Consider the following 67,955-nt stretch of genomic DNA (forward strand, 5'->3'; position numbering starts at 1 on the left):
TGTACAATCCCCACCCCTCCGAATGGTTACATGATTAGCATAGTGCTGCCATGACAGAATCATTCTGCGCATCCTCAGAGAGGAAGGGTCCCTTGTTGGGCCGGGGTCTCACAGTATAGGGGCGTGATTTTTACTCTTGTAATTAGGATAGTACACGGTGAGTTCACATTAGAATACTCCTAATCTTTGTTTTTCAGCTGTCTATTCATCTTGCGTTGCTAGGTGATATATTCGAGAGCCAAATGGAGCCGAACTCTTCTTGAACAAGTAAAAGAACACAAGGCAATGCGCACAGTCTGGAACATGAAAAATTCGAACTAGAAATTTTGACTTTAATTGTTTTCTTGAGGGTGGATTGTGAATGTAGATGGATGCCAGCAAGGGTGGCCTTCCAGTACTGATTAAAATACCATTAGCTGGAGGAAACACAAGAAAGAAAAAGGGAATAGCACAGGCAAAGGAGGGGACATCGCCAGGGCAGCTGACCTAAACCAACCAAAGGGATATTCCATACCATGTGATGTCACACTCAACAATAAAAGTTGGGAAAGAGGAAGGAAAGGGGGGAGCTCTTATTATGAAGACATCTGTCCTCCCAAACGACCGCTATGAGTATTGAGGCCCTGCTTCCCAGGAGATGGCCAGACATCACTTTTTGAGGGGAAGTAGAGAATAATTTTCTTTTCACTCTGTGCTTCTGTGCGGCCCTTGCTTATTTTTCTCTCTTACTTTTCCCTTATATCAAATTTCTTTCTTCTCCCCTAGTTCTTCTGAGCAGGGGGAGCGAGGGAGTAGTTGCGGTGGAGTTTACCAAAGGAACATAAGACAGACCACTTGTCAGGGCAAGGCACATGCTGCAGCTCCTGCTCCTGCCGAGATTCACTGGCATTGTTATCTTTGGAGATTTTCTGGGATTTTGTGTAATTCTTCTTAGAAATGGACAACTCTATTCGTCAAACAACACGTTGCTTCACTCCTACAGACTCGCCACATGCTCACTGCCACGTGCCAAAGAATGTGGACTGCACAGCTCTGTACAGCACAGCAGAGCTCTGTAGCTACACTGGTAAGCTGCCATGCAGATCCCAAGCTTCTCCATGAACAATCTCCTTCTGTATCAGGACTCCACAGGCAGTGAAGAGGATTCACTGCTTCGTGCGGTAAATTTTTTTTGAGAGAGGGAGAAAGTTCACACTGCCTGGGGGGTATAAAAGGAACAGTTGGGGTCTGCAGGGCTTGGAATGTCATTCCTTTGGGTGTCTGAGAGCTCCACGTTTGAGGTGTGCTGAGGGAGGTATGGGGGAAGACAACACAACTAGCCAGGTGCTGCCATCAGCCATGGCCAAACAGTGCGTGTGCAGAACAGAAGGCAGTTGTAGCTGGGGAGCTGAGGACCCCTCTGGGAGAGGAGATGAGAGCAGCCCCTTCCCATGATGTGGCCCCCAGAGTTCCCAGGACCCCTGATTGTGACAATCCTCAACGGTTGCTCCTGCTGGAGGAGGGAGAAACCCCAGGGGGCATTTTGGGCACAGTCAGACCAGAACATTTCTCGTCACTGAATCTCCCCTTGTTCCCCCAGCAGAGTCATTTCCGGCAGCTCTGTTCTCTCGGGGCTGGGAGGTGCTTTTCTGACTCTCTCTCCCTCAGCAAACAGGAGGGTCGCTCTCAGCATGCACCGCGGGTATCTCGTCCTCACTGCCTTCCTGGGGCAACTGCTGGGTAAGTGCTGGCTTTTAATCAAGACATAAATCTTCTTTCCCCAGGAAGCCCTCATCAGCCTTACCATGTTTATGTGGGGACCAACTCTTGAATCACAGGGAAAATGTTGGTAAGTGTTGGCTCCCGTTTCTGGTTCTTGGACCGGTTCCTTCTAGATGCTGTTATTCTTCAAAACGAGAAGAAAATGCAGAGAGGATAGACCTGAGGCACGTCTCCTGTGTTTCGTGTCCTTTCTGTCTATTTCCCTCTGCCTCTCTCTTCTGGTCCACCTACTGTCACCAGAGAAGATTTCATCAGTCTCTGCAGTCCCTCATTTCTCCCTTTCTTGTAGAAACAGCTGGATTGTGTCCAAGTGGATACAGGGACATGAAAGCTCTCCTCCCATGGACATTACCAGGGTGTCCAGTCTGTCTTCTGCTTGATGTGTTCTGCCTGATGTGTTCCTGCCATGGTCTCCAATGTCCTCCTGCTTGTCAACACAGCCAGGGCTCCCTCTTGCCACCGCTCACCTCAGCTTTGTTTGTACTGTTGAGCCTTGGAGCACCCTGAGATGACAGGGATGAGGAAGCAGGTTGAACCTTTTCCCAGTAGCTGCACGGGTGCCTCAACCTGCTGGAGGATGCTGGACCCAGCACACAAAGCCAGGCATGACAGGCTGTGCCCTGGTCCTCTGGGCAGAAGGAGAGCAGGCAGGAGGAGCAGGCACACAGCACAGCTCTCACAGGGTCCGCTCTGGCCAGGGAGCTCTGAGCTCTGCCCCCAAAACACCCTGCTGTGCCCAGGCCTCAGGACCTTTCAGCCCAGTAAAGGACAGGGAGACTTATCTCCCATAGGTCTGAATTCACTCCTGCTTGGCTGCCTGGAGATTTCCCCACAGAGCTGCTGACCTTCTCTTTCTTCCAGAAACCATGGGGCAGGTGTCCGTCACCCAGCAAGAAGGACAAGTCACCGTGGAGCAGGGAAACACCTTCCAGACCAATTGCACATACCAGAGCTCCAACTTTTATGGTTTGCTCTGGTACCAGCAGAAGAAGGGACAATCCCCTCAGCTGATTTCTTATCAAGCAGGAAAGGGCACCAAGCAGAAAGACCGTTTCACCACAGAGCTGAACACTGATGGGAAATACAGTGTTCTGCGGCTGAAGGGAGTTGAGCTCTCTGACAGCGCCTTGTACCTCTGTGCTGTGAGTGACACCCTGGTGCAGGGAGCTGCCCTGGCTGAGCAACAACCCCGGATGGGGAGGGGATGTGTGTGTGCAAGGCAGAGCTCTGGGATGGGGCCCTCAGCTCTCCCCTGGCTGCGCTGCTTCCCCTGTTCACTCCAAGATCTGACAGCCATATTCTCTTTCTCAAACGGGCTGGTGTCTGTGGCTGAGCAGAGAGGGCTGACCCCGACTGGCTGACGTGGACCGCAGGGCTCTACTTTCTCCTCTTCCCAGTCTGACAGAATAGGGCAGAGTCTGCTGGGAAATAAGACTCCCCTAGGGGCTGGCTCTCAGCCCCTCAGCCCCATGGTGAGTAAATTCCTGCCAGCCCATGATAAAGCAGCTTGCTTTGAGCCCTGGCCAGCCCAGCCCAGAGACCCCTAGAATTAGTTCTCCATCCTGGTCCCGTGGCACTGGCAGCATGTACAGTCTTTGTGAAAGCAAAGTACCCCCACACCACAGGGCCCCGAGATGTGTGCAGATGTGGGAAGGCCCTGGCCTGGGTGTGGGGAGCAGCGGTGCTGCGTGGAGCACAAGGGCCACTTCATCCTCACGGCTCTGGGAATGACAGAGGAGCTTGATGCCTGAGACAAGATCCCCCAGTGTGTGCCCTGTGATTAGGCCGGTGCATGCCCTCTGCCGTTCAGGGCCCATACACAGGTCCTGCTGAGTGCACAATCAGGTCCCATTCTCACCGCTATGTCTCAGTGGAGACTGTGGGATATCTGCACCCACAGAATGTCTTTTCTGGAGCATGGTGGGGTTGTGCCACCTATGGGGCCTCTGAGTTCCGGGGCCTGATGAAAGTTGACCCAAGCTTGGGGAAAAGAAAGTAAGACAGAGCAGCCATGAGTGGCATGTTTGGGCATCAGTCCCTCTCCTGAGCCTGCTTTCATGAAAATGGAGTTGGGTTCACAGGGACTGGGGGCTCCAGTGTGTGGCCTGATGTGACTGGTAGCAGTACGAACTTGTGGATCCCCTCAGCCCTGCACATCTTGGCAACAGCTGGGCCATGCCAGATGCTGTGCTGAAAGGTGATAGGGATGCACAGGGAAGCTCTACCTGCTCTCCATGCCCAGACATGATGCCCATGATCAGGTGGTGGAGGAAGGTGAAAGTGGAGTAGAGATAGAGGGCAATCCCCAAGACAATTAATGATTCCCAGTTTCTGCAGTCCTTTGGGATCATCTTTGTCTGAGCCTCCATTCCCAGCACAGCTCCACCCAAAGCAAGAGGAACACTCTTCCCCAAGAGCTGGGGCCTCCAATGTCAACAGCACTTGTCTAGGCGGAGACGTCACAAGTCAAGGACTGGTGTCCATTGGCTGTGGAAGAAGAAGGGATGTCTTCCTCAGCTTCAAGAGACAGTGCCTGAAAGATGAATTGCTGCAGTATGTCCTGCATTCCAGTGCCTAGAGGCATGAGGCAGTGCCCCCAGCCTATTCCCACTAAGGAACGGTTTTCTCCCTTGGCCATCTGTATTCAGAGGAAAAGACCACACAGGGACACACTCAGGGTTGCTGCAAATGTTTATCAAGTCTCAGGAGGGAAATGAGGTGACTCCAAGAGGAGGCCCCGAGATCGTAGCACAGCACGAGCAGACAAAAATCTGTTCAGCTTTTCCAATGGCAGACTTGCAACAGAGCATCAATCTACCTGGCCCACAAGGGGAGAGGGTCTAGCAGGTCACTCCAGGCTGGTTTGTGGGGGCCTCACGGAAAGGAGAGGGCAAGAAAGAAAAGAAAGAAAAAGAGTGTGTGGAAAACAGGAAAGGTATAAATCAGCCATGTTGTCATAGAATCCAGGCTGGCCCCTTCCTGTCTGTCTTTACAGGACAAACCAGAGATGGTCAGGTCCTCTTAAAACAGCGGCACAAAGTCTGTTCTTCCGTCCATTTTTGTCCAGCAGCATGTTCTGAGTTCCTGGGGTCCTGGTCTGGGGCACTGTCTGGCATCTTTAGCAGGGGCGGCACCTGCTGCCACAGTAGCGGCTGGTAATACAGGAGAGGTCACAGCAGCCAGAGGTGATGGGGACTCCGTCACAGCTGAGGATGCTGCCAACGGCAGCAGAGGTGGAGGATCCCACAACAGTGTTCTGCGGGAAGGAGCTGAGGATGGGGCCGGGCAGGGTCACCACCACAGGAGAGGGCTCAATGACGATGGTGGAGTTCTGGCACTGCCTGACGCAGGGCTCGTTGCAGCTGCTGGCCAGCGGGGTCGGGCCGCAGGGCTGGCACGGCCGGCACTGGTCGTAGCAGGACATGTCTGGGGGCAGGAGGTGCACCTGGGAGAGAGGGCAGGGAGGAAGCAGAACATGGGCATGCATGAGGAAAAGCCTGTCACCACACCCTGAGGGAACCAAGGCACAGGCAGTGCTGTGAGCTGGAGGCTGTGCAGGGATGTGCCAGGGCTTCTTGGCCTCATCCTGCCAGAGCCCAAAAAGAACCACCAGAGCCTGGCTACACTCTAGGCTCCAGCCCAGGAGCCATCATACTAAAGGCCCAGTCTTCCTCCATGGCAAACCTTCTACCCCTTGACTCTCCCACAACCAGCAGCCCCAAGATTTGGCATGGAACACAGCTGATAGCAGCTGAAAGGTCCATGGAACTGAGTCCTCCCATGCGAGAGTGAGGGGGACAAGAAGGGGCTTCACACTCACCTTGTTCCCAAGGAGAAGAAGGCCAGAGAAGTGGATGAGAGAGCACAGACCTGGGCTGGCTTTTATAGTGCGCCTTAGCTGCCCCATGTCCAGAGGCATCCCTTGAAGCAGGGACTGTTTTCTGACAAGCTACTCGTGCATGCAAAACATCCCACCTAATGATACGGGCTGTGTGTTGCCTTCCTGTGATGCTGCTTTTCATTTCCTGCTTTCTGCCCTTTCCCCAGAGAAGGCAACGTCTGAGTGGCAGAAAGGGAGGCCCAAGTATTTCCAGGCAACACACGTCGGTGTGGGCAGAAGACTCAGCTCACGTGCTGGAAGGGTCCAGGAAAGGCAAATGAGGTCAGCTTGGGTGACTCCCTAGGGGCTCTTTGGGGCCCTTTTGGCTACAGCTGACCCAGCTCCTCCCTGTGACCCTACCCCTCCTGACACTGCCCTCAGGGAAAACCTGATGGCCTGTTTTGCCTCCTCCTGCTCTGACCCAGGGATGTCTGTATAAGGGGAGAGGTTGTCCAGGGCCCTTTCTGGATCCCAAAAGAAAGGCCCAACAGGACAATGTCTGTTTTAGTTAGAAGGAATAAGAACATGAATGTAGACAGAAAGTAAACCTTTCATGTGCAGGTGACCCTGCCTTCTACCAGCATCGGACAGAGCCGGCTGGGTTTTCCCAAGACACACAGTGCAGATCCTGTCCATAGAGAATTCCTTCTTCACTCCCATAACTTCGTGCCTTTCATTTATTGTTTTAAAAAATAAATAAAATCGTACACTTCCCCTTTAAATGATGCAAGCTTATTTCTGTCATGACACCCACCAGTGATCAGTAGGGGCACTCCAGCACTTTCCCTTACCACTGCTACTCAGGCTAACAAATGGGATTCTCAGGCCTTAAGTGCAAGGCCCAAGAAAGCTGACGTTGTCTTGTCAAGAGCCCTGGCTCCAGTGTCTTCTGCAAGGCTCCCAGTCCACCTCCCCTCTCTACCACATCAAACCATGTAATTTGACCAAATGTTGTCCAGAATCTCTGCTGCACACTGTGTCACGTTCATGCACATGTTCCTCTCTTGTGGGCACTTGCCTGTACTGGGGCTGCCTGGGACAGAGTTAACATTCCCCACAGCAGCCCCTAGAATGCTGTGCTCTGCGCTTGGAGCTAGAACAGCATTGCCATCACACCAGTGTTGGGGCTATAGTGGAGCAGTGCTGGCACAGCATCAGGACTCTCTCCAAGCCCCCCAAAGCCAGGAGGTAGGGGGTGGGCAAGAGGTGGGGAGGGCCCATCACCAGGGCAGCTGACCAAAACCAACCAAAGCGATATTCCATACACAAACACGCAGCAGTGAAGATGTGAAAGGGGAAGGAAAACCAGGGGTGGGCATATTGAGTCTGTGCTTCCAAAGACATGGACAAACATTACTTGTTGATGGGAAGTGAAGAATAATTTTTTCTCAATTTGTTCCAAATTGCCTTTGCTCATTTTTTTTTTTCCTTTAATTATGTTATCCCTATCTCAACTTTTAAGCCCTTTAGCTTAAATCACATTCTCTCCCCACATCTTCCTTTCAGCAGGGGGTGTGAGAGAGCTGTGTGGTGGAGTTTAGTTGGCCATCAGTGTGAAACTACAACAGCCTGTGTGCTGGACTTGTGCAAGTGTCTGTGGGTGCAGTTTTGCATGATTCCACGCAGGTGTGCAAGAGAAGGTGTGTGTTTGTGAGAACTGTGTGGCCCCCCTCACAAGAAAATGGGCTGGTCACCTCAGGGCATTCTCCACTGCTCTGTCCATGAGCTCCAGAGAGCAGCCAGGGCAAGAAGGAGCCTGAGAACAGCTGAACAATCACAGAACAAACCCAGCCCAGAAGTGCCCACAGCACACATGATGAAATGCGGCCTTCTGTATCTGTAGCCCACTGCCTCCCGACCCTAGGAAGTTCACTGCCAATTTCAGTCCCCAACAAGGATGGGCCCACAAAAGTTTGGATCCTTATTTTAATTCTGTAACACAAGATTCAGAGTGTAAGACTGTGGTGCCAGTCACCCCTCCTTGCCTCTCCAGGCCAGGACACAGCTGCACTCCCCATGGCTAGAGAGTTCAAAAGGATGGTGTTAGCTTTATGTACAGGGAGACAGGCTGAGAAATCCTGTCCTCTTCAAGCAGGCCCAGCCCTACTTAGATCTGCTGCCGGTGTGGTGTCAGTGGTGTCTGGGGTGGGACAGGGGTCCCCCATGGGGAAACCAATGCCACACATACTTCTGTGACTCATGGGCCTGGAGCTGAGTCATGCAGGGGCTGAAACCTTGGGCAGAAGTGGCATTGAACCAGAGGAACATGGGTCCTATTTACCCTGAAGGTGGCCAAGTCCAGGAGCAGATTGCCAAAGAGATGCTAGGGGAGCTCCATCCTTGGAAGAGTTCAGACTTTGCCTGGACTTGATCCTGAGCAACCTGATCAGATGAGACCCGCTCTGAACACAGGGTTGGACTACGTGCGTGCTGGAGGTGCAGCCTGTGATCCTCTGGAGGGTTTCTCAGATGACCTCTCATTCGGACTGCTCAGGAAGCATGGGGCAACATGCACAGTCACCACATCTCAGCCTTGGAGGGATGCTGTTGACAAATCACTGTTTCTATTAATTCCCACTGTGACCCTTGATCACATACAGATATCATTCATGACATCAAAAGTGGGTGGAGGGAACAGCACTCATGCACACTGCTGCTCATGTAAAAAGATGCATGAACTCATGGGTGCACTCACAGACACTCCTGGATGCATACTGAAGTATATTTGGGCGCACACAGACAGGTACGTGTGCACACAGCAAAGAAAGCTAATGCTGCTCTCCTGAACTCCAGGGTTCTGATCTTACTTTCTCCTGTCTCTGAAGGAACATCCTGGCTTGCTGAGACCCTGCTGTGTTTTTCCTCAGAAGATATCAAGAGGTGGAAGACCATGAGTCCTGAGCAGCAACTCCATCTCCTCCTTCCTCCTGCCCCTGGTATCTTCCCACAGGGGTGAGCGGAAGGTCTACAGAGTGGTTTCTTTTGTTGCTGCTGGGTTTGGCTGAGAGCTGAGAGCTACTGCTCTTCATTCTGGATTCAGCCATCTACCTCTTGATCCAGACTGGGAATACACTCGCGATGGTGGAGCCCAACCAGCCCTTGCACCCTTCCATGTAGTTTATCTTTGGAAACCTCCCATTCACTGACATGTGCCATGTCTTGGTCAGGATGCCTCTTACGCTTTTAGATGCCTTCTCTGCAGATAGGACAATTTACTTTTCCAGCTGTGTGCTCTGGCTCCTCTGCCTCCACTAGTGGGCCTAAACTGGGATGTCCTCTTCTCACTCATGGCCTATGACCAAGCTGTGTGCATCTGCCACCCACTGCAGTACTCCAGTCTGGTGGGAGGCCTGTGGTCTGAGCTCCTGCTCCCTTCCTTGGCACAAGTGGCGCTCACCCTTCGTTTGCCCTGCTCTGGCCCTACACAATCACAGCTTCTTCTGGGATTCGCTATCTCTCATGCAGCTGGCTTCTGCAGAGAGCTTCTGGACTGCTGAGCTGCTTGACTACAACAGCACCACGAGTTTTCCTGTCCTCCTTGAGCTCCTGCAGGGTGCTCCTGGTCTCCTTCTCAATGTAGACATCTGAGGAGACACAAGACACTGTCTGCTCACTCTCACTTGGCTGCACTTGTATCATGCTGGGGGCTACATTCCCTGCTCTAAACCCAATCCATTGCCAATGTCTCCCTCAACAAAGTGGTGTCCATCTTCCCCAGGGCTGTGATGCCCTGCTCCATGCACCAAGTCTCCCACTCCCTTCCCCTCCCCTCTCCTCTCCCGTGCCGAAGGAGCTGCCTCAGCCTTTCCCCGCACTCGCCTCCGCGTCCCGGGCTGGGCTGCAGGACGGGCAGAGCCCCGCTGGCAGCAGCCCAAGCCCTGCCCGCCCCCAGGCGCCCAGCACTCGCAGCCCGGGCCAGCCCCCGAGCGGCCCCGGGGCGGAGCTGGCGGCGCCGGGCGGCGGCGGCGGGGAGGAGGCGCCGCGGGCGGAGCAGAGCCGGGGCTGGCGGGGGCAGCGCGGCGCGGGCGGCGGAGCGGCGGGATGCGGCAGGGCCGGGCCGCAGGGCTGGCGGGGCTGGCCGCGGTGCTCCTGGGTGCGCGGGGCTGCCGGCGGCGGGGCCGGGACGGGGGCTGCGGGGGGCCGGGGCTGCCCTCGCTGCTGGCCCGCCGGCTTCTCACGGACCTCGCTCCCCTCTGTCCTCCCTCTGCAGCCGTCCCGTCTGCCTCCAGCGAGCTCAGCCGGCCGTTCCCTCGCACCTTGCCTTGCTCCCTGCCTTCCTCCTCTCCTTTCGGCACACCCCCACTCGTTCCTGCCTGCTTCCCTTCTCCTCCTGGCTCGGCTCGGACCCTCCTTCCAAACAGCCCTGCTCCGACCTGGTCCCCAAATAACCATTCCCGGAGAAATGCCTTTGTGTGCTTTCTTCTGAGAAAATGCTCCCGTCAGCTGTCAACCGTTTTCTTCTCTCCTCTCCCCTTGCGTGATACTTTCAGTGCAAAAAAAAACCATTTTCTGAGTTGTCTCCTCCTTTTCTTCTTGGCAGTGGCTGCAGGCAGAGCCCAGGTGCAGCAGGAGCCGTGGGCAGAGACCAGGGATGGCACCGGCATCAATATCACCTGCTCACACCCCAACATCCAAACCGGCGAGTACATCCAGTGGTACCGTCAGCTCCCGGGCCGAGGCCCCGCATTCCTCGTGAGCAGTCGCAAAGACTCCAGACCAGTGTCAGACCCGGAGGGGTGGCTGTGGGTGGCAGCAGACCGCCGGTCCAGCGCCCTGTGGCTCGCCCAGCCCCGGCTTCGGGACGCGGCGGTGTATTACTGCGCCCTGAGAGCCACGGGGAGAGGAGCCGGGGCTGCGGCCGGGCAGGAACCGTGGCGGGCGGGGCCGGGCGTGTGTGGCGGGGGCGAGGCAGGGGCACAGCCCCCAGGGGGCGCTGCCGCTCCGCCCGCCGGGACCACCTCGCCCCGCAGCCCCGGGGGTTCCCCCGCCAGCCCGGCCCCTCCAAGGCACTCCAGTTCTGCTGAAAGGGTCTGGAGCCTGGGTGCAGCTGAACGGAGATGGCACCAGCCTGGCAGAGATGTGTCCAGGGAAGAGGCACTGAAACACAGTTCCCTTCTCCTGAGTCCTCCTTTTCCTCACGCTGCAACAATCACCCTTTGGTACTGCCAACTTCAGGCCCCAGCAAGGACTGTATCAGGACAGTTTGGGTCCTTGGTTTAATTCAGGGTAACAATGTTTGGAGTGCCTCAGCGTGGCTGTCCATCGAACACCTTGGGATGTATAGGAGAAGCAGACTGCTGTGAGGCTCCTGATAGTGCCTGTCAGTGGGGGATTTCCACCCCTGGACACTGCCAGGTCCTCCTGGGAGTCAGTGCCGGAGCCAGGCCCATCTCCTCACACCTGTCTATAAAGGCCTGCCAGCATTGTCTCAGAAATGCATCACAGGGGGCACAGATTCCCATCCAGCCCACGTCAGGCTGGTTCTCCTGAAGGCAAAGGGGCAGCTCCACATGAGGGATTTCACAGCAAAGGGGTTTGCTCAGCTTAGTGGGTGTCTCATCCAAGCTAAGCTGCCTTGTGCAAACACAGAAGCAGAATCCAGCCACAGTTTTATCCATTTGCCAACGACACACCAAGAACTTCACCCAAGGTTGATATACTGTCTCCTGGGGCATTGAAGGTAGGCAATAAACAGTAGGGCAATTAAGAAACCAATGTCTCCAGGATCTACCAGTCCTGTATTGAGTTGCAACACAGGCCAAGCCCTTCCAGGGCCATGGGCTATCCCAACAAACCAGAAATGTTTCTCAGAGCTCTGCCTGGGTCTCTTTCCTGTGGTCTACCCCACACCTTAGCCCTGGCAGTGCCATACCTTCACCTGGGCTAAACTGGTTACATTCTCTTGCAGCTGTGGCTGATTCCATTCCTCTGACACCAGGAGAGATAAAGGGTCTACCCCAGCACACCTTTGGCTCTTCTCTCTTGCCTGCATGGTTGATTCCTTCTGGACATGACAAGGCTGTACCAAGCAGGGCCATACGTGGATCTCTAAGGAAACAGCTCTGTAATCGAGCAGGGACAGCGTGCCCTGCTGATGGGAGCTGTTACAGAGGTAACCAGGCTCTAATGAGAAGCTGCAGACATCAGGGGGCTGCAAAGCACTGACAGGAAAAATGTCTACCAGCAGTTGAATTGGGCCTGGAAACAATGGGCATCCTTGAAGTGCAGCTGGGCACCAGAGCGCTGCAAACATCCTGAAGATAGCCTCTACATAACCAAAGGAAGAAACAGAGAAACAACCTTTTGCCTGAGCGGGAGAAAAACAAACGGTCAGGAAAAGTGGAAACGAGCGTGAGGAAGTCCCTGTGAGTGCAGGTCCTGGGCCTGAGGAAAGCTGCTGCATGCCTGGGGGCAAGTGGGCAGCACAGAGCAGCGTGGGGGCATGCAAACTGCTTGCTGTCTTTGCACTGACCCAGCCCATGGGGGTGCAGGGTCCTCAGGGACTGGAGATTGCCGCGTATGGTCCATTACGGCTAACACCAATGCTGACTTGTGAAGGGGGTCGGCCCTGCCTGTGTGCCACCACCTGGGCCCTGCCAAGTGCTGTGCCGGGGGGAGTTGGGCCTCATGTTCCTGCCGCACATGCCTATGTGTGCTGGCCATAGCCCTGAGGTGGGGCGAAAGAGGGGAGATGAAGGTGGAGTAGAAGCGGTGGGGCATCCCTGCACTTATTCCACCCATTCCCCACATCTGTCATCCATCTTCTGTCCCCACCTGCTTACCCAGCACAGCACTGTCCTGAGCAAGAGGAAGCCCGTTCCTAAGAGCCTGCAGGGTGCCCAGCCTCCACAGCCTCCCACAGTCTCGTAGCTTTTCCCGTGAGGACAGCAGAGGTTGTGCTCTCTGTTTGCAGGACGGGGAGCTGTGGGCAGAGACGCTGCAAGGCAAGGGTAGATTGCCCCTTGCTCTGTGAAAGCCAGGGATGTCTTCTGCAGCTGCAAGGGGCAGTGCCTAAGAGAGGACTCTCTGCAGCGTGTCGCAACCTCCCATTCTTCTGGGAGTAGGGAAGAGGCTCCTTAAACACCCATCTTGTACCCAGCAAGGGCAAAACCATTCTCCCTGGGCAGCTCAGGTGTGCATACACGGAGGGAAAATAACATCTACAGCCAAGGCTGGGATGCAGAAATCTTTAATGAGTGTACAGAGGAAAAGCAGGTCACTCTGAGCAGAGGCCCCTCAGTGCAGGGATCACCAGGGCCTACTGAGAGACAGCGTCCCTTGCCCATGGCGCAGATCATGCAGGGCATGTGTCTGCTGTTACCGCAGTGGGAGGGCGGTCTCTGAGGAGCCCCACAGCCCATGGGAGAAGAAGAACACAAAGAAAAGGGAGAGAAGGAGGTAGGTGGAGGGATGGAAGGAGAGACATGGGGCATGTTTTGAGAAATCTCGGGGTAGCCTCTGGTCTGGCTCCTGCCAATGTTACCTCCTCTGGTGAGGAAGGTCAGTCATTCTGCAAGCAATGGCCTGAAGATTCCTCCTTCTATTCTCCAGCACCATGGTCGTGCTGAAACCCCAGGGCCATGGCCAGTGGCTTTAGCAGGGCAGGCACCTTCTGCCACAGTAGCGGCTGGAAATGCCTGAGAGGTCACAGCAGCCAGAGGTGATGGGGACTCCGTCACAGCTGAGGATGCTGCCAACGGCAGCAGAGGTGGAGGATCCCACAACGGTGTTCTGCGGGAAGGAGCTGAGGATGGGTCCGGGCAGGGTCACCACCACAGGAGAGGGCTCAATGACGACGGTGGAGTTCTGGCACTGCCTGACGCAGGGCTCGTTGCAGCTGCTGGCCAGTGGGGTCGGGCCACAGGGCCGGCATGGCAGGCACTGATTGTAGCAGGACATGTCTTGGGGTTGGAGATGCACCTGGGAGAGAGGGCAGAGAGGAAGCAGAACGCATGGGTAGGTGAGGAGCAGCCCTGTTACCCAAAACAAAGGAGCCAAGACAACTGCTGAGGGTGGATGTGGAGGCTGTGCCAGGAGGCTCATGGTCTTCATCGCTTTGTCCTGACAGGGCCCTTCAAAGAGCAGCCTGAACCAATGAGACAATCCCGTAGCTCGTAATCCAAAAAGCTGCCTCAGCACCATGTCCCAGCCTCTCTCTACACAGAATGTCTCCCTCCACCCCTCTCCCATGGCAAAGAACTCCAAGACCCAGCATAGCACTGAACCACCATCAGATGTGATGTCTATTGATGCAAGATCCCTTCTAGTTCAGAAGAGGAGGAGAGAGGGCTTCAGACTCACCTGGTTCCCAAGGAGGAGGAGGCGAGAGAATTGGATGAGAGAGCAGGGAGCTGGGCTGCCTTTTATACTGGTACTTCATTGCCGCAGGCCCAGGGGCACCCTTGGCAGAGGTAACAATTTTCTGACAAGCTCATCTTGAATGCAAACCATTCCAACAAATGTTATGGTCTGTGTGTTGGTTTCCTGCACTGCTGCCTTTTCATTTCCAGATCTAGGCCATGGCCATTCCACAGCAATGGTTTCTTTAGATTGCTGGGATGAAATGTCCAAGGATTTCTAGGGCAGGAATGCATCAGTGAGGGCAGAAGACTCACCGGAAGTGCTGGACGGGTCCCCTCTGATCATCTTCATGGCTCTCCTCTGGACCCACTCTAACAGGTCTATATCTTCCTCATGCTGGGGGCCCCAAAGCTGAACACAGCACTCCAGGTGGGGTCTCAGTGAAGCAGAGCAGAGATTAGCTCTCTAATCTAATTAGAGCAGATTTAGCTCTCCTAACTTACTCATCAGACAATGTCTCTGTATTCTTTCCATGTTACCTGTCCTTGCTCCCACCCTCTGTGGCCTTCTCTGTCATGTTTGAGTTTAGCCAGTTGCTCCATGTTCATCCACGCAGGTCTCCTGGTGTTTTGCCTTGACTCCGTCTTTGTTGGGATGCATCGCTCCTGAGCTTGGAGGAGGTGATCCTTGAATATTAACCAGCCTTCTTGGGCCCATCTCCCCTTCACAGCTTTGTATCATGGTACACTGCCAAGCAGATGCCTGAGCAGGCCAAAGTCTGCTCTCCAGAAGTCCAGTGCATGAAGTCTGTTGTGCTTCCTCCTCGCTGTGCTCAGGATCACCAATTCCACTATTTCACAGTCACTGTAGCCAAGGCTGCCCTTGAGCTTCACATTCCCACCAGCCCCAGCTGCTATGAGAACGAGGTCCAGAATATAGCACCTCTCCTCATAGGCTCACCTTGTGCAGTCACCTGAGGGCCTGCTTGCTTGTGTTCACACATCTGCTCTTGTCTTGTGAAAACCTGTGTGCAGCTGGCTCTGTGTGAACGCATGTGGGTGCACAGATTTGTGCATGGCTCCATGCAGCTATAGATGAGCACGTGCGTGTGTCCTTGTTTCCCCTTTATCTCGAGGGAATGTGCACGGTGTGAGCACTCTCCCCTGCTCTGTACATGAGTCGTGCAGGGGAGCAGGTTCCCAGGGTCAGAAGGAGCCTGAGAGCCGCTGAACGGAGATGGCACCAGCCTGGCAGAGATGTGTCCAGGGAAGAGGCACCGAAACACAGTTCCTTTCTCCTGAGCCCTCCTTTTCCTCACGCTGCAACAATCACCCTCTGGTACTGCCAACTTCAGGCCCCAACAAGGACCGTATCAGGACAGTTTGGGTCCTTGGTTTAATTCAAGGTAACAAGGTTTGGAGTGCCTCAGCGTGGCTGTCCATCGACCACCTTGGGCTGTATAGGAGAAGCAGACTGCTGTGAGGCTCCTGATAGTGCCTGTCAGTGAGGGATTTCCACCCCTGGACACTGCCAGGTCCTCCTGGGAGTCAGTGCCGGAGCCAGGCCCATCTCCTCACACCTGTCTATAAAGGCCTGCCAGCATTGTCTCAGAAATGCATCGCAGAGGGGACAGATTCCCATCCAGCCCATGTCAGGCTGGTTCTCCTGAAGGCACAGGGGCAGCTGTCGCTCCTCCACGTGCGGGATTTCACAGCAAAGGGATCACACAGTGCCAAGAGTAAACTGATCCCCCCCTTGCGCCAGACAAATGCTCAGCATTTGGAGTGCTTCAGCATGGCTGACCATCAAACACCATGTTCATAGTTCCTGGGAGCCCTTCCCAGGGGCCCTGACCAGCAGCTTTGGCATGGAGGGCACCTTCTGCCTGAGTAGCAGCTGGCAATGCCAGAGTCATCCAGTCCTGCTGAACGTTTTCATTAAGGCTACGAGCAGTCGGAATGAGAGAAGGAGTTTGGAGAATACAATAATTTACTAACTTTTTAAAATAGAACTTTCTAACGTGCTAACTAAAAGGGGGGACTGAGAGAGGGAGTTAGGGGAATCTTATCAAGTAGAGATAGAGTGCTGACAGCATGAAACTAGGATGCTACTTAGTGTCTTTACTAACTATGCTGCTTGTGAAAATTAATTAAAGCAAGAAGCCTTGAGCCCCTTTACCAAGGTCAGTCTCTTAATAAGAGTGTGAGCCTATCTTAAGAAACTGGTAGAAAGTGTTCCTGTGGATGGACAAGATCCAAGAAGCAACTGCGTCCGTGCAGAGACAAGAGGTCAACCAGCGGTGACGAGGAATAGTCATCAGTCTTCATCCCCACGGCCCCCAGAGACCACCACCAGAATACACTGCGCAAGTGCAGATGGGAGGAGTTTATGGAAATGACTCCTTGGAACTAATTTTAATATGAAGCGGGGATAGGTTATGAATATGTATAGGTGTATTGTGAAACTTCATGTATATGTAACTCTTTGCTGCATATAACCATGGACAGTTGCCGCATCAGGTGCACACGATTTTGGAGGGGCTACCCCCCCGTGCTGCCCACAGCTGAATAAACATACCTACTTTACAATCTTCCTTATTGTGGAGTCTGTTTTCCGCACGTCAGGAAGGAGGGCACCCTTGGCCAGTTTGTGCATGGTCCCCAACCGGGGCACACAGGTGGTGACAGCGTAGGTCACAAGGGGGCTTCGGAGAATGCAGGAAGGCTGGAGAAGGGGGCTGACCAGAGCCTCAGGATGGTGCAAAGGAGCAAAGAAAAGGATTTTCCTCTTGGGCAGGAAGCACCCCCAGAGTAATGCGGGGTGGGGGCTGGCTGCCGAGGAAGCAGAGCCTCAGGAAAGGGTTTTGGGTGCAGGAGGCACCCAGCCACACACGAGCCAGCAGCGCGCCCTTGCAGCAAAGGCGGCCAACGGCCTGCGGAGCTGGGGGGGTCAGGGGGTGCCCCGCAGTGCGTGGGGCCGGGCAGGTGGGGCGGGGGCGTGGCGGGGGCACAGCCACAGCCGGAGCCACGTGGGGGCGCTGCCGGTGCTTGGAAGTCCCCTTGCAGGGCCCGGAGTTAAACAGCACGGGCCCGAGGGAGCATCGGAACAGCCACGTCGGGTTTCCTCCGTTTTCTGCAGAGGTCTCGTTTTAGGAGCTTGTTGTACAGGCTTTGTCCCAAGCCCAAATCCAGCACCTCTGGCGCTGAGATGACGTCCTGGCAATGCCACAAATGTCTGTGCTGGACACTGCCTCTAGTGACACCTTTTGGAACCTTGGATCTTGCCAAAGGACTGAGGCGTTGAGGAGTTTGCTGCACTAGTCAGCGCCGTTGAAGGTCTCTCCTTGGAGCAGGATTCACTCCTGTCTGTGTGTGCAGAGGTGCTGACTGCTGAGCAGAGGGCTGTGGTGGGGCGTCCTTCCCTGCCAGAGGGAGAATGAGGCTCTGCCTGGGGGGGGCTTTCTGAGCTGGCTCTGTCAATGGAGATATTTCCTTGCAGAGCCTTCCCCCTTGCCCAGGGAAGAGGTGAAGTATAACCAGACTGACAGAGAGAGTTGGGTACCTGGGTCTGTGCCTGGTCCTACCTCCATCCACGCAGCCCCTAGGGAAGAAGAGGACAGGGACAGGGAAGAAGGGCAGCAAAAGGCATCCCTTCTCCATTGACAGTAGAGCTGAGTGCAGGCCTCTGTGTCTGGCTGGGTTCTGGATGGCAGTGGGAGGCCACTGGGGACACTTGCCCCTTGCTGGGGCTGCCCACCTGCCAGAAGGGGCAAAAAGAGGAAAGCACACAGTGGCCATGTTGGTGTCCTTTTGCCTTACCGCTGACCAAGTGAAATGTCCTGGCCTTCACAGGCCTGCAGCTGTGAGCTAACGGCACAAGTGTGAAGCTCGCGGTGCTGGAAAACCTGTGACTGGCAATGGGGAACCTGGGGCACAGCAAAGATTGGCTGGATTCCTTTCTGACTGCTTTAACCACTGGCCCATCCCTCTCTTGAGAGCCTTGCTGTGGCAGAAGTGTGCCCCAAGGAGCAGCAGGGGGAGAGCTTTGCTCCGCCCTCTGTGCTGAGGTTCAGAGGCTGCTTTGAGCTGGCAGAGGGGGAAGTGAACTCGCAAGCTTGAGCTCCCTCTTTCCGGGCACTCCGTGGGCACCCTGTGAAGGCGAGCGCGTGACATGGTCCTGCTTTTTCTGGCAGCCTTGATGGCACTGTCAGACTTTGGTGAGATGTGACATTCAGGAGGGCAAGCTAGGGGCAAGATGGCATCCCATCATTTCTGGAGGGGGGAAATTGGAGTCCTGCCTCCCTGGAAGAACTGCAGGTGTTTTCTGTAGGGAGAGCAGGGGCTGCAGACAGGTACAGGAATCAGTCTGGGAGATGTCAGGGGCAACGAGTGTACAGGGATGAATGAGCATCTGCACGTTTCCTTTGCAGATGCCTAGCATTCTTACATGCATTGTTGATAGGTATGTATGGACTCAAAGCCTGGCGAGGTACTGCTAAAAAGTCGGTAAGCTGACAGACTTGGGTATGGGAATTAAACAGCATCTGAAGAAAGAAGAGTGCATGTGTACTTAGCTCAGCATTTTACAGCCCGTGAAAAAGGAGATGGAGAGAGGAGACAGTGAGCAAGTTGGTGAAATGAAAGACACAGGAGAGAGAGGGGGAGAACAGACACACCTTCAAGCAGTGCTGAAATGCTGTTCTGGTTTTGCAGGTCATGCACAGGACTCTGTGCTGCAGTTTGCACAAGAAACCACCATCCAGGTGGGACACAACGCAACTCTGCACTGCAATTTCTCCACCAGCAGCTCTGCTTTCTACATCTTTTGGTATCAGCAGCGCCCGACCCAGTCCCCTCAGTTCTTGCTGCAGGTGAGCAAGTTCAAGCCTCATGTGCATTCCGGGAGGATCTCCTCTGTGCTCTCCGTGGAGAACTCCCAGGTGCTTCTCCACGTGCAAGATGCCAAGCTCCAGGACAGCGCTGTCTACCTGTGTGCGCTGAAACCACACTGGTGCGTGCAGCATGCAGCTTTATACAGGAAGGTGCGGGTGCTGTGAGGAGCAGCTCCCTCTCATCACAGTTTGCATGGAGCTCTGAGCTGAGCCTGCCCAGCAAGGACACGTGGGGCTTGTGGTGAGCCAGGTGTGAGTGGCAGCCCCTGCTCCTGATGCCTGGCAGTGTGGTTAGCATAACCAACAGTAAGGCAAATATCCATAATGTGGAAGGGGGCTGTTAAGGTGCACCGCTGCCCCCTTGTCTCTCCCTCTCACTGGCCCCAGCATGTGGACACACCCACCATTGTGGTGAGAAAGGGCATTAGTGTTATCACTCTAGTAATTCAACTAGTAATTTATTTGTAGTAATCTTTAGGATTTTGTAGTAATTTTTAGTATTTCTAGTAATTTCTTATGTAATAATAAATCTCTAGTTATAACCACAACCTGTGGCCAGTCCTCCTTCTGCCAAGGATCCCTAAAGAACCTGCCAGTGCTCTGTAGTGTTGGGAGACAGACCTGGGTGTAGTCAGCAGGATCCTTGTGTTAGAATAAGGAATGGTTCCCTTGATAAATGGGCCACACTGTGGAAGGGTTTTCTTGGAAATGGATGGCAAGATGCAAAGCAGGAGTGGCTAAGGTCAGTACACCACAATCCAAATGCCTCAGAGAATGAATTTAATAAATGGAAGGATGCGTGTATGGTAAGGAAAGACAAAAGGAAGGAAGGAGTGTGCTGGTTGTTAGCTGCAACGTGGAAAATTGAGAAGGAATGGGCTGGAAGTTTAGAGGAAGAAAACAGAAGGTTGAAAAGGGAATTATCAGCCAAAGATGCAGATGTTTTGGCTGTTGCAGAACAGTGCTTAGACAAAGTCGAGGACTTTTCAGCTTCTCACGCTACCCTCCACCAAGGAGGCTGGAGGTGCAGGTGAAGGTGGGAGGAGACACAACCAGGTAAAAAGTCCAGATTTCTTACCCGGTGTACTATGAGCCAATCCACACACAAGGTCAACAGATTGTTTATTTCAGAATAGTGAAAGTCTGGGTACCTGGTGGTTTCCCACAAACCTGGCACCTCTTAAGACTTTTTGTTCAGCTTTCATAAAACCCGTTCTCAATACATTTGCATGTTTGTACAATCCCCACCCCTCCAAATGGTTACATGATTAGCATAGTGCTGCCATGACAGAATCATTCTGCGCATCCTCAGAGATGAGGGGTCCTTTGTTGGGCCAGGGTCTCACAGTATAGGGGCGTGATTTTTACTCTTGTAATTAGGATAGTACACGGTGAGTTCACATTAGAATACTCCTAATCTTTGTTTTTCAGCTGTCTATTCATATTGCGTTGCTAGGTGATATATTCAAGAGCCAAATGGAGCCGAACTCTTCTTGAACAAGTAAAAGAACACAAGGCAATGCACACAGTCTGGAACATGAAAAATTCCTACTAGAAATTGTGACTTTAATTGCTTTTCTTGAGGGTGGATTGTGAATGTAGATGGATGCCAGCAAGGGTGGCCTTCCAGTACCGATTAAAATACCATTAGCTGGAGGTAACACAAGAAAGAAAAAGGGAATAGCATAGGCAAAGTTTTTGTCTGATGCTGGGAACCCTGAGTTATGGAGCTGTACTGGGACTGCCTGGGACAGAATTAACATTCCCCACAGCAGCCCCTAGAGTGCTGTGCTCTGCACTTGGAGCTAGAACAGCATTGCCATTGCACCAATGTTTGGGCAATTATGGAGCAGTGCTGGCACAGAATCAAGACTCTCTCCAAGCCCCATAGAGTCAGGAAGTGGAGGATGGGCAAGAGGAGGGAAGAGACATCACCAGGGCAGCTGACCTAAACCAACCAAAGGGGTATTCCATACCATGTGATGTCACACTCAACAATAAATGTTGGGAAAGGGGAAGGAAAGGGGGAGCTCTCATTATGAAGACATCTGTCCTCCCAAACGACCGCTATGAGTATTGAGGCCCTGCTTCCCAGGAGATGGCCAGACATCACTTTTTGAGGGGAAGTAGAGAATAATTTTCTTTTCACTCTGTGCTTCTGTGCGGCCCTTGCTTATTTTTCTCTCTTACTTTTCCCTTGTATCAAATTTCTTTCTTCTCCCCTAGTTCTTCTGAGCAGGGGGAGCGAGGGAGTAGTTGCGGTGGAGTTTACCAAAGGAACATAAGACAGACCACTTGTCAGGGCAAGGCACATGCTGCAGCTCCTGCTCCTGCCGAGATTCACTGGCATTGTTATCTTTGGAGATTTTCTGGGATTTTGTGTAATTCTTCTTAGAAATGGACAACTCTATTCATCAAACAACACGTTGCTTCACTCCTGCAGACTCGACACATGCTCACTGCCACGTGCCAAAGAATGTGGACAGCACAGCTCTGTACAGCCCAGCAGAGTTCTGTGGCTACTCAGGTGAGCTGCCATGCAGATCCCAAGCTTCTCCATGAACAATCTCCTTCTGTATCAGGACTCCACAGGCAGTGAAGAGGATTCACTGCTTTGTGCGGTAAATTTTTTTTGAGAGAGGGAGAAAAGTTCACACTGCCTGGGGGGTATAAAAGGAACAGTTGGGGTCTGCAGGGCTTGGAGTGTCATTCCTTTGGGTGTCTGAGAGCTCCACGTTTGAGGTGTGCTGAGGGAGGTATGGGGGAAGACAACACAACTAGCCAGGTGCTGCCAAGCCAGACAAGGTGTTAGGGGTGGTGATAGAGGGGGCCCAAGCATCAGGGAAGCAGAGACTGCCAGGGATGTGGCTGTGGCTGGGTGCCCGCTGTGGCCCATCAGTGTGAGTGCACGTGACCCACTGAACCCACATCCTTTTCCCTGCTGACTCCTCACCCCTTACCCTATGGAACAGGTTGTCCTTGTCCCCTCTGGGCTTTTCGCATCCCATACCCCACTGGAGCCCCGTTCCTCTTGCAAAAGCTACGTTATCCCACCAGAACAGGACACAGCCAGAAACCCTGGGCTGCTGCGTAGCATGGTTCCTCCCTTCTTTCTGGGGATGTGGGAAAGAAATCGAGGTGTCTTCTCCTCACACAGGAAATAGGAACATCCCCATGCACCTGAGGGCCCCAGGGTAAAAAGAACAAGCTCAGTGGGCAAGACTGCCCTGACATCAGCCATGGCCAAACAGTGCGTGTGCAGAAGAGAAGGCAGTTGTAGCTGGGGAGGTGAGGACCCCTCTGGGAGAGGAGATGAGAGCAGCCCCTTCCCCTGATGTGGCCCCCAGAGTTCCCAGGACCCCTGACTGTGACAATCCTCAATGGTTGCTCCTGCTGGAGGAGGGAGAAACCCCAGGGAGCATTTTGGGCACAGTCAGACCAGAACATTTCTCGTCACTGAATCTCCCCTTGTTCCCCCAGCAGAGTCATTTCCGGCAGCTCTGTTCTCTCGGGGCTGGGAGGTGCTTTTCTGACTCTCTCTCCCTCAGCAAACAGGAGGGTCGCTCTCAGCATGCACCGCGGGTATCTCGTCCTCACTGCCTTCCTGGGGCAACTGCTGGGTAAGTGCTGGCTTTTAATCAAGACATAAATCTTCTTTCCCCAGGAAGCCCTCATCAGCCTTACCATGTTTATGTGGGGACCGACTCTTGAATCACAGGGAAAATGTTGGTAAATATTGGCTCCCGTTTCTGCTTCTTGGACTGGTTCCTTCAAGATGCTGTTATTCTTCGAAATTTGTAAATAGGAGATGCAGAAGAGACCTCTCCTGCTTCTCTCGTCCTTTCATTCCATCTCTTTTCTGTCTCTCTCTTCTGGTCCACCTACTGTCACCAGAGAAGATTTCATCAGTCTCTGCAGTCCCTCTTTTCTCCCTTTCCTACAGAAACAGCTGGATTGTGTCCAAGTGGATACAGGGACAGTAAAGCTCTCCTCCCATGGACATTACCAGGGTGTCCAGTCTGTCTTCTGCCTGATGTGTTCCTGCCATGGTCACCAATGTCCTCCTGCTTGTCAGCACAGCCAGGGCTCCCTCTTGCCACCACTCACCTCAGCCTTGTTTATATTGGTGGGACTTAGAGGCCACTGAGATGAGAGGGATGAGGAAGCAGGTTGAACCTTTTCCCAGTAGCTGCATGGGCGCCTCAACCTGCTGGAGCATGCTGGACCCAGCACACAAAGCCAGGCATGACAGGCTGTGCCCTGGTCCTCTGGGCAGAAGGAGAGCAGGCAGGAGGAGCAGGCACACAGCACAGCTCTCCTCAGGGTCCGCTCTGGCCAGGGAGCTCTTAGCTCTGCCCCCAAACCACCTTGCTGTGCCCTGGCCTCAGGACCCTTCAGCCCAGTAAAGGACAGGGAGACTTATCTCCCATAGGTCTGAATTCACTCCTGTTTGACTGCCTGGAGATTTCCTCACAGAGCTGCTGACCTTCTCTTTCTTCCAGAAACCATGGGGCAGGTGTCCGTCACCCAGGAAGAAAGACAAGTCACCGTGGAACAGGGAAATGCATTCGAGACCAGTTGCACATACGAGACCTCCAACTTCAGAGGCTTGCTCTGGTACCAGCAGAAGAAGGGACAATCCCCTCAGCTGATTTCTTATCAAGCAGGAAAGGGCACCAAGCAGAAAGACCGTTTCACCACGGAGCTGAACACTGATGGGAAATACAGTGTTCTGCGGCTGAAGGGAGTTGAGCTCTCTGACAGCGCCTTGTACCTCTGTGCTGTGAGTGACACCCTGGTGCAGGGAGCTGCCCTGGCTGAACAACAACCCCGGATGGGGAGGGGATGTGTCTGTGCAAGGCAGAGCTCTGGGATGGGGCCCTCAGCTCTCCCCTGGCTGCGCTGCTTCCCCTGTTCACTCCAAGATCTGACAGCCATATTCTCTTTCTCAAACGGGATGGTGTCTGTGGCTGAGCAGAGAGGGCTGACCCCGACTGGCTGACCCGGACCGCAGGGCTCTACTTTCCTCTCTTCCCAGTCTGACAGAATAGGGCAGAGCCTGCTGGGAGATAAGACTGCCTTAGGGGCTGGCTCTCAGCCCCTCAGCCCCAGGGTGAGTAAATTCCTGCCAGCCCGTGTTAAAGGAGCTTGCTTCGAGCCCTGGCCAGCCCAGCCCAGAGACCCCTAGAAGTAGCTCTGACAGAGATTTGCAGGGTTCTTCTCTCTCTTCAATGAGTCAGTCAATAAACTGGATTTGCATCCCAGCCACCAGGTTTTCTCCAGACCTTCAGCCAGTTCATGTCCAAAGCCTGTGCCTAAGGGACAGAACAAATAGAGCAGCCCTTAGTGCCAAAGGCCCAAGAGCTCTCCATGTTCATCACAGTAAGCAATCAGAGCAAGAGATAAATGAAGACCTACAGCCCACTGAGTTCGTTGACGTCTCCTCAGGGGAGCTGGAGGCATGTGTGATCATCCTCAGCCCCTGCACAGGGAGCAGTGTCATAATGACCAGCTCCTGCGGCAGTGGGGGATTGCATGTCTGGGAAAAGCTGGGTGTCCTGCAGGCTGCAAATGCCGAGACCAGGCAGGAGAAACGAGGCTGTGCTGGTGAAGCTTCCTCTGTCTCACAAAGCATGCTGAATGTGGTGTTTTGATGTCCTCAGACTTGAGGAAACTCTTTTGTCTGCTTGCAAGAGCAAGAATTGAAGCAACCCGGAGAAAGAAAAGCTTGGCCGAGGCAGCTCCCAGCAGGGGGCAGCCATGGGCCCTCTTTCCTCTGTGCTCTCGGGGAAGGCAGCACCAGCCTCAGCCTTGTCTCAGCAGGGGTCTGATCTACCCCCGGGATCATTGCCCCAAGGATTCTCTGGAGACATTGAACACCTCTGCAGGAACAATGCCTTCCCTCCTGTTCTTGCCTGGGAACATGGCTGGAGCTGATCAAACAGCTGTTAAATTCCAGGATGAGAATCGGAATGATGCAATTAATATTGGAATAAAAATGTTCCACTAAGGAAAGCATTTAAAACTTCTTTCTCATCATCTTCTTCTGAGCTTTCCGTGAACCTGTTCAGAAAAAGCTGAACTGGGAAATGTAGAGAATAAAAATACTTCTAAAATTTCATTTATTTCTTGTTTCTTTTGCAATATTCTGAAGCTTAATTTCTCTTCACTTTGATTGAAAAAAAATCACTGGGTTGACACTGATGATAGTGTATAGCAGTATTTCTGTTGTCTGGCTGGAACTTCTATGATTTGGTAGCTTCTTTTACGCAGAAAATTATTGAATGTAATACTGCACTGTGGGACACAAAGAAATCTTCCACTAGCAATGAAAAAAAAATATTAAAATTTCTTTTCAAAGATGAAATAAAAAAAATAAAACATTAATATTTCTAATGAAAGACTGTAATTTGTAGCTCACTTCCAGGAGGGTCATGAAGTGAAGAGTGGATGGGTGGATGCCTGGAGAAGGATGGACAGCTGTTTGTATGGCTGTCTCTACGGAAGTAGAGTGTAAGGGAGAGAGGGCAGATGAAGGGAAAATGAGAGATGAAGAGAGGCCATGAGAGGCAAGGAAAAGGCTTTTTGTTGATGTTTTCTGCTGCTCTTATTACAACATGAAACCTCAGTCTGACATCATCCCCTTCTGAAACCTTAGAGCCATGGCAAAGGAGAACAGGACCTTTGGGACTGAATTCATTCTTCTGAGCTTAACAGACCATCCCGGCTGGCACATCATCCTCTTTGTCATTACCTTCTCCTCATCTCTCTGAAGGCTATGGGGAATGGCCCCCCTTTGTCACTGTGGGGAGTGACCAGCCCCTGAGTAGCCCAATGCACTTTTTCCTCAGCCCGCTCACCTTCTTGGAGAACTTGTACTCCACCACCATTGCTCCCCAAACACTGGAGACTTTCCATATCATCAGGTGAACCATTTGTGTTTCCAGCTGCCTGCCATAGACATTTTTTCCCCTTCTCCAGGGTATCACTGAGTTTCTCATCTTCACAATGTTGCTCTCCGATTGCCACACACGAGGCATTGCATTACACCTCAGTCATGAGAAAGAAACTCTGCTTCCTGCTCACCTTAGGAGCATGGGTGCGGAGGGGGTACCAGGAACACCATTGTCCGTTTCTGCTCTGGTGCTGGGCCTCTTCTGAGCCTGGCCTGCGGGGCTATAATGCTGAGCAAGATCCTTGACTGTATCCAAACACGTTCCCTTTTCTCTTGTCTTTCACTCACCACAAGACATTTCCTGCTTGTGCCTCATACCCCATCACAGTTCCCATTCTCTGAGGATGTTTCTGTCAATATATATATTCTTTACCAAGCAGTGAATGGCAAGTGAATTCGGGCACTGGAAAAGGCTCCCCATGGAAGTGGTCACAGAAACAAGCCTGCTTGGAGTCAAGAAGCATTCAGACAACACTCTCAGACCTGTGGTTTCATTTGCAGATAATCCTGCGTGAAGCTAGAGGAGATGGACTTGATGATCCTTGTTTGTCTGTTCTAACTTAGGATATCCTAGAGTTCTGTTATTCTATGGTTTTCAGGGACAACGAGATGCTATGTGGACAACGTCTTTTTAAAATGTTGTTCTTGTTCTCCTCAGGTAACTTATGCTGCAGGCTGGGAATAGGAAAGATGGAATCAACGAGTTGACCTGTTCTCTAGAAGGATTTTGTCGTTTCCAAGACAAAGTTGAATCTCCAAATTGTGAGTGTGCTCCTCCGTCTCAGACTTCAGTGTTAGCCAGGAGATAATTCTGGCTCAGGAGCACCTATTGATTATTGCTCTAACCCAGGCAATAGATGTGTTATGTGTAGAAGGTCTCGGTCCCCGGGTGAGAGCTGGGGCTGGGGCGCAGGCTAAGGCCAGACCCCAGAGAGGTCTGGCTAAAGGCTCCATCCAGTGATGGACCTGCACCATCTCGGAGGCTGGCCAGGCCAGGCTGAAAAGATTAGGCGAGGCCAGGCACAGGCACACATGCAGCAGAGCTGGGGCAGGGCTATGCTAGGCCTGAGCTTGTGCAGAGGCCCCGGGTGAGGGGTCAGTACAGAGCTGGGAGCCGTGGTTATCCTGGGCTTTGGTGGTCTTGGTTCTGATGCTTGTTGCCCTTCTGCTGCCACTTGAGCCAGCACTGACTCCCAGAGAACCTGGCCTGTGGAGAGGTCCCCCCACCCTCACACCATGGAGCAATAGCCCCATCCTCCATCTTGGTCCCGTGGCACTGGCAGCATGTACAGTCTGTGTGAAAGCAAAGTACCCCCACACCACAGGGCCCCGAGGTGTGTGCAGATGTGGGAAGGCCCTGGCCTGGTTTTGGGGAGCAGCGGTGCTGCGTGGAGCACAAGGGCCACTTCATCCTCATGGCTCTGGGAATGACAGAGGAGCTTGATGCCTGAGACAAGATCCCCCAGTGTGTGCCCTGTGGTTGGGCCGGTGCATGCCCTGTGCCATTCAGGGCCCATACACAGATTCTGCTGAGTGCACACTCAGGTCCCATTCTCACTGCTATGTCTCAGCGGAGACTGTGGGATATCTGCACCCACAGAATGTCTTTTCTGGAGCATGGTGGGGTTGTGCCACCTATGGGGCCTCTGAGTTCCAGGGCTTGATGAAAGCTGATCCATGCTTGGGGAAAAGAAAGCAAGACCAAGCAGCCATGAGGGCATGTTTGGGCTTCAGTCCCTGTCCTTGCCCTGTCTTCATAAAAAAGGAGTTGGGTTCACAGGGACTGGGGGCTCCAGTGTGTGGCCTAATGTGACTGGTAGCAGTACGAATTTGTGGATCCCCTCAGCCCTACACATCTTGGCAACAGCTGGGCCATGCCAGATGCTGTGTTGAAGGGTGATGGGGATGCACAGGGAAGCTCTACCTGCTCTCCATGCCCGGACATGATGCTGATGACCAGGTGGTGGAGGAAAGGTGAAAGTGGAGTAGAGACAGAGGGCCATCCCCAAGACAATTAACCATTCCCGGTTTCTGAAATCCTTTGGGATCATCTTTGTCTGAGCCTCCATCCCCAGCACAGCTCCACCCAAAGCAAGAGGAACACTCTTCCCCAAGAGCTGGGGCCTCCAATGTCAACAGCACTTGTCTAGGCGGAGACGTCACAAGTCAAGGACTGGTGTCCATTGGCTGTGGAAGAAGAAGGGATGTCTTCCTCAGCTTCAACAGACAGTGCCTGAAAGATGAATTGCTGCAGTATGTCCTGCATTCCAGTGCCTAGAGGCATAAGGCAGTGCCCTCAACCTATTCCCCACTAAGGAATGGTTTTCTCCCTTGGCCATCTGTATGCAGAGGAAAAGACCACACAGGGACACACTCAGGGTTGCTGCAAATGTTTATCAAGTCTCAGGAGGGAAATGAGGTGACTCCAAGAGGAGGCCCCGAGATCGTAGCACAGCAGGAGCAGACAAAAATCTGTTCGGCTTTTCCAATGGCAGACTTGCAACAGAGCATCAATCTACCTGGCCCACAAGGGGAGAGGGTCTAGCAGGTCACTCCAGGCTGGTTTGTGGGGGCCTCACGGAAAGAGGAGGGCAAGAAAGAAAAGAAAGAAAAAGAGTGTGTGGAAAACAGGATAGGTATACTTCGGCCATGTTGTCATAGAATCCAGGCTGGCCCCTTCCTGTCTGTCTTTACAGGACAAACCAGAGATGGTCAGGTCCTCTTAATACAACAACACAAATTTGTTCTTTTATCCATTTTTGTCCAGCAGCATGTTCTGAGTTCCTGGGGTCCTGGTCTGGGGCACTGTCTGGCATCTTTAGCAGGGGCGGCACCTGCTGCCACAGTAGCGGCTGGTAATACAGGAGAGGTCACAGCAGCCAGAGTTGATGGGGACTCCGTCACAGCTGAGGATGCTGCCAACAGCAGCAGAGGTGGAGGATCCCACAACGGTGTTCTGTGGGAAGGAGCTGAGGATGGGTCCAGGCAGGGTCACCACCACAGGAGAGGGCTCAATGACGATGGTGGAGTTCTGGCACTGCCTGACGCAGGGCTCGTTGCAGCTGCTGGCCAGCGGGGTTGGGCCGCAGGGCTGGCATGGAAGGCACGGCCGGCACTGGTCGTAGCAGGACATGTCTGGGGGCAGGAGGTGCACCTGGGAGAGAGGGCAGGGAGGAAGCAGAACATGGGCATGCATGAGGAAAAGCCTGTCACCACACCCTGAGGGAACCAAGGCACAGGCAGTGCTGTGAGCTGGAGGCTGTGCAGGGATGTGCCAGGGCTTCTTGGCCTCATCCTGCCAGAGCCCAAAAAGAACCACCAGAGCCTGGCTACACTCTAGGCTCCAGCCCAGGAGCCATCATACTAAAGGCCCAGTCTTCCTCCATGACAAACCTTCTACCCCTTGACTCTCCCACAACCAGCAGCCCCAAGATTTGGCGTGGAACACAGCTGAGAGCAGCTGAAAGGTCCATGGAACTGAGTCCTCCCATGCGAGAGTGAGGGGGACAAGAAGGGGCTTCACACTCACCTTGTTCCCAAGGAGAAGAAGGCCAGAGAAGTGGATGAGAGAGCACGGAGATGGGCTGGCTTTTATAGTGGGCCTTAGCTGCCACATGTCCAGAGGCATCCCTTGAAGCAGCGACTACTTTCTGACAAGCTACTCGTGCATGCAAAACATCCCACCTAATGATACGGGATGTGTGTTGCCTTCCTGTGATTCTGCTTTTCATTTCCTGCTTTATGCCCTTTCCCCAAAGAAGGCAACTTCTGAGTGGCAGGTAGGGAGGCCCAAGTATTTCGAGGCAACACATGTCAGTGTGGGCAGAAGAGTCAGCTCACGTGCTGGAAGAGTCCAGGAAAGGCAAATGAGGTCAGCTTGGGTGACTCCCTAGGGGCTCTTTGGGGCCCTTTTGGCTACAGCTGACCCAGCTCCTGCCCGTGACCCTACCCCTCCTGACACTGCCCTCAGGGAAAACCTGCTGGCCTGTTTTGCCTCCTCCTGCTCTGACCCAGGGATGTCTGTATAAGGGGAGAGGTTGTGCAGGGCCCTTTCTGGATCCCAAAAGAAAGGCCCAACAGGACAACGTCTGTTTTAGTTAGAAGGAATAAGAACATGAATGTAGACAGAAAGTAAACCTTTCATGTGCAGGTGACCCTGCCTTCTACCAGCATCGGACAGAGCCGGGTGGTTTTTCCCAAGACACACAGTGCAGATCCTGTCCATAGAGAATTCCTTCTTCACTCCCATAACTTCATGCCTTTCATTTATTGTTTTAAAAAATAAATAAAATCATACACCTCCTCCTTACATGATGCAAGCTTATTTCTGTCATGACACCCACCAGTGATCAGTAGGGGCACTCCAGCACTTTCCCTTACCACTGCTACTCAGGCTAACAAATGGGATTCTCAGGCCTTAAGTGCAAGGCCCAAGAAAGCTGACGTTGTCTTGTCAGAAGCCCTGGCTCCAGTGCCTTCTGCAAGGCTCCCAGTCCACCTCCCCTCTCTACCACATCAAACCATGTACTTTGACCAGATGCTGTCCAGAATCTTTGCTGCACACTGTGTCACGTTCATGCACATGTTCCTCTCTTGTGGGCACTTGCCTGTACTGGGGCTGCCTGGGACAGAGTTAACATTCCCCACGGCAGCCCCTAGAATGCTGTGCTCTGTGCTTGGAGCTAGAACAGCATTGCCATCACACCAACATTGGGTCTATAGTGGAGCAGTGCTGGCACAGCATCAGGACTCTCTCCAAGTCCCCAGAGGAGTCACCCCTCCCTGCCTCTCCAGGCCAGGACACAGCTGCACTCCCCATGGCTAGAGAGTTCAAAAGGATGGTGTTAGCTTTATGTACAGGGAGACAGGCTGAGAAATCCTGCCCTCTTCGAGCAGGCCCAGCCCTACGTAGATCTGCTGCTGGTGTGGTGTCAGTGGTGTCTGGGGTGGGACAGGAGTCCCCCATGGGGAAACCAATGCCACACATACTTCTGTGACTCATGGGCCTGGAGCTGAGTCATGCAGGGGCTGAAACCTTGGGCAGAAGTGGCATTGAACCAGAGGAACATGGGTCCTATTTACCCTGAAGGCGGTCAAGGCCTGGAGCAGATTGCCAGAGATGCTATGGGAGCTCCATCCTTGGAAGAGTTCAGGCTTTGCCTGGACTTGATCCTGAGCAACGTGATCTGATGAGACCCGCTCTGAACACAGGGTTGGACTACGTGCGTGCTGGAGGTGCAGCCTGTGATCCTCTGGAGGGTTTCTCAGATGACCTCTCATTCGGACTGCTCAGGAAGCATGGGGCAACATGCACAGTCACCACATCTCAGCCTTGGAGGGATGCTGTTGACAGATCACTGTTTCTATTAATTCCCACTGTGACCCTTGATCACATACCGATATCATTCATGACATCAAAAGTGGGTGGAGGGAACAGCACTCATGCACACTGCTGCTCATGTAAAAAGATACATGAACTCATGGGTGCACTCACAGACACTCCTGGATGCATACTGAAGTATATTTGGGCACACACAGACAGGTATGTGTGCACACAGTGAAGAAAGCTAATGCTGCTCTCCTGAACTCCAGGGTTCTGATCTCACTTTCTCCTGTCTCTGAAGGAACATCCTGGCTTGCTGAGGCCCTGCTGTGTTGTTTGTCCAGAAGATATCGAGTGGTGGAAGACCATGAGTCCTGAGCAGCAACTCCATTTCCTCCTTCCTCCTGCCCCTGGTATCTTCCCACAGGGGTGAGGGGAAGGTCTACAGAGTGGTTTCTTTTGTTTCTGCTGGGTTTGTCTGAGAGCTGAGAGCTACTGCTCTTCATTCTGGACTCAGCCATCTACCTCTTGATCCAGACTGGGAATACACTCATGATGGTGGAGCCCAACCAGCCCTTCCATCCTTCCCTGTAGTTTATCTTTGGAAACCTCCCATTAACTGACATATGGCACGTTGTTGTGGTTTAACCCGGCCGGCAGCTAAACACCACACAGCCGTTCACTCACCCTCCCCCCTCCCTCTCTGGGATGGGGGAGAGAAACTGGAAAGTGAAGCCTGTGAGTTGTGATAAAGACAGTTTATTAAGAGAGAGAAATAATAATAACAATAATAATAATAATGATAATAGTATTAATAATAGTAATGTGTACGAAACAAGTGATGCACAATGCAATTGCTCACGACCCGTTGACCGATGCCCAGCCTATCCCCGAGCAGCCGTCCCCCCCACCCCGGCTAGCCACCCCTATATATTGTTTAGCATGACGTCAGATGGTATGGAATACCCCTTTGGCCAGTTTGGGTCAGCTGTCCTGGGTCTGTCCCCTCCCAGCTCCTGCTGCACCCCTAGCCTGCTCGCTGGCAGGACAGAGTGAGAAGACGAAAAGCCCTTGGCCTGGTGTAAACACTGCTCTGCAACAATTAAAACATCAGCATGTTATCAGCGCTCTTCTCATCCTAATCCAAAACATAGCACCCTACCAGCTACTAGGAGGAAAATTAACTCTGTCCTAACTGGAACCAGGACAGATATCCACCCCTTATTCCATACCATTTATGTCATGCTCAGGCTACACTCTTTCCAACACCTTGTAATTAATAACCATTTTCATCTATGATATATAGCAATCATGGTAGTGATGACATACAGTATTATATAATAATTAACATACTACAATTCAACTCATGAGCTATTCTCACCCAGTATTAAATCCCCTTGAGGTACACACCAGACTTCCCCATTCTTTTGCATTACCCACCAAGTGCATCCAGGTCCCTGAGTAAAAGCAATTCCACGAATGGGTTTGCCTTTTCCTGAGGCAGGAGTAGCCCAGACTGTTTTACCCAGCATGTTTCTTACGTGCACTACAGGAACTTTATCCCCTTCTACAGTGCGTAACAGGTTTGATTGGGCAGGTCCAGCTCGGTTGGCAGATCCCCTGGTATTGACTTACCAGGTGGCCTTTGCCAAATGTGTATCCCAATTTTTGAATGTCCCAGCACCCATTGCTTTCAGTGTAGTCTTTAACAGTCCATTGTATCGTTCAACTTTCCCAGAGGCTGGTGCATGATAGGGGATGTAATACACCCACTCAATACCATGTTCTTTGGCCCAAGTGTCTATAAGGTTGTTTCGGAAATGAGTCCCATTGTCTGACTCAATCCTCTCTGGGGTGCCATGTCGCCATAGGACTTGCTTTTCAAGGCCCAGGATAGTGTTCCGGGCGGTGGCATGGGGCACAGGATATGTTTCCAGCCATCCGATGGTTGCTTCCACCATTGTAAGTACGTGGCGCTTGCCGTTGCGGGTTTGAGGAAGTGTGATGTAATCAATCTGCCAGGCCTCTCCATATTTATATTTCAGCCATCGTCCTCCATACCAAAGAGGCTTTGACCGTTTGGCTTGCTTGATTGCAGCACATGTTTCACAGTCATGAATAACCTGTGCTATAGTATCCATGGTCAGGTCCACCCCTCGATTATGAGCCCATCTGTATGTTGCATCTCTACCTTGATGGCCTGAGGTGTCATGGGCCCATCGGGCTATAAATAATTCACATTTATGTTGCCAGTCCAGGTTCACCTGAGCCACTTCAATCTTAGCAGCCTGATCCACCTGCTGATTGTTTCGATGTTCTTCAGTAGCCCGATTCTTGGGCACATGAGCATCTACATGGCGTACCCTTACAACCAGGTTCTCTACCCGGGCAGCAATATCTTGCCACAATGCAGCAGCCCAGATGGGTTTGCCCCTGCGCTGCCAGTTGTTCTGCTTCCATTGCTGTAACCACCCCCACAGGGCATTTGCTACCATCCATGAATCAGTATAGAGATAGAGAACTGGCCACTTTTCACGTTCAGCAATATCTAAAGCCAGCTGAATGGCTTTCACTTCTGCAAACTGACTCGATTCACCTTCTCCCTCAGCAGCTTCTGCAACTCGTCGTGTAGGACTCCATACAGCAGCTTTCCATCTCCGATGCTTTCCCACAATACAACAGGACCCATCAGTGAACAGGGCATATTTCTTCTCATTTTCTGGTAGCTTGTTGTACAGTGGGGCTTCTTCAGCACGGACCACCTCCTCCTCTGATGATATCCCAAAGTATTTGCCTTCTGGCCAGTCCATAATCACTTCCAAGATTCCTGGACGACTGGGGTTTCCTATTCGAGCCCGCTGAGTAATCAGTGCAACCCACTTGCTCCATGTAGCATCAGTTGCATGATGTGTAGAGGGGACCCTTCCTTTGAACATCCAGCCTAGTACCGGCAGTCGGGTTGCCAGGAGGAGCTGCGCTTCAGTACCAACCACTTCCAAAGCAGATCGAACTCCTTCATATGCTGCCAATATCTCCTTTTCAGTTGGAGTATAGTGGGCCTGAGATCCTCTGTATCCCCGACTCCAAAACCCCAGGGGTCGACCTCGAGTTTCCCCAGGTTCTTTCTGCCAGAGGCTCCAGGTGGGACCATTCTCCCCGGCTGCGGTGTAGAGCACATTCTTTACATCTGGTCCTGTTCGGACTGGCCCAAGGGCTACTGCATGAACTATTTCCTGCTTAATTTGTCCAAAGGCTTGTCGTTGCTCAGGGCCCCATTCAAAAGCATTCTTCTTACGGGTTACTTGGTAGAGCGGGTTTACAATCAGACTGTAATTTGGAATACGCATTCTCCAAAACCCCACGACATCTAGGAAAGTTTGTGATTCTTTTTTGCTAGTTGGTGGAGACATAGCTGTTATTTTGTTGATCACATCCATTGGGATTTGACGACGTCCATCTTGCCATTTTATTCCTAAAAACTGGATCTCTCGTGCAGGTCCTTTAACTTTATTTTGGTTTATGGCAAAACCGGCCTTCAGAAGGATTTGGACTATTTTCTTCCCTTTCTCGAAAACTTCCTCTGCAGTGTCACCCCACACAATGATGTCATCGATGTACTGCAGGTGTTCAGGAGCTTCCCCCTGCTCCAGCGCAGACTGGATCAGTCCATGGCAAATGGTAGGGCTGTGTTTCCACCCCTGGGGCAGCCAATTCCAAGTATATTGGACTCCCCTCCAAGTGAAAGCAAACTGTGGCCTGCACTCTGCTGCTAGAGGGATGGAGAAAAATGCATTAGCGATATCAATTGTGGCATACCACTTGGCTGCCTTTGATTCCAGTTCATACTGGAGTTCTAGCATGTCCGGCACTGCAGCACTCGGTGGTGGCGTGACTTCGTTCAGGCCTTGATAGTCCACTGTTAGTCTCCACTCACCATTAGACTTTCGCACTGGCCATATGGGACTATTAAAAGGTGAATGAGTCTTGCTGATCACTCCTTGGCTCTCCAGTTGACAAATTAGCTTATGGATGGGAATCAGGGAGTCTCGGTTGGTGCAATATTGCCGCTGGTGCACAGTTGTGGTAGCGATCGGCACTTGCTGTTCTTCAACCCTCAGCAACCCCACAACAGAAGGGTCCTCTGAGAGACCGGGAAAGGTAGACAACTGTTTAATGTCCTCTGTCTCTAAGGCAGCTATGCCAAAAGCCCAGCGGAACCCTTTTGGGTCCTTGAAATATCCTCTTCTAAGATAGTCTATGCCAAGGATGCACGGAGCATCTGGGCCAGTCACAATACGGTGCTTTTGCCACTCATTACCGGTTAGACTTACTTCAGCCTCCAATACAGTTAACTGCTGGGATCCCCCCGTCACACCATAAATACAGATGGGCTCTGGCCCTTTATAGCTTGATGGCATTAGCGTACATTGTGCACTGGTGTCTACTAAAGCCTTATACTTCTGTGCATCTGACGTGCCAGGCCATCGAATCCACACAGTCCAATAAACTCGATTGTCCCTTTCCTCCCCCTGGCTGGAGGCAGGGCCCCTCTAGTCCTGGTCAGAATCTTCGTTTCTGTGTTTAAAGGACTGCCTGCTGGAAGTTGGAGCAGCAAACTTTTCAGAGAACCCCCTTTTCCCAATTGTTTTCTTTTGCAAATCACGTACCTGTGCCTCTAGGGTCGCAGTAGATTTTCCATCCCATTTTCTCATGTCCTCTCCATGGTCACGTAGGTAAAACCACAGGGTGGCGCAGGGTGTGTGCCCACCATATTGTCTTCCTTGCACAGACGAACATTTACCCCTAACAGCTGAGACACTGGTTTGTACAGGTGGGGAGGAAAATAAACTCTCTTTAAGTTGGTGGACCTCTTCAGAAAGTTTCTCCAAAGTGTTCTCTTTTAGCTGGTGGACACTGGTTCGTTCAGGTGGAGGGGAAGATAAATTCTCTTTAAGTTGGTGGAACTCTTCAGAGAGTTTTTCCACAGCCGAGACGTAGGCCTGTAGGGAAGAGGAGAGACTTTCTTTGTACTGCCGGAATTGTTTAGCCACTTCATCCACTGTGGGTCCCTCATTCCCTTTCCAGGTTATTATTGCCAATGAGCTGGCATATGATGATGGTGCACTCCGTACAAACTTCCGCCACATGGGTCGTGTACACTGGACTTCATCTGGATCTGTGGATGTTTGTGCGTCGTCTAGGTCCTTATAAATTACTTTCCGTACGGCCAATTCCCTCAGGTACTGAATTCCCTTCTCCATGGTGGTCCACTTGCCTGGTAGACATACAAGTTCCTCCTTGAAGGGATACCTTTCCTTCACAGCTGACAGAAGACGCCTCCAGAGGCTGTGAGATCGTGCTCCATCTCCAATTGCTTTGTCAATGCCTGCGTCCCTAGCAAGGGATCCCAGCTGCCTGGCCTCCCTGCCCTCTAATTCCACACAATTGGCTCTGGTGTCCCAGCACCGGAGCAGCCAGGTGACAAGCTGCTCACCTATACAGCGACCAAAATCTTTTTGCACATCTCGTAGCTCACGCTGGTATAGAGTCCGGGTAGTTACTGTTGATTTTTCGACATCCTCATCCTCATCTTCATCCTCCTGCACATTTGATGGCCCAGCCTCGTCTTCTCTATACCCAGACCTAGCAGAAGACTGTCTGCGTTCTAAACGACCTGAGTCTCTATACCATTTTTTCACCATGTCTACAGAGGCAACTTGCACTGCTACAGCTCGTTTCTCTGACCCAGCCACAGGGTCTGCCACAGGGCTTGGAATACCCTCTGCAGGGGCAACTTGCACTGCTATAGCTCGCTTCTCTGACCCAGCCACAGGGTCTGCCACAGGGCTTGGAATACCCTCTGCAGGGGCAACTTGCACTGCTACAGCTCGCTTCTCTGACCCAGCCACAGGAGTGGGAGCAGCTGCTGGAGCTGGAGCTGCTGCAGGGGCTGGAGTGGCTGCGGGAGCTGGAACTGGAGCAGCTGCAGGAGCTGGAGCGGCTGCGGGAGCTGGAGTGGCTGCAGGGTCTGTAGCTAGGTTGATAGTAGCATCAATTGCAGCTCGATAGGCACAAGCCAGACCCCAGCACGCTACAGTGATTTGTGTCACTTTGGAACTGCCAGAGTCATGACACCTTTTTTTCAAGCATTCTGCAAGCTTTTTAGGATTTTGCAGTTGTTCAGGGGTGAATGTCCAAAACACTGGAGGTGACCACTGCTCTAGAAACCTGCCCATATCCTCCCACACTCCCTGCCACTCGCAACTATCCCACCTCAAGACAGATCTCTGGATGAGATTCCTAAGTAATTGTTTAACCTTAAACAAAACCTGAAGCGCATTCAGGAGACATAACAAGAACATGCTGGTCTGAGTATCCCAAGGATATTCAACATCTTGGAGAACCACCGTAACTAGCTCAGAGGATAAGAGGGTGGTGAAGGAGAAAGGGAGAGTGAACAGGTAGGGAAAAATGTCTTCCCCTGTCCCCTCCACAGATTGGCTCCCTGATGAAAAAAAGGCAATAGGTGTAATTGCTGATAGTTTCCGAGATATGGTTTCCAAAGTATAGAGTCGACGACAGTGCTGAGTACAAATACCAGGTTAGAGTCATGGCCAGAAATCTCATCATTTCATAAGCCATTGTTACACCGCACAGTACCATAACAATCTTAAACCAGGGCCCGGAAAGGATAAACAGCACGACAGGGAGCACATACAGAAAGTAATGTGCTATAAAACTCAATTTGGGAAACAGGCACAGCAGACGAGATTAAGGCAATCAACATTGTGACTAGCAACTATTAAGCAGGTCCAATACTTATACCAATTTTAGTTTAACACACTCTGGTCAAATCTGTCGTTATCTCAACCCTTCGAGCCCCACATTGGGCGCCAAAAGGACTGTTGTGGTTTAACCCGGCCAGCAGCTAAACACCACACAGCCGTTCCCTCCCCCTCCCCCTCCCTCTCTGGGATGGGGGAGAGAAACGGGAAAGTGAAGCCTGTGAGTTGTGATAAAGACAGTTTATTAAGACAGAGAAATAATAATAACAATAATAATAATAATGATAATAGTATTAATAATAGTAATGTGTACGAAACAAGTGATGCACAATGCAATTGCTCACGACCCGTTGACCGATGCCCAGCCTATCCCCGAGCAGCCGTCCCCCCCACCCCGGCTAGCCACCCCTATATATTGTTTAGCATGACGTCAGATGGTATGGAATACCCCTTTGGCCAGTTTGGGTCAGCTGTCCTGGGTCTGTCCCCTCCCAGCTCCTGCTGCACCCCTAGCCTGCTCGCTGGCAGGACAGAGCGAGAAGACGAAAAGCCCTTGGCCTGGTGTAAACACTGTTCTGCAACAATTAAAACATCAGCATGTTATCAGCACTCTTCTCATCCTAATCCAAAACATAGCACCCTACCACCTACTAGGAGGAAAATTAACTCTGTCCTAACTGGAACCAGGACACACGTCTTGGTCAGGATGCCTCTTATTCTTTTAGATGCTTTCTCTGTAGATAGGACAATTTACTTTTCCAGCTGTGTGCTCTCGCTCCTCTGCCTCCACTAGTGGGCCTAAACTGGGATGTCCTCTTCGCACTCATGACCTATGACCAAGCTGAGTGCATCTGCCACCCACTGCAGTACTCCAGTCTGGTGGGAGGCCTGTGGTCTGAGCTCCTGCTCCCCTCATTGGCACAAGTGGCGCTCACCCTTCGTTTGCCCTGCTCTGGCCCTACACAATCACAGCTTCTTCTGGGATTCGCTATCTCTCATGCAGCTGGCTTCTGCAGAGAGCTTCTGGACTGCTGTGCTGCTTGACTACAACAGCACCACCAGTTTTCCTGTCCTCCTTGAGCTCCTGCAGGGTGTTCCTGGTCTCCTTCTCAATGTAGACATCTGAGGAGACACAAGACACTCTCTGCTCACTCTCACTTGGCTGCACTTGTATCATGCCGGGGGCTACATTTCCTCCTCTAAACCCAATCCATTGCCAATGTCTCCCTCAACAAAGTGGTGTCCATCTTCCCCAGGGCTGTGATGCCCTGCTCCATGCACCAAGTCTCCCACTCCCTCTCCTATCCCCTCTCCTCTCCCGTGCCGAAGGAGCTGCCTCAGCCTTTCCCCGCACTCGCCTCCGCGTCCCGGGCTGGGCTGCAGGACGGGCAGAGCCCCGCTGGCAGCAGCCCAAGCCCTGCCCGCCCCCAGGCGCCCAGCACTCGCAGCCCGGGCCAGCCCCCGAGCGGCCCCGGGGCGGAGCTGGCGGCGCCGGGCGGCGGCGGCGGGGAGGAGGCGCCGCGGGCGGAGCAGAGCCGGGGCTGGCGGGGGCAGCGCGGCGCGGGCGGCGGAGCGGCGGGATGCGGCAGGGCCGGGCCGCAGGGCTGGCGGGGCTGGCCGCGGTGCTCCTGGGTGCGCGGGGCTGCCGGCGGCGGGGCCGGGACGGGGGCTGCGGGGGGCCGGGGCTGCCCTCGCTGCTGGCCCGCCGGCTTCTCACGGACCTCGCTCCCCTCTGTCCTCCCTCTGCAGCCGTCCCGTCTGCCTCCAGCGAGCTCAGCCGGCCGTTCCCTCCCACCTTGCCTTGCTCCCTGCCTTCCTCCTCTCCTTTCGGCACACCCCCACTCGTTCCTGCCTGCTTCCCTTCTCCTCCTGGCTCGGCTCGGACCCTCCTTCCAAACAGCCCTGCTCCGACCTGGTCCCCAAATAACCATTCCCGGAGAAATGCCTTTGTGTGCTTTCTTCTGAGAAAATGCCCCCATCAGCTGTCAACCGTTTTCTTCTCTCCTCTCCCCTTGCGTGATACTTTCAGTGCAAAAAAAAGCCATTTTCTGACTTTTCTCCTCCTTTTCTTCCTGGCAGTGGCTGCAGGCAGAGCCCAGGTGCAGCAGGAGCCACGGGCAGAGACCAGGGATGGCACCGGCATCAACATCACCTGCTCACACCCCAACATCCAAACCAGCGACTTCATCCACTGGTACCGTCATCTCCCGGGCCGAGGCCCCGCATTGCTCGTGAGCAGTCGCAAAGACTCCAGACCAGTGTCAGACCCGGAGGGGTGGCTGTGGGTGGCAGCAGACCGCCGGTCCAGCGCCCTGTGGCTCGCCCAGCCCCGGCTTCGGGACGCGGCGGTGTATTACTGCGCCCTGAGAGCCACGGGGAGAGGAGCCGGGGCTGCGGCCGGGCAGGAACCGTGGCGGGCGGGGCCGGGCGTGTGTGGCGGGGGCGAGGCAGGGGCACAGCCCCCAGGGGGCGCTGCCGCTCCGCCCGCCGGGACCACCTCGCCCCGCAGCCCCGGGGGTTCCCCCGCCAGCCCGGCCCCTCCAAGGCACTCCAGTTCTGCTGAAAGGGTCTGGAGCCTGGGTGCAGCTGAACGGAGATGGCACCAGCCTGGCAGAGATGTGTCCAGGGAAGAGGCACTGAAACACAGCTCCTTTCTCCTGAGCCCTCCTTTTCCTCACGCTGCAACAATCACCCTCTGGTACTGCCAACTTCAGGCCCCAGCAAGGACTGTATCAGGACAGTTTGGGTCCTTGGTTTAATTCAAGGTAACAGTGTTTGGAGTGCCTCAGCGTGGCTGTCCATCGACCACTTTGGGATGTATAGGAGAAGCAGACTGCTGTGAGGCTCCTGATAGTGCCTGTCAGTGAGGGATTTCCACCCCTGGACACTGCCAGGTCCTCCTGGGAGTCAGTGCCGGAGCCAGGCCCATCTCCTCACACCTGTCTGTAAAGGCCTGCCAGCATTGTCTCAGAAATGCATCACAGGGGGCACAGATTCCCATCCAGCCCACGTCAGGCTGGTTCTCCTGAAGGCAAAGGGGCAGCTCCACATGAGGGATTTCACAGCAAAGGGGACTGCTCAGCTTAGTGGGTGTCTCATCCAAGCTAAGCTGCCTCGTGCAAACACAGAAGCAGATCCCACCCACAGTTTTATCCATTTGCCAATGACACGTGCCCAGAACTTCACCCAAGGTTGACATACTGTCTCCTGGGGCATTGAAGGTAGGCAATAAACAGTAGGGCAATTAAGAAACCAATGTCTCCAGGATCTACCAGTCCTGTATTGAGTTGCAACACAGGCCAAGCCCTTCCAGGGCAATGGGCCATCCCAACAAACGGGATTACCCCAGCACACCTTTGGCTCTTCTCTCTTGCCTGCATGGTTGATTCCTTCTGGACATGACAAGGCTGTACCAAGCAGGGCCATACGTGGATCTCTAAGGAAACAGCTCTGTAATCGAGCAGGGACAGGGTGCCCTGCTGATGGGAGCTGTTACAGAGGTAACCAGGCTCTAATGAGAAACTGCAGACATCAGGGGGCTGCAAAGCACTGACAGGAAAAATGTCTGCCAGCAGTCGAACTGGGCCTGGAAACAATGGGCATCCTTGAAGTGCAGCTGGGCACCAGAGCGCTGCAAACATCCTGAAGATAGCCTCTACATAACGGAAAGAAGAAACAGAGAAACAACCTCTTGCTTGAGCAGGAGCAAACCAAACGGTCAGGAAAAGTGGAAAGGAATGTGAGGAAGTCCCTGTGAGTGCAGGTCCTGGGCCTGAGGAAAGCTGCTGCATGGTTGGGGGCAAGTGGGCAGCACAGAGCAGCGTGGCGGTATGCAGACTGCTTGTTGTCTTTGCACTGACCCAGCCCATGGGGGTGCAGGGTCCTCAGGGACTGGAGATTGCCGTGTATGGTCCATTACGGCTAACACCAATGCTGACTTGTGAAGGGGGTCAGCCCTGCATGTGTGCCACCACCTGGGCCCTGCCAAGTGCTGTGCTGGGGGCAGTTGGGCCTCATGGGACACATGTTCCTGCCGCACATGCCCATGTGTGCTGGCCATAGCCCCGAGGTGGGGCAAAAGAGGGGAGATGAAGGTGGAGTAGAAGCGGTGGGGCATCCCTGCACTTATTCCACCCATTCCCCACATCTGTCATCCATCTTCTGTCCCCACCTGCTTACCCAGCACAGCACTATCCTGAGCAAGAGGAAGCCCGTTCCTAAGAGCCTGCAGGGTGCCCAGCCTCCACAGCCTCCCACAGACTCGTAGCTTTTCCCGTGAGGACAGCAGAGGTTGTGCTCTCTGTTTGCAGGACAGGGGGAGCTGTGGGCAGAGACGCTGCAAGGCAAGGGTAGATTGCCCCTTGCTCTGTGAAAGCCAGGGACGTCTTCTTCAGCTGCAAGGGGCAGTGCCCAAGAGAGGACTCTCTGCAGCGTGTCGCAACCTCCCATTCTTCTGGGAGTAGGGAAGAGGCTCCTTAAACACCCATCTTGTACCCAGCAAGGGCAAAACCATTCTCCCTGGCAGCTCAGGAGGGCATACACGGAGGGAAAATAACATCTACAGCCAAGGCTGGGATGCAGAAATCTTTAATGAGTGTACAGAGGTGTCCTGGTTCCAGTTAGGACAGAGTTAAGTAGCTCATAGTAGCTGGTAGGGTGCTATGTTTTGGATTAGGATGAGAAGAGCGCTGATAACATGCTGATGTTTTAATTGTTGCAGAACAGTGTTTACACCAGGCCAAGGACTTTTCGGCTTCTCGCTCTGTCCTGCCAGCGAGCAGGCTGGGGGTGCAGCAGGAGCTGGGAGGGGACAGACCCAGGACAGCTGACCCAAACTGGCCAAAGGGGTATTCCATACCATCTGGTGTCATGCTAAACAATATATAGGGGTGGCTGGCCGGGGTGGGGGGGCCGGCTGCTTGGGAATAGGCTGGGCATCGGTCAGCGAGTGGTGAGCAATTGCATTGTGCATCACTTGTTTTCTTACACATTATTATTGTTAATACTATTACCATTATCACTATTATTATTATTATTATTGTTATTATTATTTTCCTGTCTTAATAAACTGTCTTTATCTCAACTCACAGGCTTCACTTTCCCGTTTCTCTCCCCCATCCCAGAGAGGGAGGGGGGAGGGTGAGCGAACGGCTGTGTGGTGTTTAGCTGCCAGCTGGGTTAAACCACAACAAGAGGAAAAGCAGGTCACTCTGAGCAGAGGCCCCTCAGTGCAGGGATCACCAGGGCCTACCGAGAGACAACGTCCCTTGCCCATGGCGCAGATCATGCAGGGCATGTGTCTGCTGTTACCGCAGTGGGAGGGCGGTCTCTGAGGAGCCCCACAGCCCATGGGAGAAGAAGAACACAAAGAAAAGGGAGAGAAGAAGGTAGGTGGAGGGATGGAAAGAGAGACATGGGGCATGTTTTGAGAAATCTCGGGGTAGCCTCTGGTCTGGCTCCTGCCAATGTCTGCCAGAGGAGGTGAGGAAAGTCAGTCATTCTGCAAGCAATGGCCTGAAGATTCCTCCTTCTATTGTCCAGCACCATGGTCGTGCTGGAACCCCAGGGCCATGGCCAGTGGCTTTAGCAGGGCAGGCACCTTCTGCCACAGTAGCGGCTGGAAATGCCCGAGAGGTCACAGCAGCCAGAGGTGATGGGGACTCCGTCACAGCTGAGGATGCTGCCAACGGCAGCAGAGGTGGAGGATCCCACAACGGTGTTCTGCGGGAAGGAGCTGAGGATGGGTCCAGGCAGGGTCACCACCACAGGAGAGGGCTCAATGACGACGGTGGAGTTCTGGCACTGCCTGACACAGGGCTCATTGCAGCTGCTGGCCAGCGGGGTCGGGCCACAGGGCCGGCATGGCAGGCACTGGTTGTAGCAGGACATGTCTGGGGGCTAGAGATGCACCTGGGAGAGAGGGCAGAGAGGAAGCAGAGCGCGTGGGTAGGTGAGGAGCAGCCCTGTTACCCAAAACAAAGGAGCCAAGACGACTGCTGAGGGTGGATGTGGAGGCTCTGCCAGGAGGCTCATGGTCTTCATCGCTTTGTCCTGACAGGGCCCTTCAAAGAGCAGCCTGAACCAATGAGACAATCCCGTAGCGCGTAATCCAAAAAGCTGCCTCAGCACCATGTCCCAGCCTCTCTCTACACAGAATGTCTCCCTCCACCCCTCTCCCATGGCAAAGAACTCCAAGACCCAGCATAGCACTGAACCACCATCAGATGTGATGTCTATTGATGCAAGATCCCTTCTAGTTCAGAAGAGGAGGAGAGAGGGCTTCAGACACACCTGGTTCCCAAGGAGGATGAGGCGAGAGAATTGGATGAGAGAGCACGGAGCTGGGCTGCCTTTTATACTGGTACTTCATTGCCGCAGGCCCAGGGGCACCCTTGGCAGAGGTAACAATTTTCTGACAAGCTCATCTTGAATGCAAACCGTTCCAACAGATGTTATGGTCTGTGTGTTGGTTTCCTGCACTGCTGCCTTTTCATTTCCAGATCCAGGCCATGGCCATTCCACAGCAATGGTTTCTTTAAAGTGCTGGGATGAAATGTCCAAGGATTTCTAGGGCAGGAATGCATCAGTGAGGGCAGAAGACTCACCGGAAGTGCTGGACGGGTCCCCTCTGATCATCTTCATGGCTCTCCTCTGGACCCACTCTAACAGGTCTATATCTTTCTCATGCTGGGGGCCCCAAAGCTGAACACAGCACTCCAGGTGGGGTCTCAGTGAAGCAGAGCAGAGATAAGCTCTCTAATCTAATTAGAGCAGATTTAGCTCTCCTAACTTACTCATCAGACAATGTCTCTGTGTTGTTTCCATGTTACCTGTCCTTGCTCCCACCCTCTATGGCCTTCTCTGTCATGTTTGAGTTTAGCCAGTTGCTCCATGTTCATCCACGCAGGTCTCCTGGCATTTTGCCTGACTCTGTCTTTGTTGGGATGCATCGCTCCTGAGCTTGGAGGAGGTGATCCTTGAATATTAACCAGCCTTCTTGGGCCCATCTCCCCGTCAGGGCTTTGTATCATGGTACACTTCCAAGCAGATGTCTGAGCAGGCCAAAGTCTGCTCTCCAGAAGTCCAGGGCATCAAGTCTGTTGTGCTTCCTCCTCGCTGTGCTCAGGATCCTCAATTCCACCATTCCAGAATATAGCACCTCTCCTCACAGGCTCACCTTGTGCACTCACCTGAGGGCCTGCTTGCTTGTGTTCACACATCTGCTCTTGTCTTGTGAAAACTTGTGTGCAGATTGCTTAGTGTGAACGCACGTGGGTGCACAGATTTGTGCATGACTCCATGCAGGTATAGATGAGCACATGCGTGTGTCCTTGTTTCCCCTTTATCATGAGGGATTTCCACCCCTGGACACTGCCAGGTCCTCCTGGGAGTCAGTGCCGGAGCCAGGCCCATCTCCTCACACCTGTCTATAACGGCCTGCCAGCATTGTCTCAGAAATGCATCGCAGAGGGCACAGATTCCCATCCAGCCCACGTCAGGCTGGTTCTCCTGAAGGCACAGGGGCAGCTGTCGCTCCTCCCTGTGTGGGATTTCACAGCAAAGGGATCACACAGTGCCAAGAGTAAACTGATCCCCCGCTTGCGCCAGATAGATGCTCAGCATTTGGAGTGCTTCAGCATGGCTGACGACCAAACACCATGTTCATAGTTCCTGGGAGGCCTTCCCAGGGCCCTGACCAGTTTGTGCATGGTCCCCAACCGGGGCACACAGGTGGTGACAGCGTAGGTCACAAGGGGGCTTCGGAGAATGCAGGAAGGCTGGAGAGGGGGGCTGACCAGAGCCTCAGGATGGTGCAAAGGAGCAAAGAAAAGGATTTTCCTCTTGGGCAGGAAGCACCCCCAGAGTAATGCGGGGTGGGGGCTGGCTGCCGAGGAAGCAGAGCCTCAGGAAAGGGTTTTGGGTGCAGGAGGCACCCTGCCACACACGAGCCAGCAGCGCGCCCTTGCAGCAAAGGCAGCCAACGGCCTGCGGAGCTGGGGGGGTCAGGGGGTGCCCCGCAGTGCGTGGGGCCGGGCAGGTGGGGCGGGGGCGAGGCGGGGGCACAGCCACAGCCGGAGCCACGTGGGGGCGCTGCCGGTGCTTGGAAGTCCCCTTGCAGGGCCCGGAGTTAAACAGCACGGGCCCGAGGGAGCATCGGAACAGCCACGTCGGGTTTCCTCCGTTTTCTGCAGTGGTCTCGTTTCAGGAGCTTGTTGTACAGGCTTTGTCCCAAGCCCAAATCCAGCACCTCTGGCGCTGAGATGACGTCCTGGCAATGCCACAAATGTCTGTGCTGGACACTGCCTCTAGTGACACCTTTTGGAACCTTGGATCTTGCCAAAGGACTGAGGCGTTGAGGAGTTTGCTGCACTAGTCAGCGCCGTTGAAGGTGTGCCCTTGGAGCAGGATTCACTCCTGTCTGTGTGTGCAGAGGTGCTGACTGCTGAGCAGAGGGCTGTGGTGGGGCGTCCTTCCCTGCCAGAGGGAGAGTGTGGCTCTCCTGAGGGGGCTGGATGGAGGGGGGGGAGGCAATCCCATCTCCATTGACAGCAGAGCTGGGTGCAGGCCTCTGTGTCTGGCCGGGTACAGGATAGCAGCGGGAAACCACTGGGGACACTTGCCCCTTGCTGGGGCTGCCCACCTGCCAGAAGGGGCAAAAAGAGGGAAGCACACAGTGGCCATGTTGGTGTCCTTTTGCCTTACCGCTGACCAAGTGAAATGTCCTAGCCTTCACAGGCCTGCAGCTGTGAGCTAACGGCACAAGTGTGAAGCTCGCGGTGCTGGAGAACCTGTGACTGGCAATGGGGAACCTGGGGCACAGCAAAGATTGGCTGGATTCCTTTCTGACTGCTTTAACCACTGGCCCATCCCTCTCTTGAGAGCCTTGCTGTGGCAGAGGTGTGCCCCAAGGAGCAGCAGGGGGAGAGCTTTGCTCCGCCCTCTGTGCTGAGGTTCAGAGGCTGCTTTGAGCTGGCAGAGGGGGAAGTGAACTCGCAAGCTTGAGCTCCCTCTTTCCGGGCACTCCGTGGGCACCCTGTGAAGGCGAGCGCGTGACATGGTCCTGCTTTTTCTGGCAGCCTTGATGGCACTGTCAGACTTTGGTGAGATGTGACTTTCAGGAGGGCAAGCTAGGGGCAAGATGGCATCCCATCATTTCTGGAGGGGGGAAATTGGAGTCCTGCCTCCCTGGAAGAACTGCAAGTGTTTTCTGTAGGGAGAGCAGGGGCTGCAGACCAGTACAGGAGATGGTCTGAAAGATGTCAGGGGCAACGAGTGTACAGGGATGAATAAGCATCTGCATTTTTCCTTTGCAGATGCCTAGCATTCTTACATGCATTGTTGATAGGTATGTATGGACTCAAAGCCTGGTGAGGTACTGCTAAAAAGTCAGTAAGCTGACAGACTTGGGTAAGGGAATTAAACAGCATCCGCAGAAAGAAGTGTGCATGTGTACTTAGCTCAGCATTTTATAACCCGTGAAAAGGGAGATGGAGAGAGGAGACAGTGAGCAAGTTGGTGAAATGAGAGACACAGGAGAGAAAGGGGGAGAACAGACACACCTTCAAGCAGTGCTGAAATGCTGTTCTGGCTTTGCAGGTCATGCACAGAAGGACTCTGTGCTGCAGTTTGCACAAGAAACCACCATCCAGGTGGGACACAATGCAACTCTGCACTGCAATTTCTCCACCAGCAGCTCTACTTTCTACATCTTCTGGTATCAGCAGCGCCCGACCCAGTCCCCTCAGTTCTTGCTGCAGGTGAGCAAGTTCAAGCCTCATGTGCATTCCGGGAGGATCTCCTCTGTGCTCTCCATGGAGAACTCCCAGGTGCTTCTCCACGTGCAAGATGCCAAGCTCCAGGACAGCGCTGTCTACCTGTGTGCGCTGAAACCACACTGGTGCGTGCAGCATGCAGCTTTATACAGGAAGGTGCGGGTGCTGTGAGGAGCAGCTCCCTCTCATCACAGTTTGCATGGAGCTCTGAGCTGAGCCTGCCCAGCAAGGACACGTGGGGCTTGTGGTGAGCCAGGTGTGAGTGGCAGCCCCTGCTCCTGATGCCTGGCAGTGTGGTTAGCATAACCAACAGTAAGGCAAATATCCATAATGTGGAAGGGGGCTGTAAACCAGGTAAATGTGATAAAAAGTCCAGATTTGTTACCCGGTATACTATGAGCCAATCCACACACAAGGTCAAGAGATTGTTTATTTCAGAATAGTGCAAGTCTGGGTACCTGGTGGTTTCCCACAAACCTGGCAGCCCTTAAGACTTTTTGTTCAGCTTTCATAAAACCCCTCCTCAATATATTTGCATGTTTGTACAATCCCCACCCCTCCAAATGGTTACATGATTAGCATAGTGCTGCCATGACAGAATCATTCTACGCATGCTCAGAGAGGAAGGGTCCCTTGTTGGGCCGGGGTCTCCCAGCACAGGGGCGTGATTTTTTACTCTTGTAATTAGGATAGTACACGGTGAGTTCACATTAGAATACTCCTAATCTTTGTTTTTCAGCTGTCTATTCATATTGCGTTGGTAGGTGATATATTCAAGAGCCAAATGGAGCCGAACTCTTCTTGAACAAGTAAAAGAACACAAGGCAATGCGCACAGTCTGGAACATGAAAAATTCGAACTAGAAATTGTGACTTTTGTTGCTATTCTTGAGAGTGGATTGTGAATGTAGATGGATGTCAGCAAGAGTGGCCTTCCAGTACTGATTAAAATACCATTAGCTGGAGGTAACACAAGAAAGAAAAAGGGAATAGCATAGGCAAAGTTTTTTTCTAATGCTGGGAACCCTGAGTTATGGAGCTGTACTGGAACTGCCTGGGACAGAATTAACATTCCCCACAGCAGCGCCTGGAGTGCTGTGTTCTGCACTTGGATCTAGAACTCCATTGCCATCACACCGATGTTTGGGCAGTTATGGAGCAGTGCTGGCACAGCATCAAGACTTTCTCTCCAACCCCTCCAAAGCCAGGAAGTGGAGGGTGGGCAAGAGGAAGGAGGGGACATCACCAGGGCAGCTGACCTAAACCAACCAAAGGGATATTCCATACCATGTGATGTCACACTCAGCAAAAGAAGGTGGGAAAGGGGAAGGAAATGGGGGAGCTCTCATTATGAAGACATCTGTCCGCCCAAATGACCGCTATGAGTAATGAGGCCCTGCTTCCCAGGAGGTGGCCAAACATCACTTTTTGAGGGGAAGTAGAGAATAATTTTCTTTTCTCTCTGTGCTTCCTTGCGGCCCTTGCTTATTTTTCTCTCTTACTTTTCCCTTATATCAAATTTCTTTCTTCTGCCCTTGTTCTTCTGAGCAGGGGGAGCGAGGGAGTGGTTGCAGTGGAGTTCACCAAAGGAACATAAGACAGACCACTTGTCAGGGCAAGGCACACGCTGCAGATCCTGCTCCTGCTGAGATTCACTGGCATTGTTATCTTTGGAGATTTTCTGGGATTTTGTGTAATTCTTCTTAGAAATGGACAACTCTATTCATCAAACAACACGTTGCTTCACTCCTACAGACTTGCCACATGCTCACTACCACATGCTAAAGGATGTGGACAGCACAGCTCTGTACAGCACAGCAGAGTTCTGTGGCTACTCAGGTGAGCTGCCATGCAGATCCCAAGTTTCTCCATGAACAATCTCCTTCTGTATTGGGACACCACAGGCAGTGAAGTGGATTTACTGCTTCGTGCGGTAATTTTTTTTGAGAGAGGGAGAAAGTTCACACTGCCTCGGGGTAAGAAAGGAACAGCTGGGGTCTGCAGGGCTTGGAGTGTCATTCCTTTGGGTGTCTGAGAGCTCCACGGTTGAGGTGTGCTGAGGGAGGTATGGGGGAAGACAATACAACTAGCTAGGTGCTGCCAAGCCAGACAAGGTGTTAGGGGTGGTGATAGAGGGGGCCCAAGCATCAGGGAAGCAGAGACTGCCAGGGATGTGGCTATGGGTGGGTGCCCGCTGTGGCCCATCAGTGTGAGTGCACGTGACCCACTGAACCCACATCCTTTTCCCTGATGACTCCCCACCCCTTGCCTTATGGAACAGGTTGTCCTTGTCCCCTCTGGGCTTTTCGCATCCCATACCCCACTGGAGCCCCGTTCCTCTTGCAAAAGCTACGTTATCCCACCAGAACAGGACACAGCCAGAAACCCTGGGCTGCTGCGTAGCATGGTTCCTCCCTTCTTTCTGGGGATGTGGGAGAGAAATCGAGGTGTCTTCTCCTCACACAGGAAATAGGAACATCCCCATGCACCTGAGGGCCCCAGGGTAAAAAGAACAAGCTCAGTGGGCAAGACTGCCCTGACATCAGCCATGGCCAAGCAGTGCGTGTGCAGAAGAGAAGGCAGTTGTAGCTGCGGAGGTGAGGACCCCTCTGGGAGAGGAGATGAGAGCAGCCCCTTCCCATGATGTGGCCCCCAGAGTTCCCAGGACCCCTGACTGTGACAATCCTCAATGGTTGCTCCTGCTGGAGGAGGGAGAAACCCCAGGGAGCATTTTGGGCACAGTCAGACCAGAACATTTCTCGTCACTGAATCTCCCCTTGTTCCCCCAGCAGAGTCATTTCCGGCAGCTCTGTTCTCTCGGGGCTGGGAGGTGCTTTTCTGACTCTCTCTCCCTCAGCAAACAGGAGGGTCGCTCTCAGCATGCACCGCGGGTATCTCGTCCTCACTGCCTTCCTGGGGCAACTGCTGGGTAAGTGCTGGCTTTTAATCAAGACATAAATCTTCTTTCCCAGGGAAGCCCTCATCAGTCTTACCATGTTTATGTGGGGACCAACTCTTGAATCACAGGGAAAATGTTGGTAAATGTTGGCTCCCATTTCTGCTTCTTGGACTGGTTCCTTCTAGATGCTGTTATTCTTCAAAATGAGAAGAAAATGCAGAGAGAATAGACCTGAGGAGCGCCTCCTGTTTTTCTCGTCCTTTCAGTGCATTTCTCTCTGCCTCTCTCTTCTGGTCCACCTACTGTCACCAGAGAAGATTTCATCAGTCTCTGCAGTCCCTCATTTCTCCCTTTCCTATAGAAAATGCCAGATTGTGTCCAAGGGGATACAGGGACATTAAAACTCTCCTCCCATGGACATTACCACGGTGTCCAGTCTGTCTTCTGCCTGATGTGTTCCTGCCATGGTCTCCAATGTCCTCCTGCTTGTCTGCACAGCCAGGGCTCCCTCTTGCCGCCACTCACCTCAGCTTTGTTTGAACTGATGGGCCTTGGAAGCCCCTGAGATGACAGGGATGAGGAAGCAGGTTGAACCTTTTCCCAGTAGCTGCATGGGCGCCTCAGCCTGCTGGAGGATGCTGGACCCAGCACACAAAGCCAGGCATGACAGGCTGTGCCCTGGTCCTCTGGGCAGAAGGAGAGCAGGCAGGAGGAGCAGGCACACAGCACAGCTCTCCTCAGGGTCCGCTCTGGCCAGGGAGCTCTTAGCTCTGCCCCCAAAACACCCTGCTGTGCCCCGGCCTCAGGACCCTTCAGCCCAGTAAAGGACAGGGAGACTTATCTCCCACAGCTCTGAATTCACTCCTGTTTGGCTGCCTGGAGATTTCCCCACAGAGCTGCTGACCTTCTCTTTCTTCCAGAAACCATGGGGCAGGTGTCCGTCACCCAGGAAGAAAGACAAGTCACCGTGGAACAGGGAAACACCTTCCAGACCAATTGCATGTACCAGAGCTCCAGCTTTAATGGTTTGTTCTGGTACCAGCAGAAGAAGGGACAAGCCCCTCAGCTGATTTCTAATCAAGCAATAGCAGGCACCAAGCAGAAGGACCGTTTCACCACGGAGCTTAACACTGATGGGAAATACAGTGTTCTGCGGCTGAAGGGAGTTGAGCTCTCTGACAGCGCCTTGTACCTCTGTGCTGTGAGTGACACCCTGGTGCAGGGAGCTGCCCTGGCTGAGCAACAACCCCGGATGGGGAGGGGAAGTGTCTGTGCAAGGCAGAGCTCTGGGATGGGGCCCTCAGCTCTCCCCTGGCTGCGCTGCTTCCCCTGTTCACTCCAAGAGCTGACAGCCATATTCTCTTTCTCAAACGGGATGGTGTCTGTGGCTGAGCAGAGAGGGCTGACCCCACTGGCTGACCTGGACCGCAGGGCTCTACTTTCCTCTCTTCCCGGTCTGACAGAATAGGGCAGAGCCTGCTGGGAGATAAGACTCCCCTAGGGGCTGGCTCTCAGCCCCTCAGCCCCAGGGTGAGTAAATTCCTGCCAGCCCATGATAAAGCAGCTTGCTTGGAGCCCTGGCCAGCCCAGCCCAGAGACCCCTAGAAGCAGTTCTGACAGAGATTTGCAGGGTTCTTCTCTCTCTTCAGTGAGTCAGTCAATAAATTGGATTTGCATCCCAGCCACCAGGTTACCTCCAGACCTTCAGCCAGTTCATGTCCAAAGCCTGTGCCTAAGGGACAGAACAAATAGAGCAGCCCTTAGTGCCAAAGGCCCAAGAGCTCTCCATGTTCATCACAGTAAGCAATTTATAGCAAGAGATAAATGAAGACTTACAGCCCACTGAGTTCACTGACGTCTCCTCAGGGGAGCTGGAGGCATGTGTGATCATCCTCAGCCCCTGCAAAGGGAGCAGTGTCATAATGACCAGCTCCTGCGGCAGTGGGGGATTGCATGTCTGGGACAAGCTGGGTGTCCTGCAGGCTGCAAATGCCGAGACCAGGCAGGAGAAACGAGGCTGTGCTGGTGAAGCTTCCTCTGTCTCACAAAGCATGTTGAATGTGGTGTTTTGATGTCCTCAGACTTGAGGAAACTCTTTTGTCTGTTTGCAAGAGCAAGAATTGAAGCAAGCCAGAGAAAGAAAAGCTTGGCCCAGGCAGCTCCCAGCAGGGGGCAGCCATGGGCCCTCTTTCCTCCGTGCTCTCGGGGAAGGCAGCACCAGCCTCAGCCTTGTCTCAGCTGGGGTCTGATCTACCCCCGGGATCATTGCCCCAAGGATTCTCTGGAGACCTTGAACACCTCTGCAGGAACAATGCCTTCCCTCCTGTTCTTGTCTGGGAATATGGCTGGGGCTGATCAAACAGCTGTTAAATTCCAGGTTGAGGATCGGAATGGTGCAATTATAATTGGAAAAAAAAAAAACATTCCACGAAGGAAATCATTTAAAACTCTTTTCTCATCATCTTCTCCTGAGCATTCCGCGAACCTGTTCGGGAAAAGCTGAACTGTAAAATGTAGAGATTAAAAATACTTAGGGCGATGAAGATGGTGAAGGGCCTAGAGGGGAAGACATATGAGGAGTGGCTGAGGTCACTTGGCCTGTTCAGCCTGGAGAAGAGGAGGCTGAGGGGAGACCTCATCGCAGTCTACAAATTCCTCACGAGGGGGAGTGGAGAGGCAGGTGCTGACCTATTCTCCGTAATCACCAGTGATAGGACCCATGGGAACGGTGTCAAGCTGAGGCAGGGGATGTTTAGGCTGGACATCAGGTAGAGGTTCTTCACCAAGAGGGTGGTCGCACACTGGAACAGGCTCCCCAGTGAAGTAGTCACTGCACCAAGCCCGTCTGAATTTAAGAAGTGATTGAACTGTCATATAGTCATATGGTCTAAAATTTTGGGCAGGCCTGTGTGGTGCCAGGAGTTAGACTTGATGATCCTTATGGGTCCCTTCCAACTCATGATATTCTATGATTCTATGATTCTATGATTCTAACATTTCATTTATTTCTTTGTTTCTTTTGCAACATTCTGAAGCTTAATTTCTCTTCACTTTGATTGAAAAAAAAACACCGGGTCGATGCTGATGATCTTGTATAGCAGTATTTCTGTTGTCGGGCTGGAATTCTGAGTTGGGAGCTTCTTTTACGCAGAAGATTATTGTACATGATACAGCACTGTGGGACATGAAGAAATCTTTCACTAGCAAAGCAAAAATAATAATAATAAGAAAAATAATACTATTTCTTTGAAACCTGAATAAATAATTTCTATCAAATACTCCACATTTGTCTGACCTCCTTGGTTTTTGGAAACTGACGCAAGAGAAAAAGTCAGGGACAAGAATAGAAAACAGAATCTGGACTTGAAAGACTGTAATTTGTAGCTCACTTCCAGGAGGGTCATGAAGTGAAGAGTGGGTGGATGGATGCCTGGAGAAGGATGGACAGCTGTTTGTATGGCTGCCTCTATGGAAGTAGAGTGTGAGGGAGAGAGGGCAGATGGAGGGAAAATGAGAGATGAAGAGAGGCCATGAGAGGCAAGGGAGAGGCTTTTTGTTGATGTTTTCTGCTGCTCAAATTGCAGCATGAAACCTCAGTCTGACATCATCCCCTTCTGAAACCTTAGAGCCATGGCAAAGGAGAACAGGACCTTTGGTACTGAATTAATTCTTCTGAGCTTAACAGACCATCCCGGCTGGCACATCATCCTCTTTGTCATTACCTTCTCCTCATCTCTCTGAAGGCTATGGGGAATGGCCCCCCTTTGTCACTGTGGGGAGTGACCAGCCCCTGAGTAGCCCAATGCACTTTTTCCTCAGCCCGCTCACCTTCTTGGAGAACTTGTACTCCACCACCATTGCTCCCCAAACACTGGAGACTTTCCACGTCATCAGGTGAACCATTTGTGTTTCCAGCTGCCTGACACAGACATTTTTTCCCCTTCTCCAGGGTATCACTGAGCTTCTCATCTTCACAATGTTGCTCTCCAATTGCCACGCACGAGGCATTGCATTACACCTCAGTCATGAGAAAGAAACTCTGCTTCCTGCTCTCCTTAGGAGGATGGGGGTACCAGGAACACCATTGCCTGTTTCTGCTCTGGTGCTGGGCCTCTTCTGAGCCTGGCCTATGGGGCTATAATGCTGAGCAAGATCCTTGACTGTATCTGTTCAGTCCTCATCATGTGAAGCGGGCTGCTTTTCATGGCAGACTCCTACATCCGCATCATCATTGCCACTATCCATGTTCCCTTGTCTTTCACTCACCACAAGACATTTCCTGCTTATGCCTCCCACCCCATCACAGTTCCCATTCTCTGAGGACGTTTTTTGTCAATATATATATTCTTTACCAAGCAGTGAATGGCAAGTGAATTCGGGCACTGGAAAAGGCTCCCCACGGAAGTGGTCACAGCAACAAGCCTGTTTGGATTCAAGAAGCATTCAGAAAACACTCTCAGACCTGTGGTTTCATTTGCAGGTAATCCTGCCTGAAGCTAAAGGAGATGCAGCAGAGCTGGGGCAGGGCTATGCTAGGCGTGAGCTTGTGCAGAGACCCCAGGTGAGGGGTCAGGCCAGAGCTGGGAGCCGTTGTTGTCCTGGGCTTTGGTGGGCTTGGTTCTGATGCTTGTTGCCCTTGCACTGCCACCTGAGCCAGCACTGCCTCCCAGAGAACCTGGCCTGTGGAGAGGTCCCCCCATCCTCACACCACGGAGCAATAGCCCCATCCTCCATCCTGGTCCCGTGGCACTGGAAGCATGTACAGTCTGTGTGAAAGCAAAGTACCCCCACACCACAGGGCCCCGAGCTATGTGCAGATGTGGGAAGGCCCTGGCCTGGTTTTGGGGAGCAGCGGTGCTGCGTGGAGCACAAGGGCCACTTCATCCTCATGGCTCTGGGAATGACAGAGGAGCTTGATGCCCCAGTGTGTGCCCTGTGCTTGGGCCACTGCATGCCCTGTGCCATTCAGGGCCCATACACAGATCCTGCTGAGTGCACACTCAGGTCCCATTCTCACTGCTATGTCTCAGCAGACACTGGGATATCTGCACACACAGAATGTCTTTTCTGGAGCATGGTGGGGCTGTGCCACCTATGGGGCCTCTGAGTTCCAGGGCCTGATGAAAGCTGATCCATGCTTGGGGAAAAGAAAGCAAGACCGAGCAGCCACGAGTGTTTGGGCATCAGTCCCCGTCCTGAGCCTGCCTTCATAAAAAAGGAGTTGGGTTCACAGGGACTGGGGGCTCCAGTGTGTGGCCTGATGTGACTGGTAGCAGTACGAACTTGTGGATCCCCTCAGCCCTACACATCTTGGCAACAGCTGGGCCATGCCAGATGCTGTGCTGAAGGGTGATAGGGATGCACAGGGAAGCTCTACCTGCTCTCCATGCCCAGACATGATGCCCATGATCAGGTGGTGGAGGAAAGGTGAAAGTGGAGTAGAGACAATTAACGATTCCCAGTTTCTGCAGTCCTTTGGGATCATCTTTGTCTGAGCCTCCATCCCCAGCACAGCTCCACCCAAAGCAAGAGGAACACTCTTCCCCAAGAGCTGGGGCCTCCAATGTCAACAGCACTTGTCTAGGCGGAGACGTCAAGGACTAGACGGAGAAGTCAAGGACTGTGGCTGTTGGCTGTGGTGGAACTAGGGATGTCTTCCCCAGCTTCAAGAGACAGTGCCTGAAAGATGAATTGCTGCAGTATGTCCTGCATTCCAGTGCCTAGAGGCATAAGGCAGTGCCCCCAGCCTATTCCCACTAAGGAATGGTTTTCTCCCTTGGCAATTTGTATGCAGAGGAAAAGACCACACAGGGACACACTCAGGGTTGCTGCAAATGTTTATCAAGTCTCAGGAGGGAAATGAGGTGACTCCAAGAGGAGGCCCCGAGATCGTAGCACAGCAGGAGCAGACAAAAATCTGTTCAGTTTTCCAATGGTAGACTTGCAACAGGGCATCAATCTACCTGGCCAACAAGGGGAGAGGGGCTAGCAGGTCACTCCAGGCTGGTTTGTGGGGGCCTCACGGAAAGAGGAGGGCAAGAAAGAAAAAAAAAAGAAAAAGAGTGTAGGGAAAACAGGATAGGTATACATCGGCCATTTTGTCATAGAAACCAGGCTGGCCCCTTCCTGTCTGTCTTTACAGGACAAACCAGAGATGGTCAGGTCCTCCTAAAACAACGGCACAAAGTCTGTTCTTCCGTCCATTTTTGTCCAGCAGCATGTTCTGAGTTCCTGGGGTCCTGGTCTGGGGCACTGTCTGGCATCTTTAGCAGGGGCGGCACCTGCTGCCACAGTAGCGGCTGGTAATACAGGAGAGGTCACAGCAGCCAGAGTTGATGGGGACTCCGTCACAGCTGAGGATGCTGCCAACAGCGGCAGAAGTGGAGGATCCCACAGCAGTGTTCTGCGGGAAGGAGCTGAGGATGGGTCCAGGCAGGGTCACCACCACAGGAGAGGGCTGGATGACAATGGTGGAGTTCTGGCACTGCCTGACGCAGGGCTCGTTGCAGCTGCTGGCCAGCGGGGTCGGGCCGCAGGGCTGGCACGGCCGGCACTGGTCGTAGCAGGACATATCTGGGGGCAGGAGGTGCACCTGGGAGAGAGGGCAGGGAGGAAGCAGAACATGGGCATGCATGAGGAAAAGCCTGTCACCACACCCTGAGGGAACCAAGGCACAGGCAGTGCTGTGAGCTGGAGGCTGTGCAGGGATGTGCCAGGGCTTCTTGGCCTCATCCTGCCAGAGCCCAAAAAGAGCCACCAGAGCCTGGCTACACTCTAGGCTCCAGCCCAGGAGCCATCATACTAAAGGCCCAGTCTTCCTCCATGACAAACCTTCTACCCTTTGACTCTCCCACAACCAGCAGCCCCAAGATTTGGCATGGAACACAGCTGAGAGCAGCTGAAAGGTCTATGGAACTGAGTCCTCCCGTGGGAGAGTGAGGGGGACAAGAAGGGGCTTCACACTCACCTTGTTCCCAAGGAGAAGAAGGCCAGAGAAGTGGATGAGAGAGCACAGACCTGGGCTGGCTTTTATAGTGGACCTTAGCTGCCCCATGTCCAGAGGCATCCCTTGAAGCAGCGACTACTTTCTGACAAGCTACTCATGCATGCAAAACATCCCACCTAATGATACGGGATGTGTGTTGCCTTCCTGTGATTCTGCTTTTCATTTCCTGCTTTATGCCCTTTCCCCAAAGAAGACAACTTCTGAGTGGCAGGTAGGGAGGCCCAAGTATTTCCAGGCAACACGTCAGTGTGGGCAGAAGACTCAGCTCACGTGCTGGAAGAGTCCAGGAAAGGCAAATGAGGTCAGCTTGGGTGACTCCCTAGGGGCTCTTTGGGGCCCTTTTGGCTACAGCTGACCCAGCTCCTGCCTGTGACCCTACCCCTCCTGACACTGCCCTCAGGGAAAACCTGATGGCCTGTTTTGCCTCCTCCTGCTCTGACCCAGGGATGTCTGTATAAGGGGAGAGGTTGTGCAGGGCCCTTTCTGGATCACAAAAGAAAGGCCCAACAGGACAACGTCTGTTTTAGTTAGAAGGAATAAGAACATGAATGTAGACAGAAAGTAAACCTTTCATGTGCAGGTGACCCTGCCTTCTACCAGCATCGGACAGAGCCGGCTGGGTTTTCCCAAGACACACAGTGCAGATCCTGTCCATAGAGAATTCCTTCTTCACTCCCATAACTTCATGCCTTTCATTTATTGTTTTAAAAAATAAATAAAATCGTACACCTCCCCCTTACATGATGCAAGCTTATTTCTGTCATGACACCCACCAGTGATCAGTAGGGGCACTCCAGCACTTTCCCTTACCACTGCTACTCAGGCTAACAAATGGGATTCTCAGGCCTTAAGTGCAAGGCCCAAGAAAGCTGACATTGTCTTGTCAAGAGCCCTGGCTCCAGTGCCTTCTGCAAGGCTCCCAGTCCACCTCCCCTCTCTACCACATCAAACCATGTACTTTGACCAGATGCTGTCCAGAATCTTTGCTGCACACTGTGTCACGTTCATGCACATGTTCCTCTCTTGTGGGCACTTGCCTGTACTGGGGCTGCCTGGGACAGAGATAACATTCCCCACAGCAGCCCCTAGAATGCTGTGCTCTGCGCTTGGAGCTAGAACAGCATTGCCATCACACCAGTGTTGGGGATATAGTGGAGCAGTGCTGGCACAGCATCAGGACTCTCTCCAAGCCCTCCAAAGACAAGAGGTAGGGGGTGGGCAAGAGGTGGGGAGGGGACATCACCAGGGCTGCTGACCTAAACCAACCAAAGGGATATTCCGTACTCTAACACTCAGCAGTAAAGATGTGAAAGGGGAAGGAAAACCAGGGGTGGGCATATTGAGTCTGTGCTTCCAAACACATGGACAAAGATTACTTGCTGATGGGAAGTGGAGAATAAATATTTCTCAATTTGTTTCCAAATGGCCTTTGCTCATTGTTTTTTTTTCTTTATTTTTTCTTCTTTTTTTTTTTTTTTCCTTATCCCTATCTCAACTTTTAAGCCCTTTAGCTTAAATCACATTCTCTCCCCACATCTTCCTTTCAGCAGGGGGTGTGAGAGAGCTGTGTGGTGGAGTTTAGTTGGCCATCAGTGTGAAACTACGACAGCCTGTGTGCTGGATTTGTGCAAGTGTCTGTGGGTGCAGTTTTTCATGATTACATGCAGTGTGCATGATCAGGTGTGTGTTTGTGAGAACTGTGTGGCCCCCTTCACAAGAAGATGTGCTGGTCACCTCAGGGCATTCTCCACTGCTCTGTCCATGAGCTCCAGAGAGCAGCCAGGGCAAGAAGGAACCTGAGAACAGCTGAACAATCACAGAACAAACCCAGCCCAGAAGTGCCCACAGCACACATGATGAAATGCGGCCTTCTGTATCTGTAGCCCACTGCCTCCCGACCCTAGGAAGTTCACTGCCAGTTTTAGTCCCCGGGAAGGAAGGACAGACCCTGTGGGTGCCACACGGAAAGCCAAACACACATTTGTATTGTCTACTCCCACTTCAGAGGAGGATGCAAAGGAGATGGAGCTGGACCCTGGAGATGAAGCATACTTAGTCTGGGGCCAATGGGTGCAAGTTCAGAAATGGGTAGTTTTAGTTAGATACATAGAAGAAATATTTACCCTGAAGGCGGTCAAGTCCTGGAGCAGATTGCCAAAGAGATGCTAGGGGAGCTCCATCCTTGGAAGAGTTCAGACTTTGCCTGGACTTGATCCTGAGCAACCTGATCTGATGAGACCTGCTCTGAAAACAGGGTTGGACTACGTGCGTGCTGGAGGTGCAGCCTGTGATCCTCTGGAGGGTTTCTCAGATGACCTCTCGTTCGGACTGCTCAGGAAGCATGGGGCAACATGCACAGTCACCACATCTCAGCCTTGGAGGGATGCTGTCGACAGATCACTTTTCCTGTTAATTCCCAATGTGACCCTTGATCACATACCAATATCATTCATGACATCAAAAGTGGGTGGAGGGAACATCACTTATGCACACTGCTGCTCATGTAAAAAGATGCATGAACTCATGGGTGCACTCACAGACACTCCTGGATGCATACTGAAGTATATTTGGGCACACGCAGACAGGTACGTGTTCACACAGCAAAGAAAGCAAATGCTTCTGGACTGCTGTACTCCTTGACTACAACAGCACCACCAGTTTTCCGGTCCTCCTTGAGCTCCTGCAGGGTGCTCCTGGTCTCCCACTGAATGTAGACATGTGAGGAGACACAAGACACTTTCTGCTCACTCTCACTTGCCTGCACATGTATCATGCCGGGGGCTATGTTCCCTCCTCTATACCCACCCCATTGACAATGTCTCTCTCAACAAAGCGGCGTCCATCTTCTCCAGGGCTGTGACGCCCCTGCTCCATGCACCAATCTACAGCCTAAGGACTGAAAAGGTAAAAGAAGCCATGGGAAACCTGAGAAACAGAGGGAGGTTGTTTGTTTGTTTCCTCTGCTGTGTTCTCTGTCTCTGCTTTCGGGGCCATGCCATTTTCTCTACTCTCTTCCACAATGGAGGTCTTGGGGAAGCTGCCATCACTGCTTCCACAGCAGCCCTTATTTTCTTTCTTAGCTTTCAGCTATTCCCTCCTTGTTTCCTAACCTAGAAGCAGCCCTTCAGCACTTGGGAGGGGGGCAGAGAGAAAGAATAGCAGGAAACTGGAAAGAAGGACATGCACGGACACAAACATGACCGACAGATGATGAGGGAGGCAGTGAGGAGACCAAATGTGGGCAGTCACACCACTTGGGGGGGTACACAGGGCTGTGGCTGTGTTTATGCCACTGAGGTTATCACATTCGGGACCTTGTCAATTGGCATGCTAAGAAAAGAGGAGGCAATCAACAAGCGTACAGAGACCGAGACCAGAGAAGACAAACACAGAGGCAATGACAAGAGACAAACCTCACCATTCACACCAGTTGTTGGCCTATCAAGAAGCCACACGTGCCACTGCCAGGAAGATCAACCTGGGCCTTGCACCTCCTACAGCTGTGGGCCAGGACACAGGCTGGGATGGGTGCAGGACAGACCTATACAACCCCAGGAGGGGACATGCAGGGCAAGGGGAGCCAGGAGGAGCACACGAGGGCAGACAGAGCAGGGTGTAAAAGGGGCTGCTCCATGCACTTGTCTGGTCGGGCCCTGCGCCTGAGCACGGCTGTCTGTCCTGTCCTCTTCTGGAATCTTTCCTTACCTCTGCGTAATCTCACTCTATCCCGTGTGCATGTGTGCTGCAAGGAGAAAGTGCCAGCTGCTGGTGGAGCAGCAGGAGTGGATTTGGCACCAGGTGCTGGAGTCAGACTGGGGGCGAGGTCGCCCCTGGTCTGTGCTGTCAGCTGCTGGAGCCAGGGGGTCCCCTGCAGCTCCTGGAGCAGGGAAAGGTGGGTCTCAGCCACCAGGCAAATGTGGCAGGAGCGTTTGGGGTCTCCAAAAGCAGCTACTGGGGGTACCGGCCTGGGTGTACAATCCTGAAATGGGGTGCGCATGAACTTGTCTGTGTCTCCCAGATATGTGCTCAGCTTCGATACCATTTGAGCTGCCGGCAGTGCCGGCCACAGCTGAGGAACCAGTGCTTCTCATCACCACACTACCAGGCCCAGTCTAGCCCGGCCCGCTGCCCTCCACCTGCCCCTCTTGCTGGGGACGCTGCAGACGGGCAGCTGCTTTCTCCACTCCCTCTCCCCCTCCCACTCCCTTCCCCTCCCCTCTCCTCTCCCGTGCCGAAGGAGCTGCCTCAGCCTTTCCCCGCACTCGCCTCCGCGTCCCGGGCTGGGCTGCAGGACGGGCAGAGCCCCGCTGGCAGCAGCCCAAGCCCTGCCCGCCCCCAGGCGCCCAGCACTCGCAGCCCGGGCCAGCCCCCGAGCGGCCCCGGGGCGGAGCTGGCGGCGCCGGGCGGCGGCGGCGGGGAGGAGGCGCCGCGGGCGGAGCAGAGCCGGGGCTGGCGGGGGCAGCGCGGCGCGGGCGGCGGAGCGGCGGGATGCGGCAGGGCCGGGCCGCAGGGCTGGCGGGGCTGGCCGCGGTGCTCCTGGGTGCGCGGGGCTGCCGGCGGCGGGGCCGGGACGGGGGCTGCGGGGGGCCGGGGCTGCCCTCGCTGCTGGCCCGCCGGCTTCTTACGGGCCCATTCCCAGAGAAATGCCTTTGTGTGCTTTCTTCTGAGAAAATGCTCCCATCAGCTGTCAACCGTTTTCGTCTTCCCTCCCCCCACATGACAATTTCAGTAGTAGAAAAGCCCTTTCATGAGTTTTCTCCTCCTTTTCGTCTTGGCAGTGGCTGCAGGCAGAGCCCAGGTGCAGCAGGAGCCGTGGGCAGAGACCAGGGATGGCACCGGCATCAACATCACCTGCTCACACCCCAACATCCAAACCAGCGACTTCATCCACTGGTACCGTCATCTCCCGGGCCGAGGCCCCGCATTCCTCGTGAGCAGTCGCAAAGACTCCAGACCAGTGTCAGACCCGGAGGGGTGGCTGTGGGTGGCAGCAGACCGCCGGTCCAGCGCCCTGTGGCTCGCCCAGCCCCGGCTTCGGGACGCGGCGGTGTATTACTGCGCCCTGAGAGCCACGGGGAGAGGAGCCGGGGCTGCGGCCGGGCAGGAACCGTGGCGGGCGGGGCCGGGCGTGTGTGGCGGGGGCGAGGCAGGGGCACAGCCCCCAGGGGGCGCTGCCGCTCCGCCCGCCGGGACCACCTCGCCCCGCAGCCCCGGGGGTTCCCCCGCCAGCCCGGCCCCTCCAAGGCACTCCAGTTCTGCTGAAAGGGTCTGGAGCCTGGGTGTAGCTGAACGGAGATGGCACCAGCCTGGCAGAGATGTGTCCAGGGAAGAGGCACTGAAACACAGCTCCTTTCTCCTGAGTCCTCCTTTTCCTCACGCTGCAACAATCACCCTCTGGTACTGCCAACTTCAGGCCCCAACAAGGACCGTATCAGGACAGTTTGGGTCCTTGGTTTAATTCAAGGTAACAATGTTTGGAGTGCCTCAGCGTGGCTGTCCATCGAACACCTTGGGATGTATAGGAGAAGCAGACTGCTGTGAGGCTCCTGATAGTGCCTGTCAGTGAGGGATTTCCACCCCTGGACACTGCCAGGTCCTCCTGGGAGTCAGTGCCGGAGCCAGGTCCATCTCCTCACACCTGTCTATAAAGGCCTGCCAGCATTGCCTCAGAAATGCATCACAGGGGGCACAGATTCCCATCCAGCCCACGTCAGGCTGGTTCTCCTGAAGGCAAAGGGGCAGCTCCACATGAGGGATTTCACAGCAAAGGGGACTGCTCAGCTTAGTGGGTGTCTCATCCAAGCTAAGCTGCCTTGTGCAAACACAGAAGCAGAATCCACCCACAGTTTTATCCATTTTCCAATGACACGTGCCCAGAACTTCACCCAAGGTTGACATACTGTCTCCTGGGGCATTGAAGGTAGGCAATAAACAGTAGGGCAATTAAGAAACCAATGTCTCCAGGATCTACCAGTCCTGTACTGAGTTGCAACACAGGCCAAGCCCTTCCAGGGCAATGGGCTATCCCAACAAACCAGAAATGTTTCTCAGGGCTCTGCCTGGGTCTCTTTCCTGTGGTCTACCCCACACCTTAGCCCTGGCAGTGCCGTACCTTCACCTGGGCTAAACTGGTTACATTCTCTTGCAGCTGTGGCTGATTCCATTCCTCTGACACCAGGAAAGACAAAGGGTCTACCCCAGCACACCTTTGGCTCTTCTCTCTTGCCTGCGCGGTTGATTCCTTCTGGACATGACAAGGCTGTACCAAGCAGGGCCATACGTGGATCTCTAAGGAAACAGCTCTGTAATCGAGCAGGGACAGGGTGCCCTGCTGATGGGAGCTGTTACAGAGGTAACCAGGCTCTAATGAGAAGCTGCAGACATCAGGGGGCTGCAAAGCACTGACAGGAAAAATGTCTGCCAGCAGTCGAACTGGGCCTGGAAACAATGGGCATCCTTGAAGTGCAGCTGGGCACCAGAGCGCTGCAAACATCCTGAAGATAGCCTCTACATAACGGAAAGAAGAAACAGAGAAACAACCTTTTGCCTGAGCTGGAGCAAAACAAACGGTCAGGAAAAGTGGAAAGGAATGTGAGAAAGTCCCTGTGAGTGCAGGTCCTGGGCCTGAGGAAAGCTGCTGCATGCCTGGGGGCAAGTGGGCACCACAGAGCAGCGTGGGGGCATGCAAACTGCTTGCTGTCTTTGCACTGACCCAGCCCATGGGGGTGCAGGGTCCTCAGGGACTGGAGATTGCCGTGTATGGTCCATTACGGCTAACACCAATGCTGACTTGCGAAGGGGGTCGGCCCTGCATGTGTGCCACCACCTGGGCCCTGCCAAGTGCTGTGCTGGGGGCAGTTGGGCCTCATGGGACACATGTTCCTGCCGCACATGCCCATGTGTGCTGGCCATAGCCCCGAGGTGGGGCAAAAGAGGGGAGATGAAGGTGGAGTAGAAGCGGTGGGGCATCCCTGCACTTATTCCACCCATTCCCCACATCTGTCATCCATCTTCTGTCCCCGCCTGCTTACCCCGCACAGCACTGTCCTGAGCAAGAGGAAGCCCGTTCCTAAGAGCCTGCAGGGTGCTCAGCCTCCACAGCCTCCCACAGACTCGTAGCTTTTCCCGTGAGGACAGCAGAGGTTGTGCTCTCTGTTTGCAGGACAGGGGGAGCTGTGGGCAGAGACGCTGCAAGGCAAGGGTAGATTGCCCCTTGCTCTGTGAAAGCCAGGGATGTCTTCTGCAGCTGCAAGGGGCAGTGCCTAAGAGAGGACTCTCTGCAGCGTGTTGCAACCTCCCATTCTTCTGGGAGTAGGGAAGAGGCTCCTTAAACACCCATCTTGTACCCAGCAAGGGCAAAACCATTCTCCCTGGGCAGCTCAGGTGTGCATACACGAAGGGAAAATAACATCTACTGCCAAGGCTGGGATGCAGAAATCTTTAATGAGTGTACAGAGGAAAAGCAGGTCACTCTGAGCAGAGGCCCCTCAGTGCAGGGATCACCAGGACCAACTGAGAGACAGCGTCCCTTGCCCATGGTGCAGATCATGCAGGTCGTGTGTCTGCTGTTACCGCAGTGGGAGGGCTATCTCTGAGGAGCCCCACAGCCCAAGGGAGGAGAAGAACACAAAAAAAAGGGAGAGAAGGAGGTAGGTGGAGGGATGGAAGGAGAGACATGGGCCATGTTTTCAGAAATCTCGGGGTAGCCTCTGGTCTGGCTCCTGCCAATGTTACCTCCTCTGGTGAGGAAGGTCAGTCATTCTGCAAGCAATGGCCTGAAGATTCCTCCTTCTATTGTCCAGCACCATGGTCGTGCTGAAACTCCAGGGCCATGGCCAGTGGCTTTAGCAGGGCAGGCACCTTCTGCCACCGTAGCGGCTGGAAATGCCCGAGAGGTCACAGCAGCCAGAGGTGATGGGGACTCCGTCACAGCTGAGGATGCTGCCAACGGCAGCAGAGGTGGAGGATCCCACAACGGTGTTCTGCGGGAAGGAGCTGAGGATGGGTCCGGGCAGGGTCACCACCACAGGAGAGGGCTCAATGACGACGGTGGAGTTCTGGCACTGCCTGACGCAGGGCTCGTTGCAGCTGCTGGCCAGTGGGGTCGGGCCACAGGGCCGGCATGGCAGGCACTGGTTGTAGCAGGACATGTCTTGGGGCTGGAGATGCACCTGGGAGAGAGGGCAGAGAGGAAGCAGAGCGCGTGGGTAGGTGAGGAGCAGCCCTGTTACCCAAAACAAAGGAGCCAAGACAACTGCTGAGGGTGGATGTGGAGGCTGTGCCAGGAGGCTCATGGTCTTCATCGCTTTGTCCTGACAGGGCCCTTCAAAGAGCAGCCTGAACCAATGAGACAATCCTGTAGCGCGTAATCCAAAAAGCTGCCTCAGCACCATGTCCCAGCCTCTCTCTACACAGAATGTCTCTCTCCACCCCTCTCCCATGGCAAGGAACTCCAATGCCCAGCATAGCACTGAACCACCATCAGATGTGATGTCTATTGATGCAAGATCCCTTCTAGTTCAGAAGAGGAGGAGAGAGGGCTTCAGACTCACCTGGTTCCCAAGGAGGAGGAGGCGAGAGAATTGGATGAGAGAGCAGGGAGCTGGGCTGCCTTTTATGCTGGTACTTCATTGCCGCAGGCCCAGGGGCACCCTTGGCAGAGGTAACAATTTTCTGACAAGCTCATCTTGAATGCAAACCATTCCAACAAATGTTATGGTCTGTGTGTTGGTTTCCTGCACTGCTGCCTTTTCATTTCCAGATCTAGGCCATGGCCATTCCACAGCAATGGTTTCTTTAAAGTGCTGGGATGAAATGTCCAAGGATTTCTAGGGCAGGAATGCATCAGTGAGGGCAGAAGACTCACCGGAAGTGCTGGACGGGTCCCCTCTGATCATCTTCATGGCTCTCCTCTGGACCCACTCTAACAGGTCTATATCTTTCTCATGCTGGGGGCCCCAAAGCTGAACACAGCACTCCAGGTGGGGTCTCAGTGAAGCAGAGCAGAGATAAGCTCTCTAATCTAATTAGAGCAGATTGAGCTCTCCTAACTTACTCATCAGACAATGTCTCTGTATTCTTTCCATGTTACCTGTCCTTGCACCCACCCTCTGTGGCCTTCTCTGTCATGTTTGAGTTTAGCCAGTTGTTCCATGTTCATCCACGCAGTTCTCCTGGCATTTTGCCTGACTCTGTCTTTGTTGGGATGCATCGCTCCTGAGCTTGGAGGAGGTGATCCTTGAATATTAACCAGCCTTCTTGGGCCCATCTCCCCTTCAGGGCATTGTATCATGGTACACGGCCAAGCAGATGCCTGAGCAGGCCAACGTCTGCTCTCCAGAAGTCCAGTGCATGAAGTCTGTTGTGCTTCCTCCTCGCTGTGCTCAGGATCATCAATTCCACTATTTCACAGTCACTGCAGCCAAGGCTGCCCTTGAGCTTCACATTCCCACCAGCCCCAGCTGCTATGAGAACGAGGTCCAGAATATAGCACCTCTCCTCATAGGCTCACCTTGTGCAGTCACCTGAGGGCCTGCTTGCTTGTGTTCACACATCTGCTCTTGTCTTGTGAAAACCTGTGTGCAGCTGGCTCTGTGTGAACGCATGTGGGTGCACAGATTTGTGCATGGCTCCATGCAGCTATAGATGAGCACGTGCGTGTGTCCTTGTTTCCCCTTTATCTCAAGGGAATGTGCACAGTGTGAGCACTCTCCCCTGCTCTGTGCATGAGTCGTGCAGGGGAGCAGGTTCCCAGGGTCAGAAGGAGCCTGAGAGCCGCTGAACGGAGATGGCACCAGCCTGGCAGAGATGTGTCCAGGGAAGAGGCACCGAAACACAGCTCCTTTCTCCTGAGCCCTCCTTTTCCTCACGCTGCAACAATCACCCTCTGGTACTGCCAACTTCAGGCCCCAACAAGGACCGTATCAGGACAGTTTGGGTCCTTGGTTTAATTCAGGGTAACAATGTTTGGAGTGCCTCAGCGAGGCTGTCCATCGATGACCTTGGGATGTATAGGAGAAGCAGACTGCTGTGAGGCTCCTGATAGTGCCTGTCAGTGAGGGATTTCCACCCCTGGACACTGCCAGGTCCTCCTGGGAGTCAGTGCCGGAGCCAGGCCCATCTCCTCACACCTGTCTATAAAGGCCTGCCAGCATTGTCTCAGAAATGCATCACAGAGGGGACAGATTCCCATCCAGCCCACGTCAGGCTGGTTCTGACGGCACAGGGGCAGCTGTCGCTCCTCCCTGTGTGGGATTTCACAGCAAAGGGATCACACAGTGCCAAGAGTAAACTGATCCCCCCCTTGTGCCAGACAAATGCTCAGCATTTGGAGTGCTTCAGCATGGCTGACCATCAAACACCATGTTCATAGTTCCTGGGAG

At 53.4% G+C, this 67,955-nt stretch overlaps 6 protein-coding genes, 1 pseudogene and 1 gene segment (V, D, J or C); 2 read left to right on the forward strand and 6 right to left on the reverse strand.

Annotated features, from left to right (window-relative positions):
• LOC136786771 (T cell receptor alpha variable 26-2-like) overlaps positions 1-8 on the forward strand; it is a 5,135-nt gene extending 5,127 nt beyond the window's left edge. The window contains exon 3 of the V gene segment in view: positions 1-8. This exon is cut by the window's left edge and continues 1,416 nt beyond it.
• Positions 9-4,879: 4,871 nt separating this feature from the next.
• Positions 4,880-5,941, reverse strand: LOC136786769 (feather keratin Cos2-3-like). The gene is made up of 2 exons (XM_066981617.1): positions 5,582-5,941; positions 4,880-5,206 (listed from the first exon to the last, which is right to left on the reverse strand). Exons 1-2 carry the CDS (start codon positions 5,678-5,680, stop codon positions 4,880-4,882), a joined length of 426 nt encoding a protein of 141 aa, XP_066837718.1. The 5' UTR covers positions 5,681-5,941.
• Positions 5,942-13,234: 7,293 nt separating this feature from the next.
• On the reverse strand, positions 13,235-13,962 carry LOC136786770 (feather keratin Cos1-1/Cos1-3/Cos2-1-like). The gene is made up of 2 exons (XM_066981618.1): positions 13,943-13,962; positions 13,235-13,561 (listed from the first exon to the last, which is right to left on the reverse strand). Exon 2 carries the CDS (start codon positions 13,538-13,540, stop codon positions 13,235-13,237), a length of 306 nt encoding a protein of 101 aa, XP_066837719.1. The 5' UTR covers positions 13,541-13,561; positions 13,943-13,962.
• Positions 13,963-28,530: 14,568 nt separating this feature from the next.
• Positions 28,531-29,431, reverse strand: LOC136786807 (feather keratin Cos1-1/Cos1-3/Cos2-1). Its single transcript, XM_066981701.1, has 2 exons — positions 29,318-29,431; positions 28,531-28,942 (listed from the first exon to the last, which is right to left on the reverse strand). The coding sequence occupies exons 1-2, from the start codon at positions 29,414-29,416 to the stop codon at positions 28,607-28,609; spliced, it is 435 nt and encodes a 144-aa protein (XP_066837802.1). The 5' UTR covers positions 29,417-29,431; the 3' UTR covers positions 28,531-28,606.
• Positions 29,432-39,108: 9,677 nt separating this feature from the next.
• LOC136786775 (uncharacterized) lies at positions 39,109-43,534 on the forward strand. The gene is made up of 3 exons (XM_066981622.1): positions 39,109-39,528; positions 39,976-42,500; positions 43,092-43,534. Exons 1-2 carry the CDS (start codon positions 39,477-39,479, stop codon positions 40,653-40,655), a joined length of 732 nt encoding a protein of 243 aa, XP_066837723.1. The 5' UTR covers positions 39,109-39,476; the 3' UTR covers positions 40,656-42,500; positions 43,092-43,534.
• On the reverse strand, positions 43,480-44,321 carry LOC136786772 (feather keratin Cos2-3-like; annotated as a pseudogene).
• A 12,065-nt stretch (positions 44,322-56,386) lies between these two features.
• On the reverse strand, positions 56,387-57,649 carry LOC136786773 (feather keratin Cos2-3-like). The gene is made up of 2 exons (XM_066981620.1): positions 57,535-57,649; positions 56,387-57,159 (listed from the first exon to the last, which is right to left on the reverse strand). The coding sequence occupies exons 1-2, from the start codon at positions 57,631-57,633 to the stop codon at positions 56,833-56,835; spliced, it is 426 nt and encodes a 141-aa protein (XP_066837721.1). The 5' UTR covers positions 57,634-57,649; the 3' UTR covers positions 56,387-56,832.
• Positions 57,650-65,417: 7,768 nt separating this feature from the next.
• Positions 65,418-67,505, reverse strand: LOC136786774 (feather keratin Cos1-1/Cos1-3/Cos2-1-like). Its single transcript, XM_066981621.1, has 2 exons — positions 66,126-67,505; positions 65,418-65,744 (listed from the first exon to the last, which is right to left on the reverse strand). Exon 2 carries the CDS (start codon positions 65,721-65,723, stop codon positions 65,418-65,420), a length of 306 nt encoding a protein of 101 aa, XP_066837722.1. The 5' UTR covers positions 65,724-65,744; positions 66,126-67,505.
• Positions 67,506-67,955: the final 450 nt, after the last annotated feature.

The sequence above is a fragment of the Anser cygnoides genome, chromosome 22, assembly GCF_040182565.1.
Source record: "Anser cygnoides isolate HZ-2024a breed goose chromosome 22, Taihu_goose_T2T_genome, whole genome shotgun sequence".
Lineage (NCBI taxonomy): Eukaryota > Metazoa > Chordata > Aves > Anseriformes > Anatidae > Anser > Anser cygnoides.

What these genes read in the sequence shown, in the direction of transcription:
- LOC136786769 (XM_066981617.1), bottom strand. Translation starts at nt 5,680, where the DNA reads ATGCCTCTGGACATGGGGCAGCTAAGGCGCACTATAAAAGCCAGCCCA. An exon ending in TTCTTCTCCTTGGGAACAAG is followed by an intron (nt 5,207 to 5,581) that starts GTGAGTGTGAAG and finishes CCTCTCTCCCAG; the next exon opens with GTGCACCTCCTGCCCCCAGA.
- LOC136786773 (XM_066981620.1), bottom strand. Translation starts at nt 57,633, where the DNA reads ATGCCTCTGGACATGGGGCAGCTAAGGTCCACTATAAAAGCCAGCCCA. An exon ending in TTCTTCTCCTTGGGAACAAG is followed by an intron (nt 57,160 to 57,534) that starts GTGAGTGTGAAG and finishes CCTCTCTCCCAG; the next exon opens with GTGCACCTCCTGCCCCCAGA.
- LOC136786774 (XM_066981621.1), bottom strand. Translation starts at nt 65,723, where the DNA reads ATGTCCTGCTACAACCAGTGCCTGCCATGCCGGCCCTGTGGCCCGACC.
- LOC136786807 (XM_066981701.1), bottom strand. Translation starts at nt 29,416, where the DNA reads ATGCCTCTGGACATGTGGCAGCTAAGGCCCACTATAAAAGCCAGCCCA. An exon ending in TTCTTCTCCTTGGGAACAAG is followed by an intron (nt 28,943 to 29,317) that starts GTGAGTGTGAAG and finishes CCTCTCTCCCAG; the next exon opens with GTGCACCTCCTGCCCCCAGA.
- LOC136786775 (XM_066981622.1), top strand. Translation starts at nt 39,477, where the DNA reads ATGCGGCAGGGCCGGGCCGCAGGGCTGGCGGGGCTGGCCGCGGTGCTC. An exon ending in GCTGGCCGCGGTGCTCCTGG is followed by an intron (nt 39,529 to 39,975) that starts GTGCGCGGGGCT and finishes TCTTCCTGGCAG; the next exon opens with TGGCTGCAGGCAGAGCCCAG.
- LOC136786770 (XM_066981618.1), bottom strand. Translation starts at nt 13,540, where the DNA reads ATGTCCTGCTACAATCAGTGCCTGCCATGCCGGCCCTGTGGCCCGACC.